The 71,487-nt window shown below is 50.1% G+C and overlaps 1 protein-coding gene and 1 pseudogene across 1 annotated transcript; both read right to left on the reverse strand.

Moving 5' to 3' along the window:
- Window positions 1-4,454: 4,454 nt before the first annotated feature.
- On the reverse strand, window positions 4,455-13,859 carry LOC142435778 (cytosolic phospholipase A2 beta-like). Its single transcript, XM_075539917.1, has 14 exons — window positions 13,854-13,859; window positions 12,629-12,701; window positions 12,260-12,396; window positions 12,007-12,167; window positions 11,292-11,334; window positions 10,435-10,489; window positions 10,020-10,150; window positions 9,833-9,916; window positions 7,547-7,619; window positions 6,968-7,147; window positions 6,489-6,655; window positions 4,772-4,949; window positions 4,629-4,657; window positions 4,455-4,580 (listed from the first exon to the last, which is right to left on the reverse strand). Exons 1-14 carry the CDS (start codon window positions 13,857-13,859, stop codon window positions 4,455-4,457), a joined length of 1,443 nt encoding a protein of 480 aa, XP_075396032.1.
- A 1,216-nt stretch (window positions 13,860-15,075) lies between these two features.
- LOC142435779 (bifunctional peptidase and (3S)-lysyl hydroxylase JMJD7-like) lies at window positions 15,076-19,965 on the reverse strand (annotated as a pseudogene).
- Between the last annotated feature and the right edge of the window lie 51,522 nt (window positions 19,966-71,487).

Consider the following 71,487-nt stretch of genomic DNA (forward strand, 5'->3'; position numbering starts at 1 on the left):
CTTATAGGGCCACATGCCTGGCACAAGGACTTGGAAAGGTAGCTGGCAGCCCAGGAGGAGAAGCTCACCCAGCTCCAGATGTAGGTGAGGGTGTGGAGGGCGGGACTGAGGAGGGGTCGAGGGGCCTCAACCTGTGGTGGAGTCCCCAGAGCATTGATCCGCCCTGAGGGGCACCCCTTCGAGGAAACAGCCGCAGGGTCCTGTCCTCTGTGGGCAGTCTGGCTCTGTGGGGTCCATCACAGCTTCTTCTGCCCAACTGCTCCCTCCCCTCCTCCTCCTGGTTTCCCCCTCTGAGAGCTGCCCCCAGAGCAAGCCCTGTGGGACACAGAGGGTCACTATGGGTGGAAACCAATCAATAATCTCATGGGTACAGAGCACACTCTGAGGAACACAGGGGAGGTGACACTAGCTACAGAGAATCTGAGTGGAGCGAGGGTTTGTAATCCTTGTGTAGGCTAGGGGCGGGGCTGATGGGGGGGGTTGATACCACAGGATCCTGTGGGACTGAAAGTGAGGACCTGAGGGTGGATGGGCAGAGGGAGTGCCCCATCCTCTGAGGCAGGAAGGTGGTCAGCTAGGGTGAGCACGGAGGAAGATGAGCAGGGGCTCTGCAGTCACACAAATGTCACCTAAGAATCTCACTTTAGTATAAAATGTTTGTCTCCATTGCAAAGCCACCTCTAGCAACTAGGATCCCCTCTCTCCCCATCTGGAGCAGACGAGTGAAGAAAATCAAAAACTGAAGCAAAGCAGTCCACAGGACTAATGGACCACCAACACCACAGCCCTCCATACTTGTCCTGGAGACCAGGAGAGTTAGATGGTGGACAGCCACCGCCTCAAACTGCTCTGGTTGAGCTCAAACTGGCAACTTGCGCACAGCTTGAAAGCCAATGGAAGTCGACTTCATGAAGAGAGGGCATTACAAGTTTGACAGGGACTGCTGGAGCCCGAACCAGGGCCCTTCAAATCCAAAACAGAGCCCAGCTCCGGGAATCACCCCTGCCCAAGCAACAGTCGAGCTGATAAAGTGAACGCATGGCACCTGTGAGGCACTTGCTTCCCAGAGCAAAGGGGAGCATTTGCCCTCAAAGTTCAGGAGGGAGGGAGGGGCCAGGGAGGAGGCAAGAAGAGTGCTGTGTTATATTATGAGGGCTGCAAACAAAATGTGTAGAAATTGTTAAACTGCTCTGCATGTTTTCACTTAAAACAAAAACCCTCTATATGAAAATTCATATATATATATGTGCATTATATGTGTGTATATATATATATATATATATATATTAGTCAAACCCAAGGTCAGAAAAAGGCATGCCCCGGGCTTCTGCTCGTGGCAAGGTCAGTGGTCTGAAACCCATCAGAAAGACGCGGCTCGGCTGTCTGCTCCCGTAGTGACAGCCTCAGAGAGCCGCAGGGGCCGTCTTGTGCTGTCCTACAGGGCCTCCATGATAGAAATCGACTCGATGGCAATGATTTGAGTGCTTTGAAGGTCAGAAACTGTAGACAGTGATCTATAAATGTCCTTCTCTCCTGTAAGGTGTCTGTAACACAATCAAAGGAAAACAATCGGTCTGCTCCCCAGATCTTCAATGGGACCATTTCCAGGGAGCCTGGCCACACATTTCCAGGCTGTGCCTTCTCAGATCCGCTGGCACTGCTAGGAAGGTTGTGGGCCCTGCGCGGGTGGGGGACTCTCCAGCCTGCTCCCCAGCAATAGAGGCACTAGGCCAAGACTGGAAGAGCCCCGGCGGGGGGAGAGTGGGGAGGTTGAGGCAGTCACTGTGCCCCGCTTCTGACACTCTTCATGTGGCTGCTATGGTCACCCTTGACCTCAGGGAAGGCCAAGGGTCACCAGGGCAGAAAACACTTCCTTTTTATGGTGAGGGCCATATCGGGTCTCAACTCCACTGCTAATTAGCTGTGGTCTCTAGCAAGTAACCCAGCCTCTCGGTGCACCCAGTTTCCCCAGTGCTATCTGGAGTCCCCAGAAGGGCCAGGTACAGCGAGGCTGCTTGCAGCTGGGCCAGAACCAGCAGCTGCCCTCACCGTGCCCTGAAGCCCGAAGCCCAGAACTCAAAGGCTGAGCTTTGCTGAAGGTCGTCCGACAGGGCCTCTCAGCTTAAGTAAGCGGTCCCAAGCTCCAGGCTGCACAAGTTGCTCCCTGGAACACGTGGCCCAGGCCCCCAATGTGGGCACACAGAAAGCCAGTTCACCTCTCAGGACAGTGGTGGTGTGACTGGATGTGGACACGCCCGCATTGCCCACTCGGGGCTCCTGGAGCAGGGTCCCCATCTGCTCTGCACCTCCCACACCAGACACTCACTGCCCTGGGACAAAGAAAAGCCTCACCCCCACCCGCCAGGGCAACCCATGGTCCCCGGGCAGCTTCTGGACCATGTCACTCCCTTCCCCAGACTTGACGGCTGCCCCACCCACGGGCTCAGCCCTCTGTACTCATGCCTTTCCATGTGTGCATGTGTGTGTGCGGGCGCACCTGTGATAGATGTTCACGTGTTTTTGGTAGATGCGTGTCCATCGGTGTGGTGTGTGTTCATCCAGGTGTGTTTATGGTATACATGCCTGTGGTATGTCCATCCATGTGTGTGTGTCTGTGTGGTGTGCGTCCATGGGCACACACACACATCTGCAGACCCGTGCGATCCTTCAGCTTCCTTCTGCTGGCTGGTCTGCGGAGAAGAGCAGGCCCTCTCGGAACGCCTTGCCTACTGGAGCAGCACGGGGTTAGGGCAGCCTCTCTTGGCATAGTCCCAGCAAGCTTGCCTGGACTTGGCCTCCTGCAACTGTGCCCTTTGGCCTGCCTTCTCCTCTTCCCTCTCCAAAACAACCTCGGCTCATGGGCAGCCTGCTGCCTCCCCGTCCCTTGCTGTCACAGTCCCCTGCAGCTCTCCCAAGGCACAGGCCCTGTCGCCCTCCAAGGGGAGAAGAGAATCTAGTCAGGGGTCAGAAGGTGGAGGCAGAGAAGGCAGGGCAGGGCAAGGCTCTCTCTCTCTCTCTCTTTCTCTCTCTCTCTCTTTCTCTCTCTCTCTCTCTCTCTCTCTCTCTCTCTCTCTCTCTCTCTCTCTCTCTCTCTCACATGTGCAAGCAGGAGCCCATGTTCCCCCCTACTCCCACCCCCCAGAATGTGCAGCACCCCTGAGCCCACCACCCTTCACCAGTGGAGACATCCTGGGGCACCATCTCTGCTGTAATTGACCACCTCCACGCACTCTCCCATGGGGTCCAGTTCATGAATGGGATGAATGGCTGGGGTGAAGCCTCATCCTGGACACAGGGGTACTGAGCAGTCACTCCTGCCCTGACTCTCACTCTGTGCCCAACCTGGGAGTCACTCAGCCATGCATTGGGGGGAAGGGGGAAGGGGAGTGTCATGAGAATCCACGTGGTAACCAATGATAGAGGAACGTGGGGTATTGTCAGGGAGGTGGTGGTGGGGCAGGTGTGACCCAGGGACCCAACATTCATTCACTGGGCCTCGCTGCTCCTCCACAGGGGTGGGTGGGGCCAGAAGTGACCCTGGGGCTGTAGGTGAGTGGGTGGGCCCAGAAGTGACCCTGGGGCTGTAGGTGAGGACGTGCTCCATCCAGGTCACCACATGGAACCAGCCACAGACTGCCCATGCAGGCTCGCCACAGTCTAGCCAGGCCACCACGCAGCACCCTGGGAACGGGCAGCTCCTGGTAAGAGGCAGCCCTTCCGAGGTCACACCTTCCTAGGCTCTTCCTCAAGGTGCTCTGACCCCCACCCGGCAAAGAGGGCAGCTACTGGCTGGGAGGGTGGGGCATGGGTGCCCGAAGCAGACACCTCCTACGGGGCATCCGGCTGGGAAAGGGTGGCACAGCACCAAGAGGCTGCCAACTCTTTGCGGGGCCAGGGAGATGTGTCCTTGTCTTGTTTCCTAAACTGGTCTTTGATGGTGGTACCAAAGGTCTCCCCATTCGTAGCAGCAATGACATCCTCAGACCGTTGGTGGGACGAGTCCTGTAATGTGTGCAGCCCCCGAGTCCCTGCATACAGCATTCAGAGCAGCAGGGCGGGGGAGCCTGGGACCCTCCCCCCAGTGCCAGCACTCTACACCGGGCCCAGCCACCTCGAACCCCAACCACACCCCATTTGCACCCCGGCTGCCACAGCACCTCTGCACCCCACCTCTCCCGGTGCTTGGAGAAGAGGCCCACTGTGCCCTGCTCCAGGGGCCCAGGGCCCAGGACCAGAGCAGCTGCTGAGCTGTGGCAAGCCCGTAGTCACAGCTTCAGTTCACAGTGCAGATGGCCCTCTGTGAGGTGCTGGCAGCTCCTGCCCCATCTGGGGTACCAGGGCATACACCCAAGGCTAGGAAGGGTGCTGCTGGGGCCAACCAGGCCCTCCGAGGCCCCAGAACACTGGGGGATGGCTCTCTGAGGCTGAGGCATGGCGTCACTAGGGGCGGGCTGTCAACGCTGCCTCCTCTTCCGCAGGGCCTCGCGCAGGGCAGCCGGCAGCGGCTCCTGGTTGTTGCAGATGTTGTAGTGGGCCAGGCCCAGAAGCTTGTCCAAGTCCTCTTGGCTATAGGTCACTTTCTAGTAGTGGTAGGGGGAATCAGATGGAGACAGGTTCACCCGGCCGGCCTCCTGCTCCTCGGGTGTCCTAGGGACCCCTGTGCAGAGAGCACATCGTGGGCATGGAGGGGCAGGGTGCTGGGGTGGAGGGCGGGTCTGCTGGGTCGGGGAGGCTGGGACACCAGGAAGGGGGTGGTGGCAAGCTGGCTCACCAGGGGCTGAGTGGTCCCGGAAGGAGTCGTTGACCAGGGGGAAGTGCAGAATGACTGGGGCCTCAGGCCGGCCGGGATCAGAGAACTTGTGGCACTCCCGAGGCTGGCGCTCCTCATCAAGGCTGGGAGAGATGGGCGGGAATGGGATGCCCTGCTCTTGGCACATGCGGCCCACCAGCTGCAGCTACTGCAGGGGCACAGAGGGCAGGAGAGGGCTAGCCTTGGGCTCCATTGGTCCTGGAAACTGACGTCACATAGGACCAAGCATCAGTCGGAGTGGACAGCCGTGCCGCAGCCCCTCAGAGCTCCACCAAACGGACTGTAGCCATCGCTGAGGCCAGCCATGAAGGGCACACACCTCTCACTAAATTAACACAGAAACTAAACGCTGGCGTGTCGACGGCCTGCAACAAGCCGGGGTGCAGGTGCAGCCAACCAGATTCACCATCACATCCTCTCCCCATTGCGGAGAAAGCCCCCTGATGGAGCGTGAATGAAACCCCAGTTCTTTTCACAGGGAGCGCTGGTGGTGAAGCAGTTATGTGCTGGGCGAGGTTCTGCAGGGTCAGCACTGGGAAACCACCCGCTGCTCCATGGAGAGAGGGCCGAGCACCACGTTCCTGAACTTTTGCCTCCACGTTGGTAGCCACAGACTCTCCCTTAACAGCCATGCTGCCTTCAAGTGAGCACATGGCTGGTCTGATCTCCCTACAGAGGCAGACATCCTCTGGCTCTCTCTTCCTGCTGTCGCCCAGCCCCCCTCTCATCTTCCCCCAATGCAGCTGTTAGGCTTCCTCACTTGTGAGCTCAGCGTTACTGTCGATCCCACCCACCTTGTGGCGTATGTAACTACTGAATATGCATGTCTTAAGGCTACCTGTAACTACCCCAAGATAATACAGATGCTCTCTCTTCCCCCAATTCCACGTGGTCCATCAAGAGGAGCTGAGGTGAGCATGCTATCATAAAACGTGCCTGACTCCTTTATTGTACTCTCGCTCCCCTATCTCTCCTAGCCTCTATGACTTTACTAGACCTTTACTATTTTATCGCCGTACAATTGTGCCTACTGACCCATTGGTTGTTAGAGGCTGATTTCCTGTGACAAACTGCTCCGTGGGCATTTTTACTCCCGTAAGCAGTTTGATCTCGGAAACACACCAAGGGGGACCCGGTGAGTCAGCATGGACTCCATGGTGGGGATCCTGGTTTGGTTGTTTTGACATGGTGTGGTGGTTAGATATTATGTCCACTTGGACCTGCGTGAAAGTGCAGGGGTGGAGTCCTACCTGTCACTCAGGTGGAAGCCTGGTGATCCCTCCTTGGAAGGAAGGGGAGATGCTATGAGCCTCTTCCTCCTCGCTGGGATTCTGTCTCCAGGGACGGCCCCATGGGGCCACCAGCCTGGAGAGCCGCCGACTTGGCCGTGTTCACGCCAGCCTGGGCATTATCTGCCTGCAGCTACACAGAGGCTGAGGAAGGTTCTGACTAGCATGGTCTTGAATCACACTGGGCTGGGATGCCTTGCTGATCTAAAATGACTTCTTGATCTAAAGCTCTTTCTTTCTACACAGAGGAGTGTTGCTGCTTTTGTTTCTCTGGACAGCTCAGCCCATAGCATGTGGGTCCCTGTCTCATAGGGTTGGGAGGAAGCCAGCAAAGGACACACTGTGAAGCCACCCTAGCATCCTCGGGTGCCACTCATCAGCTCCCCCACCTGAAAGGCGGCATTTAAGTTGTAGTCCAGCGACAGGATGAGGTCCACGTACCGGGTGGGCTGCAGGAGGGGCGGGCAGCTGGTGTTGACAAAGTAGCCCATGTCCAGCAGGCACAGGCGGGGCTCCCCAGGGGTCAGCTGGTTAGGGAGTTCATCCAGTTTGGTGTCTGGAGAGGTGAGCGGGGTGGGAGGGCAGCCTTGAGCACGGGTGCTGAGGACACCACGCTTGCTCCCCTGGTCAGTGGCAGTCACTGGCTGCTCCTGGAAAAAGACTCCGCCCTCAGGCCCCACCCACCTGGCCCCAGCCCTGAGGCAACCTCCAGCCCCAGCTGAAGGAGAAGGCAGGAAACTCTACTCCCCACATCGCGTGGGGCCACACATGGAAGGCCTGGAGCCAAGGGGTGAGGTGAGGGGCCTGGAGCCAAGGCCCACAGCTCTGGGAAGACATCAGGGGGCTGGACCCCGGTGGGAGAAGCTACCTTTCCAGGAGGAGAAGTGAGGGTGCTGGAAATAGTCTTTGTGGAACTGGAGACCACGCAGAAAGTTGTGGGTGGCCTGGGCAAGCAGGCGCCACGTCAGAAGGCCAGAGAACAACTCCCTGACCCTCCCAGCCAGGCTGGGTGGCACTTCCATCTTCAGCACTGGGACCTGCTCCTTGTCTGCACAGCCAGGGAGTGGGGCGTGGGTGCTAGCCCAGTCTGAGTGCAGTGACCCCGGAGAGGGAAAGAGCTGAGACCAGTGCCCCCACCACCACACACACACAGAGCTGGGAGTCACATGCCCACCCCCAGCACCAGCCCCGGAGCCTGTGCACCTACCCAAGCTGGTCAGGGTCTGAGCCTAGCGATCCCAGAACGGACTGGGCTCCAAGGACCAGTATAAGCTGTCTTGGAGGCTGGCTGCATATAGGTTGGTCCAGATGCCTGGGAGCACAGACACAAGGGGACGAGAGCCACCATTCCTGTCACAGCCTGACCCTTCCCTGCTGCCCGCCTCAGTGATGGGGCTCCCCCAGAAACATCCTCCCCTCCCCCATTCTCTCTCCAAGACGCCCTCACCTTCCAGGAAGCAGATGCGGGACTCAGGCATCCTCTTCATCAGCCGCCCCATGAAGAACTCGGAGCCGAAGAGCTCGGAGGGGATAAAGGCACCTTACTTGGAGAAACCGAGCTCGTAGGGGGAGAAATCACACCACTCTGCGGTGGGAAGGGACCGCTGTTGGCCACCACCCTCCTGCCCACCCGAACCCACGCAGGGCAGCCACAAAGGACGGGGCGACTCCCCTCCAGTCCAAGTGACTCTGGGGTCATGGGTGTCTGGATTCACTCGGGTCCCGGACCAGAGTGTAAGGAGAAGGGCATGAAAAACTGCCTCCCCACACCTTCCCAACCACCCCTTCCCCCACCCCTGGCTGCCCGGGGCCTCAACCAGCTGCCTCGACCTGCCTCCAAATTCAAAGGTGGACAGGCCGTGCCCCTTAGTGTTGAGGGAAGTCATTGCCCGGACCCCTCCATCAGTAGCCATGATTGCCACCACTGGGACCTGGAAGGGCAGAGTACAGCTGGGTTCAAGGGAGGCCCTACGGGGACTTCCAGTTGGTGGAGGGGAGGTCAGGGTGCGCCGGGCAGTAAAAACCACAGGAGGAGAACACAGCAAGTCAAGTGGCCACTCAGTCCCCTGCCCCTGGCCCCACCACCAAGTTAGCGTAGGTCAGAGTCTGGTGGGGACCCATGGAGCGGGTCTGAGTCAGAGCAGCTGAGGAGAGTCATGTCAGGATAACCTCCTTCAGCAGGGTGGTTCCTTTCGGGTTTTGAAAACTCCAGGGAGCGTACAGGCCACAGGCTTTATCTCCCCATCCCCAGCCTGGGGAGTACGGCGGTCACTTTTTAAAAGACGCAGGCTCACCTCAAAACCCCCAAATCAGCGTCCCTCTCCCCTTGCAAGGAGCTCATTTCTTTAGGAGCCAGCCCAACCAGCAGAAAGGCCTGGCCAGATGTCCACCGAGTTGTCTGAGAGGCCCAGTCTTAAAATCAGCTCCAGGCCAAGAGCCAACGCCCAGAGAAGGGTAGCTACCCCTGGTGGGGCCCGTGGTTCTGACACTGCTCAGCCGCATCGGGCCCAAGATAACATCAAGAAAGCTCCGGGAAGTACAAGGGGGGTAGGTGGGCAGACAAGAGGCAAACACAAGTCTGCCTTACAACCAACCCTGGTCGGGCAATGGAAGTGTGGAGGCCCACTCAGCTCAACACTCGGCCTGAGACCCCCACACTCCTGCGAAGCCTGACAGACCTCGTCCTCCTCCAGGTCTCCCTCCAGCTGCAGGGCCTGCTGCAGGGCCTTGGCCACCACCTGCTTCCTCCTGCTCAGGAAGGCCTGCTCCTTAGCACACAGCTCGAAGTCCAGGCGCACGGCCTGCTCCCATGGTCTGGGGGTGGGGTGGGGGGATGGACGGACAGTGAGGCAGTGCTCATCCTCGTCAGAAAAGAGGACACTGGCCCCATCTCCCTGCAAGATCCACGTCCATCTCTTCTCTCCCTTCAGCCTGCATGCTGAAGCTTGGAGAGTGAGGTGGGGATGGTGGGCCCAGAGCCACACCAACACGCCCGGCATGACAGCAAGGCCAGCTGGCAGATGAGGGTGTCCCTGTGGCCAAAGGTGGCCCTGAGTCTCAGCTTCTCCCTTCCCTGCAACGCTGGACCAGGGCTACACTGGGAAGGGGGCACAGGGGCTGAGAAGGAACAAAGGTCTTTAAGTTGGGGCTGCTTATGCTCCTAGACACTGAGGGCCAGCAAAAGTTCTTGAAGGCCCAGCCACGTTGCTTCTACCCAAAAGGTTGCTTCCTTCTGGTCTTTGTGCTCCTCAAACCAGGCGTGTTACTCTCCTCAGCCCCCACCTCTCTCCCACCCAGTGAGGCCACACGCAGACTACAAGGCTAAGGAAGGACCCTCTCTGCTCTGAGCACCTTCCCAAGACTGGGAGCTCCCTGCTGCAGCCACCCGCTTGCTCCCGGTCCTCCAGGCCACCCAGCTGCATGTAGCGCCCTCCCTCCCCCGGCTGCTCTCCCCCAGCCCAGCCTCTCACCTGTCTTCTTTTCTCAGCTCCACCTTCATCAGAGGCTCCTGCAAACCAGCAAAACACCACTCAGAAAGGCTGGCACCTCCACCCCAACTTCGGCCCTGGGATGCCCCAGTCATCTCCACAGGGATGCACCCCCACAGCCCAGCCCAGGGGCTTGGCCCAAAAGAAAAGGGAGAGAAGGAGTCACCCCCTGCCCCCACCCCCGCACTGGCCTGAGGCCCTGTCCCACACCCACATCAAGGTCTCTTCCTCTGAGTGAAGAATACCTGGGACGTAGGGAAGACCAGCCTCACGAGCTGGTCTGATGGCAGGGCTCTGAGTGGCACCTTCAGTTGCTCCTGGGGGGCATTCTGCAAGGGGACAAAAACTGTACACTTACCCGAGTCTCAGAGCAGGGGTACCACCCGGCCCTGTGGGCCTGAATTCCAGGGGGTCAGTGGGGGAGCACCCTACCTGCAGGTGGATACTCAGCTCCTGCTCCCAGCAGGTGGGGAAGTGGAAACGGAAGGAGTCGCTGCCTACGGTGGCCTCCTGAGATCCCTCGTAGGACCCGGGGACCACAAGCTGAACTTTTCCCTTTGACTCTGGAGAAAGGAACCGAGGTAGGGGTGGGAGGGGGTTCCCTGCCCGTGAGGTGTCTCCCGCCCCTGTGGCTGGCAGAGGCTGGGAGGAGTTACCCCCAGCCCAGCCCCCTCGGAGCAGGGTCATGGGAAAAGACCAGGTCTTGGTAAGCCCGGGCAGTTTCACCCCCAGCCCCTAGCCTTCGGAGGCTAAAGGTGGCTGGCAGCTTCTTCCAGGATGGGCAGCTGAGGAAGGGGGAAGACATAGGCTGAGGGCCAGGGCTGTCCTGGTGACCTGGGAGACTCACCCTTCTGGTCCCTGGCCTTCTCCAGCCGCACATGCAAGCGGGAAAGCTCACGGGCCTGTGTTGGGAAGAGAAGATTCATATGCCGCCCCTCCCACGCAAGGATACCTCACCACTATCCATTCCCCTGCAGCCCGCGGTTCCTGCTCCTCAGTCCCATGTCCTCTGGAAATCATAGCCCCTCCCACTTTGCTCTTTCCTGGTCCAGACAGACTTGCAGCCAGGAGGGCAGGTGAGCAGATGGCCTGAGGGAGGGTGTGTCACTCACCACTACAATCCCAAAGCACTACTATGATCCCAAATCACTACTGTGATCCCAAATCACTACTATGATCCCAAATCACTACTATGATCATAAAGCACTACTATGATCCCAAAGCACTAATATGATCACAAAGCACTACTATGATCCCAAATCACTACTGTGATCCCAAATCACTACTATGATCCCAAATCACTACTATGATCATAAAGCACTACTATGATCACAAAGCACTACTATGATCCCAAAGCACTACTATGATCATAAAGCACTACTATGATCACAAATCACTACTATGATCCCAAAGCACTACTATGATCACAAAGCACTACTATGATCACAAATCACTACTATGATCACAAAGCACTACTATGATCACAAAGCACTACTATGACCCCAAAGCACTACTATGATCCCAAATCACTACTATGATCCCAAATCACTACTATGATCACACAGCACTACTATGATCCCGAATCACTACTATGATCCCGAATTAGTACCATGATCCTAAGTCACCATTACCATCCCAAGTCACCACTATGATCCCGAATCACTACTATGATCCTGAATCAATCACTACAATGATCTGACTCACCACTAGGACACCGTTGCTGGTGAGCTGCTCCGCACAGTCTGTCCTGGGAAAAACCATGAGCGGGGGTCAGGTTCTTGCCCCCAAGGAAGCCTAGGCAGTCCTTCCAACCACAGAGGGTCCCCGGGGAAGGACACCAGCCCTGAGCGCACGAGGCTCTCTCCTTCCAGAAGGGACAGATTTGACCCAGAGCCCCTCTCCCTACCTTGCAACCCCCAACTCCCCTGACCCCCGCAACCCCCAACTCACACACTCCGCAGGCGGAATTCAACGTCAAACTGCTCCCCACCCTGAAAAAGCAAGTTATATAGGTAAGACGTGTGCATGTATGTGGGCATGCATGTGAGTGGTTGTGTGCACATGTGATTGCGTGTGCATGTGTATCCACATGGCTGTGCATGTGTGAGTGTGGCAGTGGTTGAGTGCGTGTGCTTGCGTGTGAGTGTACCTGTGTATGTGTGTGAGGCTGCGTGTGGGTTGGAATGTGAGTGTGAGTGTGTGTGTCAGTGTGGGTATGTGCAGATTGCAACCCAGATGCCAGCCAGGGGTGCCAATGCGGGGAGGGCTGCTGTCCATAATGTGGCCCCGAGGAGGGGGCCGCTCCTCGGGAAGCAGGTCCTGGTTGACAAGGGCCTCGGGCACCAGGGAAACCTGACCGCATTGTCTGTAAACAAGTTCTTTGAAGTGGGGCATTTAAGCAGCATCCCGTTGGTGGTACCGAGGGTGGCCGCCCATGTGGAGTCTTGCCTGCAGGCTCAGCAAGAAGCTCTGGTGCCAGAACTCCCCAGGCAGCAGAGTGCCCACGTCAAACAGCACTGACAGCATGGCTTCGTCGCTGGTCAGCAGGTCCTGGTCAAAGACTTTCAGCTCAACCATGTTCTGGAAGGGGAGCAGCGGGACAGGGCCATGGGGTGGGGGGTGTGGTGGGGGTGACACTGGGGGTACGCAAGGCCGGGCTGAGGCAGGCCCACCTTGATCTGGCTGTGCACCCGGAAGTGGAAGCTCTGGTTCCAGACAGGGTTTCTGTAGTTGTTGACAGTGCGCGTCTGGAGCCGGTGGTTGCAGGCCGTGGGCAGCCACAGGGTCACACAGAAGTCAGGGTGGGTCACTTGGAGGAGAAGAAATGAGGGCCAATTCTCCCCCAAGCCACGCAGAGTTCACCACCAGAGGGATCCCTGGGGACGCACCAAGCCCCACCCTCCATCACCAGCCCTTGCCCGTCACTCTTTGCAGGCCCTCCTCCCAGGACCTCGCAGGCCCAGCCCTCCTGCCACCTCCCACCGTCCCTGCCCTGCTCCAATTGCAACCTCAGTTCCCTTCTCCTCTCTCGGTCAACTCACCCACATCCCTGGCAGGCAGGCTGTGGGCCTGCAGCACATGAATGGTGTGCAGGCAGGTCCCGGGCAACTTGGCCTGCAGAGCAGTGGGGAGGGGACAAGCTTGCTGTGGGATGACATGACCAAAGGCCGCAGGCGAGGGAAGGGAGGTTGGGGCACCTCTGAGGGCTCACCCTGCACCAACAGGGCCAAGGCCACCCAGAACCCCGAGTCTAGAAGAGACAGGGCACGTCCATAGGAACTTACACAATGCCCATGACAGGTCTGTCCCAAGGGCTATCCATACATTAACTCAGCCGACTACTACGCTGCCTCACGGGGAGGCGGAGGCATGGAGAGGTGACCCAGCAACAGGCCGGAGACCCAGAGGCAGGATCGCTGTGCTCTCCGCTTCCCTCTCCTGGAACCAGCAGGCTCCCATCTTGCCACCTGTCTGCCCCAGCCCATGCCCTCGCTTACAAAGCTCTGGGTGGGCATACAGAAGGGCATGGAGGGAGCGGCCTGCTAGGACTAAGCTCCTGCTTGCTCACACGCTCCTCCCTGTGCATCCCAACCCTGGTCAGGGGGCAGTTCTGGAAGCCACCTCTGTGCTGGGGCAGGTGGGAGGTTACCAGGCCAGGCAGCCCATGGGCGCCAAGCCCTGTGCCCTCCAGGTTCTCCGAGGGCAGAGAAACAAAGGACCCCAGGACTCCATCCCAAACCACCCCGGGTTCTGTGCTGAAGCCCTGCCAGGTGCGCTGGGGCCAGGGAGCGTGTGTCAGCACACCCTTTCACTGGCCTCCCAGCTGCCGTTGGAAGTCCCAGCTGCCTGCGCCCAGGGGTTCCTGGCAGAGGAAGAACCCGGGAAAGTCACCCATCTCATCAGTCTCAGGCCCCGACAGCCCAGGCAACTGACTCAGAGGGAGCAGGGGAGCAGCCAGGAGCCTCTCCCTGCCTAGAAGCTCTGTGGATCCCCAGCCCTGTCATGCCCCTACCCAAAGCTGGCAAACACGCCCCCTACAACAGAAGACCACCGCGGCAACAGCCCTCCAGAGAAAGCATTAGCCAGGACTCAGGTGGGGAGCAAGGGTCAGAGTGGGCTCCAGTGCCATGCCAGTCTTACCAGAGCCATGAGGCTGGGGGTCCCAGGCGGGCCGAGCAAAGGCAGCAGTAACCACTGGGCCGAGGACTGTGGGGTTTTAAGCCAAAATCCAAGTATGTCCCAACTGGCCTCCCTAGCCCCTCCCACCTGCATCTTCCGCTCCGCCCAAGCCCCACACCCTGCCCAAGAAATGAGGCACCTCAGCCTATACTGGGGCTTCTGACACCCTCCCATGGGCTCAAGGTCCCCCACCCCTGCTGGGTTCCTGGAAAACCCACTGCCCCCAGCAGACACCACCTGGGCCTGCCCAGCCGGGTCCTGGTTCCAGGACAGCTCACCAACCACCCGTGTGAGCAGGACAGGAAGGCATGGCTTGGAGGGGCCACAGGTCTGGGCAGCCGCCAGAAGTAGGGCAAGGGCAGAGTCCCCACCAACAAGGCTTGTAGAAACATCCAGGTACCAGTAGGACAGGAATGCCCAGTCTCCACTGAAGCAGACACGGAGGAGGGGTGTATCCGGAGCCTATCATCACAGCAGGGGAGTGGCTGTTACTAAAAACAGCTCTTCAAAGCCAGGGCCTGGGCCACCTGGGTCCCCAGAGATGGCCAGTACTGGAGCTCCAGGTGGGCACCCAGGGGAAGGGGGCTCATCTCCCCTTTTGTGGGGGCAGCATGAGAAAGCCAGTTCCTTCTGCAGAGGAGCAGCCCAGGGGTGGGGGTGGGGCAGTTTCTGTCCCCTGGTCCCTGTGCTGGTTAGGAGACACAGGCTCGTCCCCAGGCAACCAACCCCATCGCAAAGTAAACCAGAGTCCCAGTCAATGAGCCCTGGCAGAGAGTTAAAACAGGGTTGGCCTGCCGGCCAGACCGGAGTACATGCTGTGGTCCCTGGACAGACAGGGAGCTAGCTCCTCTCTCTGACGTTTCCATCTGAACCCTCCCCGCCCTCCTGGAGACACAGAAAGCCACAAGGAGCAGGTACCACATGGAGCCTCCCCGGCTTTATTGAGCATGTCCTTCGAGCAAGCGAGCGGGCCCTTACAGAAACCCTCTCCAGGCCCCAGGGCAGCCAGAAAGGTAGGGACCATCATTATATCCACTTCACAGCTTTACAGAGGAGGGAGGACGCTGCAGCTGGCCTCCACCCACGGGGCTGCTTCACCTGCGTGGCAGCTTTCTGGGAACCCTGACCTAGACACCTGCCTGGCACTTCCTGGTCCTCCTCCTATCACCCACGATAGTCTCCAGGGTCGGTCCCAACCCAGTCGGGGTTCTGGGTCAGACAGATTGCAGGGTGTCTCTGTGGGGGCCCATCTGGGGAGGAGCCAGAGTGCCCCCTGAGCTGTGGGGGGGCACGTTCCCTGGGGGCTCCACTAGTCCAGGCCTGAGGCCTTGGTGAGGGTGTCGAGCAGTTGGAAGTAACTGTACTTGAGGTCATACTCCATGTCGTACCAGAAGTTCACTGTGGGGAGAGCAAGCACAGGAGTGGGTGGCCCAGCTCTGACCCAGAGCCTCCGCTGCCCACCCGCTGGCCGAGGCCAGCAGCTCCTCACCAGCAATGCAGCCCTGGGACTACTTCACATGGTGGAACCACAAGGCCGGCAGGTAGAGCATCTCGCCGGCCTGCATGGTGCACCGGAGGGCCTGGGCCCCACGGTACTGTGGGTACCGGGACAGATCTGGTGTCAGGGGATCCAGTGGAAGCCAGGGCACCTGGGGACGGAGCAGGACCGGGGAACTCGGCCTTTGGCCTTGCCAACGGTAAGGGCCAAAGGTCCCACTCCATCCGCCCTGGGAAGCCAGCCCCAGAAGGCGGGACCTTACGGAGGAAGGGGCCACCTTCCCAAGACCTTTGGGGCCCGCTTGCTCCTCGGAGATGGATGAGCTCGCCCCTCTCTGAGGCCCAGGGCCAAGATGGACACCTTCTCCATGGCCTCTTCATCCACCACCTCAAAGGTGCCCGCCTCAGTGAGTCGGTAGGTTGCTGGGGTGTACAGCTCTGATGCCAGAGAAAAAGGGGGAGCTCAGCAAAGAGTGCTCCCAGCCCATCACACCTCCTCCCAGCCTCTCCTGTTGGCTGCCTGGCCCCAGGGACACAGGCAGGGAATCCTCGCTACCCTTCCTCTGGTTTGGGGCCCATGCGTAAGGCAGGCCTCAGTCCTACCATAGGGGATGAAGGTTCGGTCGCTGGGCGGGTGTAACAGGAAATGTTTCTCTCCAGAGAGGACACAGTAGAGGTTTTCGTAGTGGTCCTTGTGCACTGCCAACACAAAGAAGGTCCTGGGTAGATTTGGCGGAGCAGGGCACATGAGAGGCAGAACCTGCCCACCCAGAGCCTTGCGCCTCAAGACAGCCAGGGGTGTAAAAACGAGAAAGTCCTGCGAATAAAGATTTCAACCTTCCATCCAATGTGTCCCCTGATGTCTCCTTTACGCCCAGTACTAGTTCAACTTAGCCAGTAAAGGATCTCCATCCCTCTGCCATGAGCATGGTGCTCTTTTAAACTCCATCCGGGCTCAGACTGAAAACAGCCTCTTCAAAGAACAGCCAGGATCCTGGAGGACAATGAATATATAAGGGGGGAGGGGGAATCCCATTATTTTCTACACAGTTTCTGAAGCCCCCTCATTTCCCTCAGGGAGAAGAACTCAGGAAGGGAGGGTGAGAACGTTTGAACAAACTAGAGGGACTGAATCAATGTCACTGAGCTGTCAGCGTAGAAGCTTGGTGTGTGCTTTTGCTCTGTGTATTCTCAACGACATAGTCAAACCAGACTCCAGGAGATGCCCAGGAGGGGCTGGGGTGGAGGGCATTCCAGATCCCAGTCACCAGGGACTTGGCACACACCACACGCCCCATGCGGGTCATCTCTCCAAAGAGGTAAATATCCACGCATAGGGTTCTCCCAAGTTCACCTCCGGGGCCAACGTGCCCTCTGAGAGATGTCTAGTGCGCCCCCACACCAAAGTCATCCCACCCACCACGCTGCCACACCGCTCCTCCTCTGTTCGTAGAATGGTAGAGCGACCCTCCAGGCCAGCCTCCCACCCTTGGCCCCATCCTGGCTCCTCCCTGTTCCTGCATCCCAGAGACACCTACAGGACGTCACTGCGGCCGCCTCCCCCAGACAGAAGTTCACCGCGTCTGGCATCTTCCCTGCAGGACAGAGGAGGAGAGTTAGGAGCGGTTGTCCCCTGCAGGTTGGGTCTGGGATAACACCCAACAGGATGTGGGCAGGGGTGCTGCGTGCGAGCGAGGGGCATCCCAGGGAAAAGTGGCAAAGAGGCCATGGTTTGGAGGGCTTGGGGAGTGGGCCCAGCCCCCCAAAGGCAAAAGTTAGAGCACTAATCCTTTGCAGTCGGTCAACAGTCAAGGCTTCCAGGACGGCAGGGCCTGACCCTGGCCATGGGGTGGTGGGTGTGGGCCAAGACAATCAATGTCACCGAGCTGTCAGTGTAGAAGCTTGGTGTGTGCTTCTGCTGTGTATTCTCAACGACTGCCCTCTGCCCCAGTCGCCCCCTCTCACCCAGAGCCTGGGAGGCCCAGGGCATGTGGGGCTCCAAGTCGGCCAGCAGCTGGGGCAGCTCAGTAAGCAGGTTAGAGCACTGCTTATGCACGTAGAGCACACCAGGGTGCCGGGCCCTGCCCTCCAAGACATCCAACACACCTCACAGGGGCAGCAGGCGCTCGGCTGGCATCACGAACTGGTCTCCGCGCACGGAATCAGCATAGCCATCTGGGGTCACCGCTACGCTCACCTCCGTGGCGCCCACCGTGGCCCTAGGGGAAGGGACTCTAAGAGCATGTCCACATGCCACAAGACAGCTCGCCCATCACCCTAGCCCAGCCCAGGGCTGCACCCACCTCAGATAGGGGAGTGACCACTTCTGCAGGGCATTGCGCACGATGCAGGGCCTGCTGGGGCAGACCCAGTCCCGGTAGAAGTGCAGTGGCATCGGGGCCTCATCCAGGTAGGGCACGGTTGGAGGCACGCCAAGCTCTTAAGTGGGGTGGGAGGTAGATGTTGACATAAACAGCACCCAGCCACTTACGGATGAGATGCCCTCTCTGGGCAGGCCACAGGGTATCACTGGGCAGTGCTCACTGGGGAGGGACCAAGAGACTCTGGACCACCAGAAATAGAAGGGGATTTTCAAGGATGCGGCTGCCGCACGCCTACTCCAGGAGGGGCCACACAGCCCAAGAGCACGTGAGCAACATACTCTGGTGTCAACTTGTGGAGGGGTGGAGTCTAAGCTGTCATTCAGGTTGCAGCTTGATGACCTCATTTGTAGGTGCCCTCGGTAATCAATAGCTCCCTTCCTGTGAGACATTCCTGCTGACAAGACACACAGAGTTACACTAGAGCCCTGGAGCCGCAGGGCTCACTTGGAGACCCCTGCTAGCGCTGGGATGCCTCCACCACCACTGGGTCCACAAGGCTTTCCACCCACTGGCCTGTGATCTTCCTGCATCAGCATCATTGCTTGTGTTTCATGAGTAGGAAGAGGGATTTATAGACTGGTGTCGGACATATGGGCTAATATCAGACTTAAGGACTTGATCTGGACTGGGCTGGGATGTTTTCTTAATGTACATTTTTTCTTTGATATAAAGTTCTCTTTTAAAACACATATAAGTGTCTATGAATTTGTTTTTCTGGTCAACTGGGGCTAACACAGCGGGACTCCTGCTTGGCCCAAACCCCAGTCCTCCCTGGGGCCAGACCCTTGGTTAGCTTCCCTAGCTGCGGTGGCAGACCTCTAGCGAAGTATAGAAAAGCAGCCTCAGGCACCACGCAGGGAGCTCCCCGTGGCTGGGGGCAGCAAGATGAAGGAAGAATGCCTTCCAACTGCGAATATTCACTGAATATTTTGGAATGTGCTCAGCACTTGGCTTGGCCAGTGTGAATGGGTCCTTTCAAGATGCTGACAGCCTCATCGGGGAGACATGCCTATAAGCTGAACGCCCTGGGTCTTCCATGATGGTACCGTGCTGTGTGCTGCCTGGGTGGCTTTCTCTTGCTGCCCTTCATAAACATCACTGACTCCCTGTTGTGCTCCTGGCTGGCTCCTCGTCTCACCGAGTCTACCTACAAACACTCCCAACCTCCCTCGCCCTCACCTTCTCCCTCTCCCATGCCACCTCCTTTGGGGCCCCTCCACTCACAAGTCACCCCAAGAGCCTTCCTTCCCCCAGCTGGCTATCCATCTTCTTTAGGAACTTGTGAACCACACCACCCACCGCACACCCCCTCCCGGCCCCAGCCCACAACCATTTCTAGTAAACAAACAACAGTTGCCCTCGAGTCGATTCTGGTTCCTGGTGACCCGGGATGTCAGAGTGGACCTTTGCTCCACAGTTTGTGGCCCTGACTTTTCTGAAAAGGATTGCATTTCATTGGGGTCCTTTAGGAGTAGGCAAAGTGCACCGACCTTCCCATTAGTAAGACAAATGCTTAACCATGGACACCACCCCGGGGCTCTGAAAAACTCCTCGTTCCGTTCCTGCGTGCATGTCCACTTGACCACCTGCACCGTCAAGCACACTATCTACGGGCCCTGGTGGTGGCACTGTCCATAAGCACGTGGCTGCTAACCAGGAGGGTATGATCTCAGTCCACCAGGTGCCCCTCAGGAGAGAGACGTGGTGGCCAATCTGTTTCCTCAGACACAATACGGGGCAGTTCTACGACTCCAGTGACAGGTTTGCAAACAGGTTAATATACTATCTACTCAATTGATTTCCACTGGATAGCTGTCTCTGTCCCCGGCTAGAATGTGATCTCCATGAGGGTGGGGGTGTGGGTTATGCCTTCCCAGGATGGAGCTCAGTGCCCAGCACGCCCATGATCCCCAGTACACACTGGCTTAATGACTGGATGAAAGGCTTACAATATCTCCTGCCACAGTGAACTAACTGGTTCCCCTGGCTTAACTCCCCTCCTTCCAAAAGCATTTATCACCCCAGCTCCAGACATCTTCTTGAAAGGCAGCCTCATGTTGTCACTCTGAGCAAACCTCCTTTGATGACTTACCACTTGGAGAATAAAGTCTGCCTGGCCTTGGTAAAGGGGCCCAACCCATTCTTCTCCTCTGATTAGCCTCTGCCTGGAGCCGGCCCCTTACCACACACCCTCCCTGCTCCCTGGCCCTGCAGCTCCCTCCATTCTTTCCCTTGGGTAGAGCGGAAGGTTCCCCCCTGTGCTTCAAGGCCACTGCCCTCCCCTGAACCACAAGGTCGCGCACCTCCGGTGAAGTCATCCGATTATTCTCACGGTCAGTGGGAAAGTGGGGATGTCTTTAGCTAGATCAGAAATTGGAGCTGAATAGGAAGGTCCCAGGGGACCTGGGAAGGTGGAAAGGGAAGAGCTGATTGGTACTTGAAAGTCACTGGCAAAGAGGCAAGAAGAATCCTGCCTAGTAGATACAGGAACGCGGAGGGGTGACACGTGGCCAAGCTGTGCCAGCCCACTGTAACAGGCACCGCGGAAGATGACACAGTAAAACCCGGAGATTCTCACAGAAATTCTTAACAGAAGTGGTAACTGCTATTTTTAGCCCCTTTATGTTTTCTACTCTTCTTCCATTTTGATTTTCTTGCATTTGAATAGATTTCTTTTGGGGCACGGTCACTCTTCTATCCCAGGGCTTTGAAACGAGAGAATTTCAAAGGAGATCTAGACAATTCCTTTGACCCCATAATTCCTCTGCTAGGAATTTAACCAACCAAAATACACATGGCAAAACGCTTCCCTCTCGCGAGCGCACCAACCTGTCTCCGACTCAGGGTGTTTGCCTTCCGGGAACTGCCCCCGCATGTGTCTGCACACTCCCTCCCTCCCCGCCCTTGAGTCTGTGCCCAAGAGCCACCTCCTCATTGAGGCCCGCTCTACTCAACCTATTGAACCTCCATCCCGGAGCCCCTCATTCCACTTAACTGATTTCCCCACATTTATCTTCTAACCTACTGTCTCTTCATTTAGTGTGCCTACGGCTAACTGTAAGGAACCCCAGTAGCTGCTAACAGCAAGGTCAGTGGTTCAAACCCATCGGCCACTCCTCAGGAGAAAATAGACGCTGTCTGCTCCCTTAAAGAATTTCAGCCTCATTAACCCACCCAAGGGGAGCGGGTATTGTTTTTATCTCCACAGGGAAAGAGGGACCAGACTTCAACCCAATGCTCCAAGATGTGAATGCAGCATGCCAGCATGCAGTAGGGAACCAGTGGAGAGGTTTGAGGGGCCGGTCCCAATCCCAACTACTAAATGGACATCTGCCCCTCCCCCCAGAAGAATTTATTTCTAAGGGCGCCATTGAATCTGAAGCTCCGGGAGAGGGCCATATCTGATCGGAGCACACGGGAGCAGAGGAAGGGGAACGAGGAGAGTGGAGCACATCCTGGACCACCAGGCCATGGGGACGATATTTCCAATTAGAACAGCCAGTTCACAGAGAGGACCACATGGCCAGCCAAACTAGGAGACATGGCGCCCCTCACTGACTCATAGCCCTACAGGGGACAACAATGGAGACACAGTGTGGGAATTGCACCCAATATGATCCTGCCACACTGAGGCAAAACACTAAAGGGGTGCAACAGCAAGGGATTGGAGTGGCGAGGTCCCCAGGGAATGCTGAAGGTGGACTTTGGAGCCAGCATGGTGCCCCAACAGACTGGACTGGAAAACACTCCTAAAGGCCAACAAACAATCCTTGAACTAACTACAAGCTTTTTTTTCTTATTGTGTTTTGTTTTGGTTTTTGTCATTGGTTTGTTGTTGTTTTGCTGTATATTCTTTCTTGGTTTTGCTCTGTCTTGTTTTTGTGCATGTTATTACCTCCTCAGGTCTGTCTAAATAAGATAGGTTGGATGAACAATCTGGAGGAGAAAACAATGGAACCAACAGTTCCGAGGGGACATGGGAGAGGGGGAAGTGGGGAGAAAGGTAGTGGTGTTAACAAACCCAGGGACAAAGGAACAAGTGACCCAAATCGGTGGTGAGGAGGGTGTGCGAGGCTTGGTAGGGCATGATCAAGGGTAATGTAACCAAGAGGAATTGCTGAAACCCTGGTGGGGACTGAGCATGATAGTGGGAAAGGAGGAAAGTCAAAAAAGGAAATAGAGGAAAGAGCTGGGAGGCAAAGGGCATTTATAGAGTTCTAGACAAAGACATGTACATAGGCAAATATGTTTATATATGAGGATGGGGAAATAGATATGTTAGGTAGCTTAGCCTAGGTAATTGGGAAGTCCATTTACGCATGCCCAGGAGAACCAGCAAAGGACAAAGCTGGATTTTCCCGCCAGTGGGTGGAGATGGGCGTTACACCTGGAGCAGCCCACCTGGGCCAGGTTACTACAATTCAGCCAATGGGATCGACCTGGGGTCGTTCACCACGCCTCCCCCAGGAACCCTTAAGAAGGCAGGAACCGAGAGGGAGAGGGTCTGGTCATCTCTGCGGGAGGGGAGAGATCCTTGCATGTCCCGGAGAAGTCTTTGCCAGGCCGCATGGTCAAAGGAATCCTATGGGTGCCGCGTAAAACCTGATGCTTCTTTGAACTTTCATTAAATTCACTTGGATCACGAGCCCGGCTTCAGCATAAAATCTTTCTCGCGCGGAGCCAAGGACCAAGGCTGAAATCTAGTCCCGGAGAGAGAGACCTTACAGATCTATGTGCATATATTTATAGGTTTAGTATTAAGGTAGCAGAAGGACTTTGGGCCTCCACTCAATTACTCCCTCAATGCAAGAATATTTTCTTCTTTTAAATTGACACTCTATGAGGCTCACCTTCCTGATACAACTGCTGAAGACAAAGCGGGTGAATAAGCAAATGTGGTGAAGAAAGCTGATGGTGCCCGGCTATCAAAAGATAATAGCATCTGAGGTCTTAAAGGCTTGAAGGTAAACGAGCGGCCATCTAACTCAGAAGCAACAAAACCCACATGGAAGAAGCACACCAGCCTGTGTGATCAAGAGGTGCCGAAGCCATCACTTATCGGGCATCAAAGAACAAAAATTCATATCATTGTGTGCTCACCTCCCTGATTTGATCGCTGAAGACAAATGGGTGCATAAGCAAATGTGGTGAAGAAAGCTGATGGTGCCCGGCTATAGAGTCGGGGTCTTAAAGGTTTGAAGGTAAACAAGCAGCCATCTAGCTCAGAAGCAAAAAAAGCCCACATGGACAAAGCACACCAGCCTGTGCGATCACGAGGTGTTGAAGGGATCAGGTATCAGGCATCATCAGAACAAAAAATTATATCATAGTGAATGAGGGGTGGAGTGCAGAGTGGAGACCCAAAGTCCATTTGTGGGCCACTGGACAACACCCCCTTACAGAAGGGTCTCGGGGAGGAGACAAGCCAGTCAGGGTGCGATGTAGCAATGATGAAAAATACAACTTTCCTTAAGTTCCTAAATGCTTCCTCCTCCCCCACTATCATGATCCCAATTCTACCTTGCAAGTCTGCCTAGACCACAGGATGTACACTGGTACAGATGGGAACTGGAAACACAGGGAATCAAGGGCAGATGATCCCTTCAGGACCAGTGGTGTGAGTGGTGATGCTGGGAGGGTAGAGGGAGGATGGGTTGGAAACGGGGAACCAATTACAAGGATCTACATGTGACCTCCTCTCTGGGGGACGGACAACAGAGGGGTGGGTGAAGGGAGATATCAGACAGGGAAAGATATGACAAAATAATAATTTATAAATTATCAAGGGTTCATGAGGGAGGGGGGAACAGGGAGGGAGGGAAAAAATGAGGACCTGATGCTAGGGGCTTAGGTGGAGAGCAAATGTTTTGAGAACGATGAGGGCAATGAATGCACGGATGGGCTTTACATAATTGATGTGTATATGGATTGTGATGGGAGTTGTATGAGTCCCTAATAAAAAGATTCTTTAAAAATATGTTGTGTTTCCATACACCAGCAGCAAACAATCGGAAAAGGAAAGAAAGAGAACAATTCCATTTCTAATACCATCTAAACAACTAAAGGAATGAGGAATAATTTTTTTAATAAATCATTTTATTGGGGCTCATACAACTCTTATCAGAATCCATACATACATCAATTGAGTAAAGCACCCTTATACATTCGTTGTCCTCATCATTCTCAAAATTCGTCTTCCACTTGGGTTCCTGGAATCAGAATTTTTCCTTTTTTCCCCCTCCCCTCCCTCTCCGCTCCCCCTCCCCCTCCCCCATGAACCCTTAATAGTTTATAAATTATTATTTTATCTTATCTTACACTACCCCGCGTCTCCCCTCACCCACCGTCGCATTGCCCATTTATCAGAAAGGAGGTTACATGTAGATGGGACTGAGGAATAATTTAATGAGGGAGACAACTACTAAAAATACTTCTGAGGGAATTTAAAGAAGACATAAATAAATTAGAAGGCTTAATATTGTTAAGATGACAATATGACCAAAGGGATCTGCAATCCCTATAAAAATTCCAACAGCTTTTATGTTCCTTTTAGGGGAACGGAAAGTCAATTCTCAAATTCACATGATTGCAAAGGGCCTCAAATAGTAAAAATGATCTTGAAAAAAAGAAGAACAAAATAGGAGGTTTCAAAATAAAATAAAAAATAAATTTTTAAAAATAGGAAGTTTCATCCTTTCCAATTTAAAAATGTACTGTAACGTTGTTAGGCAGACTAGCGCAGGGATGGGATGTCCCTTAAGCCATGCCCAGAGAGCCAGGCAAGGGAACAAAGAGCGGCACACTGCACATGCTCAGAGGCTCAGGTTTCCCACCAGTGGGATTGGGTGGGTGCTAAACTTGGATCGGCCCACCTGAGCCAGGTGAATTCAATTCAGCCAATGGGGTCCATCTGGGGTCGTCCACCACGCCTCCTCCTGGAATCCATGAAAAGGGAGGGGTGGGGGAGGGGGAGGGGGAGAAGGGAGAGAGAGAGTGAGTGAGAGAGAGAGAGAGAGAGAGAGAGAGAGAGAGAGAGAGAGAGAGAGAGAGATCGAGATCTAACAGAGAGCAGAGAGTCGCAGGGAAGGAGAGATCTTTGCGTGACGCTGAGCAGCTTCAGCCAGGCTGCATGGTCGGCGGAGTCCTATGGGTGCTGTGTAAAACCTGAAACTTCTTCTACCTCTCATCAAACTCACTTGGTTCACGAACCAGGCTCCGGCGTGAATTCTTTCTAACGAGGTACAACTCGATCTCCCGAGAGATCTAACAAAGCCACAATCATCAAAAGAGTGTGGTATTCCTAAGAGGGCAGTCCAAGGAGTAGAAATGAGAATCAAGAAATACACCCGTACACCTATGGTAACTTGTGATTTGACAATTGTGTGAATGGGGGAAGACCCACTTATTCAATACACAGTGCTATGACCACTGAGTCGCCACATGCAAAGGAATGAAGGCAAATGGACCGATACCTTACATCATGTATGTGGAATTATAAAAGAGACTTCTCCCCAGATTTGTCTCCCCAAAGACATGTCAAACACTAGAGCCTATTTGCCAGCATATGGTGGGAGGCCAGATGCTTGGAGACATCCTCCCTGAAGGCAGTCATTGGCCAGACAACTGTCTGCTCCCAGGGCAGGTAGAGGTACCCCCCTCCCTGCTGTTAAGGACAATGGGCTAGTTCTCCCTAAATGCTTGTGACCATTAGCTTGGTTCCCATAGGAAGAGTTTACACCCTACTGATAATGGTTTCTATGGAGACCCAGAAAACAGGTCAAACCAGCTCAGTGACATTCAAAGTTAGGCTGCCATCCTGAATCTAGGATCTGCCCTTGTCACATGTGTGCCCCCAATCCCTCCTCTTCCTATTGTGTATATCCTTATATTGTCCCCCTCTCATTGCTGTATACCCTATAGTGCAACCCCTTCCTGTGATGTATGTCTTTACCTGTAATTACTGGTCTTGCACATCCCCCAAAGATATATAGGCCTGGGTTATGTGTCTTTGTAGTCAGAACTCCAGAGCCTCGGAGCACTCTGCTGATTTTCTTTAGATGCCTTTCCTCCCACATACCCAACAACCCGTTCCCCTATTTTAGCATTGAAAGTCCCTCCACCCAGGCCAACTGGTTTGATCATGTATTCGATTTGCATGCAGCCCCTCCCCTCTCCTGAGGGGTAGCCTCAGTGAAGGCACTGAAGGCTCAGAATCTTGGTTTCCTGACCTGTGCGTGTGCTGGAAAGTTTACATGGGATGATAAACAATAACACTGATCGCAATGAACAATTATAAGCACTTACTATGGGCCAGACGTTGTTCCTCAGTGCTTCTAGCAGGCACACAAATGCCATGTCCTTGGGGCCTACAAGAACTCAGATTCCACTTCAGCAGATCTGAAGCAAGCTGTGAGAAATGGAGTTTCTACAACAGTGAGGACCAGGATTCTAAGAAGGATTGAGGCATTCAAATGACCGTGATGGCAAAGACCATGTATTGAGTATACTGTGGGTGGCCAAAAGAATGAGCAAATCAGTCCTGGAGGAAACCGAACCAGGACATTCTTCGAAGAATGTTCCTAGAAGATAGAATGGCAAAATTTTGTCATGCTGATTTTGGACATGTCGTTAGGAAAGACCAATTGCGAGACGAAAACATCATGTTTGGTAAAATAGTGGATCAGGGGAAACTCTTCATGACACGGACTGGCACAATAACCGCAACAATGACCTCAAACCTGCCAATGGGCAGGAAGATTGCATAGGATCTAGCAGTAATTTGTCCTATCCGGCATAAGGTCACAAGGAATCAAATTTGCTGTGCTGGCGACTAACAACAACAAGGTCTTTCTATCATTCAATCTCAACCTCGAACACACAACCTAAGAACTATTTTTCACTTCCCTTGTACACACAGCAGAACAAAGGGGGTTCAATGATTTTTCCGAGGTTATAGAGCTAGAAGGACATAGAGCCAAAACTGGACAATGGAGCGATTTGACACCAGAGACATTAATCTTAAGCAGGACCTTTGTCTCCCACAAAGATCATAGGCATATCCATAACGGACTTGGCACAAGCTCTTCCACATGGCAACCTTTCAGCAGATAGTTGATATCTTAGTACCATCCAGTTGACACCAAATCAGCGACTGTATAGGGCAGGGTAGAACTGTCTATGTGGGTTTCTGACACTAAATATTTACAGCCATAGAAATCCTCATCTTTCTCCCACAAAAGTCCATATGATTGTTATTAATTGGGTCAGAAGTCACTTTAATGGTGACCAAATCCTTCCTCTTCTTGGATTCAACATTATACCCCACTGCTTCTAATAGCTCCTCTACCCAAACCAAAACAGGCATGAGAGAGTTGATTCTGACTCATGGTGCCTTATGTGTGGATTCCATAGGACTTTCAAGACTATAGGGTTTAAGCAGGTTTCCAGGCCTTTCCTCCATGGTGCCCCTGTGTGGGTTCCAACTGCCAATGATTTGTTGAATAGTTGAGTGTGGAACTCTTTGCCCTCCTCCAGGAACTCCAATACCATTGAAGCTCTCTATTCACAAAGGACTGTCCTTCCAACCTAGGCTCAGAGTGCTTGTCTTCTCTCTCTTGTTTTCCTTTTCATCAAGTTGTTTGGGACTCCCCAGGAGTTGGGTCCCAGGGACATATTTATATGTAATTATGTCCCTGTCATCTACAACATGATCATGATAAATGGAGAAAATACTGAAGTGATCAGTGCTATCTTCTTGCTGCGATCCACAATAAATGATCACGCGAGCCCCAGTCAAGAATCCAAAGGACGTATTGCATTGGGTAAATCTGCTCTATGAGACCTCTTCCTTTTTTAAATTTTTTTGCAGCTGGGAAAGAGAAAGGGGAGATGGGCTCTTCTCCCAAGTTGGCATCCCTGCCAGGACTCCCCTACTCAAATCTGGCCAACTTCACTCCCGAATAGAGTTCCCTGCTACTCCTGTAGAACTGCCCCGTGGAAGGACCAATGGTCTAAAGATTCAGAATGGAGAAGACAAGTGCCAAAAGCCATAGCCTAGCCCTTCACAGCCAGAGTGTGACCCCACAAGGGCCCCCACAAACAGACACTTTCTAGGGATCTTAAGTTGTTGGGGCTTAAGGGGAGGGGAGTGAGGCTCTAGCAAGCTACGATCCCATTCCAGGCTGTGGGCACATATCCCGAGCCCTTGATGGGGAGGCCTCACATACCCACTGGGTCCAATGGAGTTCTGGGTATATGGGCCTGTGGGAGGGAAGCCACCTTGGGGGCTGGACCAACCCAGAACATCCCAAGTTGGATGGGGTGCAGGGGCCTGGGCAGGATCCCTCCTCCTTTCCATCCCTCATGACCAACCAGACTAACAAAGTCTTGGGCAGGGAGCGGGCCTGGAGCAGGACCAGGGTTGGGACAGGGGGCCTGGAGTGAGGTCTCAGGTGGGTGGGCCTGTCCGGGCAGGAGTTCTGGGGCCAGGGCAGGCACGAGGTGGGCTGCAGACCCACATCAGGGGTCATGGTGGCATGTCCAGGGTAGGCAGGAGTCTGGGAGAGGGCGGGGAGGCTGCAGGAACCACACCTGGTCTGTGAAGCCCTAGGCCTTGCCCATCAGGTCATTTTGGCCCACGGAGGTGGTGCGGCTCTGAGGCTGGCTCACTCAGCACTCAGAGCTTGGCCTGCTCAGGTCCTGAGCCCTTGGCCTCCACAGGAAGTGCTGGCTGGCCTCTTGCCTTGTCCTCAATAGTGGCTCCAGCTGCTGCCAAATAGGCCAAGGCTTAAAGGGGCCATGGGCTTCCACCTGTGTGCCCAGACTCTTCATCCTTAAAGGGGTCACGCGTTGCAGCCAGAGACCTCTTTCAAAAGTGTTCTCCAAAGTGTTTAAGAGCAAGGATGTTACCTTGAAGCTTAAGGTGTACCTGACTAAAGCCATCTGAGTCATATATTCAATTGCCTTGTATGCACGTGAAAGTTGGACATTGAAAAGAAAGATCAAAGAAGAATCAATGCATTTATATTGGGATGCTGGTGAATAATATTGGAAGTACTATGAACTGCCAAAAGAACAAACAAATGTGGGTTAGAAGTACAGCCAGAATACTCCTTAGAAGCAAGAATGGTGAGACTTCCCCTCACGTACCTTAGACATACTGTTAGTGAGAGATCAGTCCCTGGAGGAGTAAGGACATCCTGCTAGGTGAAGAGAGATAAGCGAAAATGAGGAAGACCTTCAGTAAATGGATTGACACAGTGGCTGCAACAAGGGGCTGAACCATAACAACTATTGAGAGGATGGTGCAGGACTGGGTGGTGTTTCGTTCTGTTGTCCATAGGGTGGCTAGGAGTTGGAATTGACTCAATGGCATCTAACAACAGAAACAAAATCTACACCCACTACTAACAGGACAGGAAGTTTTCCAACCCCTCGCATCTCTCAACCCCAGGAACAGAGATGCCACCTTCCTTCTAGCTGTATAACCAGTATCTAGAACAGAGCTCAATGACGAAGTGCCTAACAAACATGAAGTAGCTGTTACTTAGCTCCATGCCTCATAGGTCTCAGTTCCCCAGCCCCAAAACAATAACATCGGTGTTGTTGTTTGTTGCCATCAAGTTGATTTCTACTTACACCTGCCTCACAACTGCCTACCTAGTAACCCACCTTATGAAAATAAGGCAGAAGAATGATTCTTTCCCACGGTGTCTGCAGACTATGACTCACCACTCTGAAGGCACTGTCATGTAAATGTTGAATGGCTAGCTGAAAGGTTGACAGTTGAAACCCACCAGCTGCTTCAAGGTAAAATGATGGGGCTGTCTGTTCCAGTAATGTTGTACAACCTTGGAAAACTTACATAAGGAATTGACTGGACTGCAATGAGTTTGCTGTACCTGGAATGATGATGCGACCAGAGAAAGAATGAGAGGGAAGCCTGAACAGAAAGCACTGCCCTGCCCTCCATCTGGCAGTTTTGTGATTTTTTGAAACAGTTGGTTCGAATGGAACAAGGAATAAAGAGGCGGAGTGCATGGCAGTTGAGCGCTATTTGCCATTCTGACCAAGTGCCTCTGTGAGAAAAGGGGGAGGGTAGGGTTGATCTTGGTCTTGATCAAAGTCCAAGAAAATATTTGCATTTCCAGAAAGTGGGAGGTTTCCCAAACCAGGGTAGTAGCAGGAGCTGCTAGCTCTCACATCTGGCCCTGTGGACCCTGTTCGAAGAATCTCCTGCACTGGGTAAGAGGTTGGTGGTTAGAGAGTTGAACTTCCTCTGGTTGTGTCTGATCTGAAGGGGTTTGTCGACAGGCATCCTGGCTCTTTCCCAGCCTGAGCCCTTGAGCCTCCTCAAGTCCACGCTCCCGCTTCCCCGGCCCCCCACAGGGACACCTTCCAGAGGTCTTCCTGTACCCATATGTGGATTTTGACTTTTCCTTCTTTGGCTCTGCTTAGTGGCAGGGCATTTGAAGGGTGGTTGTGGGCTTTGTACAGTTGTCATTAGGATAAATGCGTGATAATTTCCTAAATTTCTCCTCCCGCAGCTTTAGGCTGTGTTTCCAAACTCCCGGTCCTCACAGAGGCTCTGCAGAGGGGGCAGTGGCTCTGATTCCACCTGGCAGTTCCTAGTTGAGCACATGGATGTCCCATCCCAGTCTAGCCATGGCACCAGGGATCACGGTGCTAGGAGAGGGGCAAATGGGTCCTCCAAAGGAGATGTGTAGTGACCACAAAAGTGACACACTTATGGTTATCTACTAATTGTACATGGTGGTGCTTGGCCCTCTCAAGGTGGAAACATACAAATTAGCCTATGCTCTAAAAGCAAGGGTACCTGCTTGTGACATGAGGTTTTGGAAAGTTCTTTCATGGACACAAAGAAGGGTGGCTGATCCAATCCTTCAGCAGCTCATCAATCATTGAGTATCTCAAGCTGATTTAGAGTAGTGTCCAGAGATCTAGTGGTGAAATGGGTTAGAAAGCTGCGGGGCGCTAGCTAGGGAGAGAATACGGAGTAATTTGAGCCAGAAAGAGTTATGAATGGGAGGCAGAATGAATATAGAAGGGATCTGGGAAATGAGTTTGGATCTATCTACCTCTTGAAGGATCTCACCCTTCTCTCTTCTCAACTGCTTCCTATGCAGCCTCGGTCTGCCTGCTCTGGGCTTCCAAACCACACAAGCGACAATGCAGACACACACACTCACAGGCATGCACACGCACATGTACACACACATGTACAAATACACTCCGAAGAAGCAAAACCTACTTCTGGTGAATCCAGCCAATTCAGATGCATAGCAATCCTAGAGGAAATAGTAGAACTTCCTGTGTGGGTTTCTGACACCATAAATTTGTCCATTGTCAGACCGCCTCATCTTTCTCCCTCTCAGAACAGCTAGTGGGTTTGAACTGCTGGCCTTGTGATTAGTAGTGAGATGCTTAACCCACAGCATCACCAAATCTCCTTAGCAAGAAGGATATTGCCACAATCACCACCACCTTTTTCCTACTTTTCTGGGGGTTAGGGAAGGAAAGAGTACTGTTCAGCATTCGACTCCCTTTAAAGAAAATGGGAGGTCCAGGGTGATGACAGCAGATGGCTGGAACATTCCAGCCTGGCATCCTGGGTCACCTGGAAAGATTCTCCCTTGTGGGCTCTATGAAGCAGTAACACTCAAAGACCACAGAACCTCGTTCTCAGCTGTCAGCCTCGGGTCTTGGGTTTATTTGGACCTGCTGGTGGGAGAGGGCTGCTCGATGGAGAGCCTCATCACTTAGCATCATGGCTGCTCCGACATGATACCTCTGAGTCATGTAATTTATATTTCATGCACAATTGAAGCAGCTAATGGTATCATTCTCCAAGGGGGAAACAAGTTGTTACAGTGTGAATTTCATTGCAGGCGTGTGACCTTTCCTTTGTCCCCAAGTGCCCCAGGGGAAGTTCCCAGGTAGCCGTCTTGTGGGTGTCCAAGAGAGTGGACAGGCCCCAAGGTGTCAGGGCTACGGAGTGGTGGCAAGGCCAAAAATGCTTTCTCTGATTTCTTTTTGTGTGCATTGAGGCGGTGGAAGTAGAGGTGGCAGCTAAAATTGCCCAGTGGTCTCACCATTTTTTTCTCACCTGTACGTGTGGGATTGGGCAGGGCTAGAGTGTGACTCTTCAGTTCTCATGCTAACATTGATGGATATTGGACAGTGGAGATGATGTGTAGGGGAAGGGATGCAAAATCCAACCACTTGTAGTCAAGACAACAGCAGAGGGGGGAGCTAAGACTGTTGTCTCTGAGGTTGGTCTGCTGGGATATGAATTCTAGCTCCCCCTTTGATAACCTGGTCACCTCTGGGCTAGATTGTTTCACTTTTCTGTGCATTCAAGTTCTCACCAATAGACGGGAGCTGATGCACTCACTACCAATGGGTCAGTCAATTCCAATTCATAGTGAGCCTGCAGGACATAGTGGAATCATTCTAGAGGTGTTCCTATAAGCTGTGACTTGTCCTGGAGAAAACTGATGCATCATTCTCAGGGGAAGCTGCTGAGGGTTTTTCTGAGCTTGTGGTAAATAGTCAAGGGCTTCTCTATTGCCCCACCAGCGCTCCTCTTAAAAGGGTTGCAAAAGCCACCAAAACCCCACTGCTCTTGAGTTCATTCAGACCCATAGCAACTCGGCAGGATAAAGTAATAACTGTCCCAGCAGATGTCCAACCCTGAACATCTTTATGAGAGCTGACAGCCCAATCTTGATCCCGAAGGACAGCTGGTGGATTTGAACCACCGACATTCTGGTTAGCATTTCTAATGCTTCACCCACACCACACCTGTGGGATGAAATTAGTGAATGTACATGCAATGCTTAGAACACTAGTACATAACATGCACTTAGCAATTGTGAGATATTGTGGAAGGAGGGGAGTCCAAAAACCAAACCAACTCACTGCCATCCAGTCCACTCTGACTCACCATGACCTGAGTTCTACCTTATAGGACAGGGTCCAACTGCTCCTGTGGTTATTTGAGACTGTAACTTGGTAGGAGTGGAAAGCCTCATCTTTTTCCCTGAGAGTGGCTGGTCGATTTGAACTGTTGGCTTAAGGATTAGCAGTGCAATATGTAATCACCCACGCCACTATTAAATGAGAGCAACGGATTTCTGACATTTTCTGTGAGGTGGTAGAATTATTTGTCATTTCTATATTTGAATATGGTAAATCGACTGAAACACAGCAATGGTCATGACTTTAAAAAGAGAGGAGAGATGTCAATTTAAAGGATATATAGAGCTGGAAGTCAATCCTGGATAGTACAAATGGTGAAAACACTTGGCCATTAACAGAAACGTAGGAGGCTCAAGCGCACCCAGAATACCTTGGAAGAAAGTCTGGCCATCTGTTTCTGAAAGGATATGCCCATTGGAAGTCCTATGAATTGCCATGAATCACAATCAACTCAGTGTCAAATGGTCATTTTAAATTTCAGAATGGTTCCTGGGATGAAAGAAAAAATCTAAGTTGTCTATTGAAGAGGTGGTTTGTGAGAGCACCTGGCCCATTTAAATACAAAAATGGACGAGGAACCTCGCTGGGGTCACTGTACACAGACCAGGCCATGCTTTCTCCACATCTAGTTGTGTTGGATGCTGTCAAGTTGGTTTCAACTCGCAGCGACTTTTTGTACAACCGAAAGAAACACTTCTTGTTCCTGTGCCATTCTCAAAAATTGTTATGTTTTAGACTATTGCTGCAGAAACTGTCCACCCATCTTGGTGAGGGCCTTCCTCATTTTGGTGCCCCTTTACCAAGCATGATGGCCTTCTCTATGATGTTGCTCCTCATAGCTCCTGATGTTCAAGTATGTGAGACGAATTCTAGCCATTCTTGCCTCTAAGGAGCATTCTGGATACACTACTTTCAAGACAGATCTTGCTCCTAAACTGAAATTCTTGCACAGAGAGTGAAAGCAAACCTGATTTACCTAGAGTCTCGTTTCCCACAGTGGGCAACACCACCATCTGCTTGGCATGGAAAAATCCAGGGATCTACAAAGCAGATATCTACATTTTATCCTGGATGGTGAGCTATAGTACAAAATTCTTTCATTACCAGGGGTCCCTGAGTAATGCCTTTTTCTGAAAAGAGGGCAGTAGGCAGAATAAGTTTCGGAACTTTTGGTCTAGAGCAGGAGCTGGAACCTTGTTTTTCTGCCAATGATCATGTGATTTATAATGTCATTCATGGGGCCATACAGGTCAAATATTTAATGAACTCACCCCTAAGGTGAGTTCAAATGCTTCTCTTTGCTTCTCTTTGGTGAGATGTGTGATGCTGGCAGGTATTGATGATTTGGGGGGCCATATACAGCCCTCGGGCCAAACGGCCTAGGGTAGTGGATCTCAACTGGTGGGTCACAACTTCTTTGGGGGTCGAATGAGACTTTCACGGGGGTGGCCTGATTCATCACAGTAACAAAATTACAGTGATGAATTAGAAATGAAATAATTTTGTGGACAGGTGTCACCACAAACTGAGGAAATATATGAAAAAGTCACGGCATTAGGAAGGCTGAGAAACACTGGTGTAGGGAATGGTTGGGATCTCAATGTAGGAAAACATGAACTTCATAGGCATTCAGGCAGTGTAGCACTTGGGTTTCATTGGAGAGGAAAGAACTATTGATCTTGCTTCAAGCACAAACTAATCTGGAAGTAAATGCTTTTGTGGATGAAAACAAAACATAAAACAAACTCTTGAAAGATTTCTGTATGCTAGAGATGAATTGCAATCAAGAAAATTAAATGATATCTGTTAGGGGTCCAGCAGAAAACAAACCATTCAGAAGTTTTAATTAAAGAGAGTTTAATGAAGACTGTTCACAGTGGTGCGGATGGGGTTAAGGGAACCAACAAAAGATTTGGAGGCCCCAAGGGGTTAACAAGAGCATAAAGCTGTTGCCACGTGTCCTATGGAATTTCCTCTACAGCTCTTTGACTTCATATCTTCTCATTGTCTTAGCTACTCTATGATGTAGAGCAATTCTACCTCATAGGAATTTTATACTACTGTCCTCTCCCAATTTCCATTACTTTCCAACTTCATTCGTGTTAAAATAGGTAGTATTTAATCAGATTTACTATGCTCTAAACCAGTGGTTCTCAAACTTCGTAATTCCTTGGCACTATAGTGAAGTCCCTGATGTTGTGGTGAACATCCATTCATAAAATTATTTTTGTTGCTACTTTATACCTGTAATTTTGCTACTAATAAGAAGAGGCCAACCCCTGTGAATGGGTAGCTCAAGCCCCAAAGAGGTCCTGATCCACAGGTTGTGAACCGCTGCTCTAAACTAAGAAGTGTTTCTTTAAGATGTAGTTCAGTATATTGTTAGACGCCCAAGTCCTGTTGTTGCTGTTGTTAAGTGCAATCGAGTGGGTTTTGGCTCACAGCAACTCTATGTATAATGTACTGAAACACTGACCCATCCTGTGCATTCCTCACAGTGGTTCTTTGCTTGGGCTCTATGTTGCAGCCACTTAGCTATTCCAAATTGTAGGGGCTGCCTCTCTTTTGCTGCCCTTCTACTGTACCAATATTTGTGTCATCCTCTAGGACAGTGATCTCAACCTTCCTAATTCCACAACACTTTCCAATGTAGTGGTAGACCTTCAATCATAAAATTATATTCTTTGCTACTTCATAACTCTAGTTTTGCTACTGTTATGAATAGTGCCACCCTGTAAAAGTTTCGTCTAAGCCCCAAATTGGTCACGACCCACATGTTGAGAACTGCTGCTCTAAATTCAGAGGAGTTTCTCTTAAGGTCTGCTTCACCATACTGTTAGAAGCTCAAGTCCATTTGTTGTTGTTGTTAGGTGCCGTAGAGTGGGTGTGTCTCATAGCAACTCTATGCACATTATAAAGGAACGCCTCCCTGTCCTGTGCCCTCCTCATAGTGGTTCTTTGATTATATTCAGCCACTGTGCTAATGTAACTTGTTGGGGACTGCCTCTCTTTTCCTGCCCTTCTGTACCAAGATTTGGGTCTTCTTTAGAGCAGTGGCTCTCAACTTTCCTAATGCCATTTTCTTTTCATACTGATTCTCATTTAGTGGTGACCCCCAACCATAAAATTATTTTCATTGCACATTCATAACTGTAATTTTGATACTGTTATGAATCATGACACCCTTGTGTAATTTTCATTCCACACTACAAAGGGGTTGTGACACGCAGGTGAAAATCCTCTGCTCTAAACTAAGAGGAGATTCTCTTAAGATAGAATTCAGCATATTTGTAGATGCAGACGTTCTGTTGTTAGGTACCATTGAGTGGGTTTTGGCTCATAACAACTCTATGCACAATGCAAAGAAACACTTTCCCGTCCTATGCCACAGTGGTTCTTACACTTGCGCTCATTGTTGCAGCCACTGTGCTAAACCAATTTTTGGGTAGCTGCCTCTTTTTTGTGGCCTTTGTACTGTACCAAGAATTGTGTCTTCCTCTAGGGCAGTGGTTGTCAAATTTCCTAATGCCATGACCCTTTCATACAGTTCCTCATGTAGTGGTGACTCACATCATAAAATTAATTTCATTGTTACTTTGTAACTGTAATTTTCCTACAGTTATGAATCGGGTCATACTTGTGAAAGGGTCATTTGACCGCCAAAAGCGGTCGCGACCCACAGATTGAAAACTGCTGGTCTAAACTAAGAGGAGTTTCTCTTAATATCTATATCACCCTATTGTTAGAAGCACAAATCCCGTAGTTATTGTTGTTAGATTCTGTCGCATAGCTTTCGACGTACAGCTACTCTAAGAACAATATGGTGGAAAGGTGTCCTGTCCTGTGCCATCCTCACAGTGGTTATTTTGCTTGCTCGGATTGTTACAGCCACTGTCATATTCCATCTTGCTGTGGGTTGCCTCTTTTTTGCTGCCCTTCTACTGTACCCAGATTTATGTCTTTCTCTAGGGCAGTGGTTCTCTACCTTCCTAATGCCACGACTCTTTCACACCATTTCTCTTGTACTGGTGACACCCCCCAATCATCAAATTATTTTCCTTGTTATTTCATAACTATAATTTTACTACTGTTATGAATCAGGCCACCATGTGAAATGGTCATTCCTCCCCATTAAAACGTTGTGATCCACAGTTTGAGAGCTGCTACTCTACACTAAGAGGAGTTTCTTTTAAGGTCTACTTCAGCATATTGTTAGAGGCACAAGTCCTGTTGTTTTTGGCTGCCTTCGAGTGGGTTGTGGCTCATACCAACTCTATGCACCGTGTAATGAAATGCTTTCCCGTCCTGTGCCTTCCTCACAGTGGTTCTTTTGCTCAAGCTCATTGTTGCAGCCACTGTGCCAATCCATCTTGTTGGTCACTGCCTCATTTCCTGCCCTTCTATACACAGATTTGTGTCTTCCTCTAGAGCAGTGGTTCTTAATTTTCTGAATGCCTCTACCATTTCACACCGTTCCTCATGTAGTGGTGACATCCCAGCCATAAAATATATTCATTGCTACATCATAACTGTAATTTTGCTTCTGTTATGAATCAGGCCACCCATGTGAAAGGTTCATTAGTCTCCTCAAAGGTGTCACGACACACAGTTTGAGAACCAATGTTCTAAATTAATAGGAGTTTCTCTTAACGTCCACTTCAGAACATTCTTCGAACCACAAGTCCTGTTTTTTATTGTTAGGTGCCTTTTAGTGTGTGTTGGCTCATAGCAACTGTATGCACAATATAATGAAACCCGGCCCCATCTTGTGCGATCCTCACAGTGGTGATTTTGCTTGTGCTCATTGTATCAGCCATTTTACTAATCCAACTTTTGGAGTGCTGCCTCTCTTTTGCTGCCCCTCTAATGTACCAAAATTTGTGTCTTCCTCTAGGCAGTGGTTCTCAAATATGCTAATGTCATGACCCTTGCATACATTTCCTCATGTAGTGATGAACCCCCAATCATAAAATTATTTTCATTGCTACTTCGCAACTTTAATTTTGCTGTAGGTATGAATTGGGCCTCCACTGTGAAAGGGTCATTTGACACCCCCCCCCCACAAAGGGGTCGCGACCCACAGGTTGAGAATCTCTGCTCTAAACTAACAGTAGTTTCTCTTAGGATCTACGTCACCATATTGTGAGAAGCACAAGTCCTGTAGTTATTGTTGTTAGGTGCGGTCCAGTAGTTTCGGCTCACAGCAACTCTACGCACAATATAATGAAATGCTGCCGCCACTTATGCAATCCTCACAGTGGCTCTTTGCTTGCGCTCATTGTTGTAGCCACTCTGCTAATCCATCATTTGGGGGTCTGCCTCTCATTTGCTGGCTTTCTACTCTACCAAGATTTCTGTCTTCATTTAGGCCAGTGGTTCTCAACCTCCCTAATTCCACAACCCTTTCATACCATTCCTGATGTAGTGCATACCCCCCAATCATAAATTTATTTTCATTACTACTTCATAACTGTAATTTTGCTACCGTTATGTACTGGGACACCCCTGTGAAAGGGTCATTCATCACCTAAATGGGGTCCTGGCCCACAGGTTGAGAACCGCTGATCTAAACTATGAACAATTTTTCTTTAGATATATTTAAACACATTGTTAGAAGCACAAGTCTTTTGTTATTGTAGTTAGGTGCCATAGAGTGGGATTCAGCTCACAGTAACTCTATGCAAATATAATGAAACACTGCCCTGTGCCATCCTCACCGTGCTTCCTTGCTTGTGCTTTGTGTTGCAGCCACTGTGCTATTCCAACTTGTGGGGGCTGCCTCTCCTTTGCTGCTCCTCTACTATACCAACATTTGTGTCTTCCTCTCAGACAGTGGTTCTCAACCTTCCTAATTTCATGACCCTTTCATACAGTTCCCAATGTAGTGGTGGACCCCCAGTCATAAAACTTTTGCTGCTGAAATCAGGGAGGTAGGTAGTAATAGCGGGAACCACTTACTACTCCCATAGTTCCCATAGCAACCTGGACCAATTGGTGGGAGGAATGGGGGGTTTCGGTGCTTGGTGGAGGTGAAGGCTGACATGATTAGAGTGGAGAGAGGAAAACAGCCTGTTGGGGAAATGTTATTGGAGATGGCTTTGAGACTAGCCTCTGCTGGTCTCTTGCTCCTCACTCTCCTCTTGGTAGCAGCACGTGTGTTCCCCTCCCCACCATGCCTCATCCCAACTTGGAGCCCTTCTGGCTATTATTTCCTTATGGAAAAGCTGTCAGCTCATTATCCTGCTTTCTTCCATTCATGCTTCTTTAGCTCCGTGGTGACTTCTAATAGGAGAGAATCAGAAAAGTTAAGTCCCCACCCCACAGGGCCTTTGCTGAGGGAGACGGCAAGCTGTGTACGGAATATCTCCTAGCTCACTCTCTCACTTCTCCCTTATAGATTATTCCTGCCACTGCTCCTGGCTGGAGGGGATGGAGAGTTCAAGTGATGCCACAGAAGTCACAGCAAAAGAACCAAGGCACTTGGCAAAGACCATTCATGAGCCGCAATATGATAGAAGCTCTTGAATGGGAAGGCACCATTCTGGCAGTAACCATGCTCCTATGGACCCTCCTAGTTCTAAGGCTTTAGTGCAGTCCCACCTGAATGAGTTCTCCCTTGGTGAGTTCCTCCTGAATGCGAAAGAGGGCTTATCCTTCTTTATCTTTGAAGCTATGCCTTCTATACCTACTGGATCCAGATATTGAGGATCTTCGCTTCCTGATTCCTGAACTCAACTGTGCTGATTGATAGCTGCATGGCCAAGGACCCAGACACAGCTCTGGATTCCCTGTTCGCTCTCTTTAGCCACCATTCGTTTCCTTTTGTCTAATTGTGCAACAGAAATCTCGGAGGATGCTTTATTCTAAAGTTCTTCCACTTCCCTAAAGGCGGGTATAGAGAAAGGCAAAGTTAACTGGAGTCTCTCCAGCACACACTGGAACCCCAAGGGGGCTGCATAGGTCTCATCCAAAAGTGGAGATCTGCTGCCTCACCCCTAGCCTGGGAACCCATCATGGGTAGGGGCCAAGTGCTGTTTCTATCTGGACCTTCAGGGTCTTCGCAGTGCCTGGCTCATAGAGGAAATGAAAAATGCTTGTTTCTTCTTAACAAGTCAGAGATTTACTATTGTTGTTAGGGTCGGTCCTGTTGGTTCCCACTCATAACAACCCTATGTCAAACAGAACACAACGCCACCCGGTACCCTCATCACAATTGTTCTTATGTTTGAGCCCATTACAGCAGCCCCCATGTCCATCCATCTCATGAGAGCCTCCCTCTTTTCCATTGCCCTTCCACTTTACCAAGCATGATGTCCTATTCCTGGGCCTGGTCTCTCCTGACAACATGTTGAAAGTACATGTCCAAAGGGTGACAAAATCTGGCCATCCTTACTTCTAAGGAGCATTTGGCCTGTGCTTCTTCCAAGACAAGTTTATTGGTGCTTCTGGTAGTCCATTATACATTCTATGGTTCTTTTTTCCTAGCACCATAATTCAAATGCATCGATTCTTCTTTGGCCTGCCTTATTTAATCTCCAAATTTTGCATGCATAGGAAGTGTTTGAACATACTATGGCTTGTGTCAGATGCACCTTAGTTCTCAAAATAACATCCCTGCTTTTCAATACTCTAAAGAGGTCTTGTGAATATTTAGCCAATACAATGCAATGCATTTTTTAAGCTCTTGACTGCTGCTTGCATGAGCGTTGAACATGGATCCAAGGAAGAGGAAATCCTTGACCACCTCACAATTCTACCTCTAAGCATATACCTCAAAGAATAACAAACAGAGACTCAAAGAGATAGTGGTATACAATTTCACTGCAGCACTACCCACAATAGCTGAAAGGTGACTATTACCAAAGTGCCCAGGGCCCGAAGAATGGATAAACCAAATAATATCTAAGTCATGCAATGGAATATTATTCAGCCTTTAAAAAGGAATGATGTTTTGGAACATGCTACACTATGCAGGGACCTTGAACACCTTCTGCTGAGTGAAACAAGTCACACCATAATGAGATTGATATAAAATATGCAGAATCCATAGGGAAATCCATACACAGCAAGCAGAGTCACGGTTAATAAGGGTTGGGTGACGAAGGCAATGGGGAGTGACTGGTTAATGAGCATTGACTGTGTCTCCATTCAGAGTGATCCAAATGTTGGCCTGATCCTATATTCGGTTTGCATGGAGCCCCTGCCCTCTCCTGAGGGGTAGCCTCAGCAAAGGCACTGACAGGCTGAGAATCTTGGTTTCCTGAACTGTGAGTGTGTTGGAAAGATTAGATGGAGTAATAAATAATGACACTGATCACAACCAATAATTATAAAGTACTTACTATGGGCCAGATGTTGTTCCCCAGCCGTGCTTCTAGCAGGCACACAAATAAAATGCCCTTGGGGTCTAACAGAAACTCAGATTCCACTTCAGCAGATCTGAAGCAAGCTGCGAGAAATGGAGTTTCTAATGGGGAAAACAGTGAGGACCAGGATTCTCAGAAGGATTGAGGCATTTGAATGGCATTGATGGCAAAGACCGTGTGTGGAGTATACTGTGTGTGGCCAGGAGAATGAGCAACTCTGTCCTGGAGGAAATTGAGCCAGGACACTCTTCACAGAATGTTCCTAGAAGAGAGAATGGCAAATTTTTGTCATGCTGATTTTGGTCATGTCGTTAGGAAAGACCAGTTGCGAGAAGAGGACATCATGTGGATCTGGGGAAACTCTTCATGACACGGACTGGCACCATAACCGCAACAATGACCTCAAACCTGCCGATGGCCAGGAAGATGGCATAGGATCTGGCAGTGATTTGTCTTATTAGACCTACGGTCAAAAGGAGTCAAATTTGACTTACTGGAGACTAACAACAACAACAAGGTCTTTCTATCTATTGATGCATTCAATCTCAACCTGAAACACACAACCTAAGCACTATTTTTCACTTCACTTCTACACACAGCAGCGCAAAGGGGGTTCAATGATTTGTCCCAGGTCATGGAGCTAGAAGGATATAGAGCCAGGACTGGACAATGGAGCGATCTGACAACAGAGACATTAAACATAAGCAGGGCTTTGTCTCCCACAAAGATCATAGGCATAACCATAATGGACTTGGCACAAGTCCTGCCGCATGGCAACCTTTCAGCAGATATGTGCTATCTTAGTGCCATCCAGTTGACAGCAAGTCAGCGACTGTATAGGACAGGGGAGAACTGTCTGTGGGTTTTTGACACGAAATATTACAGCAGTAGAAATCCTCATCTTTCTCCCACAAAAGTCCTTATGATTGTTAGTAATTTGGTCAGAAGTCACTTTAATGGTGACCAAATCCTTCCTTTTTTGGGATTCAACATTATACCCCACTGCTTCTAATAGCTCCTTGCCCCAAACCAAAACAGGCATGAGACAGTTGATTCTGACTCATGGTGCCCCCATGTGTACATTGCATAGGACTTTCAAGACTATAGGCTTTAAGGAGGTTGCCAGGCCTTGCCTCCATGGTGTCCCTGGGTGGGTTCCAACGGCAAATGATTTGTTAAATAGTAGTGTGTGGAACTGTTGGCCCCCCTTCAGGAACTCCAATATCCTTGCAGCTCTCTATTCACAAAGGACTTTCCTTCCAACAAAGAGCTCAGAGTGCTTGTTTTCTCTCTCATATTTTCTTTACATCAAGAAGTTTGGGACTCCCCAGGAGCTGGGTCCCAGGGACATATTTATATGTAATTATGATCCTGTCATCTACAACATGATCATGATAAACGGAGAAAAGACTGAAGTGACCAGGGCTATCTTCTTTCTGGAGTTCACAATAAATGATCATGTGAGCCCCGGTCAAGAACTCAAGGGATGTATTGTATTGGGTAAATCTGCTCTTTGAGATCTTTTTTTCTTTTTTTTGCAGTTGGGAAAGAGAAAGGGGAGATGGGCTGTTCTCCCAAGTTGGGGTCCCTGCCAGGGCACCCGCCACTCAAACCTGGCCAAGTCCACTCGGGAATAGAGTACCCTGACACTTCTGTAGAACTGCCCTGTGGAAGGACCAATGTCCTAAAGGTTCAGAATGGAGAAGACAAGTTTCAAGAGCTACAGCCTAGCCCCTTACAGCCAGAGTGTGACTCAACAAGGGCCCCCACAGGCACTTTCTAGGGATCTTAAGTAGTTGGGGCTTAAGGAGAGTGGCAAGCTAGGAGCCCATCCCAGGCTGGGGTTACATATCCCAAGCCCTTGATGGGGAGGCCTCAGGTAAGCAGTGGGCCCAATGGAGTTCTGGGTATGTGGGCCTGGGGGAGGGCAACCACCTTTGGGGCTGGACCAACCCAGGGCATCCCAAGTGGGATGGGGTGCAGGGGCCTGGGCAGGGTCCCTCTTCCTCTCCATCCTCCATGGCCAGTCAGGCTAACACAAGGTCTTGGGCAGGCAGGGGGCCTGGGGCAGTGCCCAGATGAGCCAGGGGCTAGCTGGGCAGGGGGTGTTTCCTGGGTAGGCAGAGGGCCTCGGGCAGGGTCTTTGTGGCAGGCCCAGACCCAGGTGGGCAGGGACCTGAAACAGGGATCCCAGGTGTGTGCCCAGCCTGGACTGGACCCAGGGTTGGCAAGGGCCCTGATGCAGGTTCCTGGGTGGCAGCGGGCCCAGGGCAGAGTCTTGGTGGTGAGCAGGCCCAGGGTGGGGGCAGGGGGTCTGGAGTGTGGTCCTGGGTGGGTCAGCTGGGAAGGGCATGGATCCTGGTGGCTGGCCAGGTGCCTGGTGGGCTGCAGACCCACATCAGGGATCATGGTGGCAAGGCCCTCCCTGGTGGGCAGGAGTCTGGGATGGGGAAGGAAGGCTGCACAGACCACACCTGATCTTTGAAGTCCTAGGCCTTGCGCATCAGGTCATTATGGCCCATGGAGGCAGTGCGGCTCCGAAGCTGGCTCACAGCCTTCAGAGCTTGGCTCGCTCAGCTCCTGAGCCCTTGACCTCTATAGGAAGTGCTGGCTGGCCTCCTGTCATGTTCTCAATAGGCTCCAGCTGCTGCCAAGTAGGCCAAGCCTTAAAGGGGCCATGGGCTTCCACCTGTGCGCCCATCCTCCTAACCCTTAAAGGGGCCGCGTGCTGCCGCCAGAGACCTCTTTCAAAAGTGTTCTTCAAAGTGTTTAAGAGCAAGAATGTTACATTAAGGTGCACCTGACTAAAGCCATCTTAGTCATATTTTTGATGGCCATCTATGCACGTGAAATTTGGACATTGAAAAGGAAGATCAGAGAAGAATCAATGCATTTGAATTGGGAGGCTGGTGAAGAATATTGAAAGTACTATGAACTGCCAAAGAACAAACAAATGTGGGTTAGAAGTACTGCCAGAATACTCCTTAGAAGCCAGGATGGTGAGGCTTCCCCTCACATACCTTGGACATACTGTTAGGGAGAGACCAGTCCCTGGAGGAGGAAGGACGTCCTGCTTGGTGAAGCAGAGAGGCAGTGAAAATGAGGAAGCACTTCGGCCAATGGATTGACACAGTGGCTGCAACAAGGGCCTCAAACATAACAACAATTGAGAGGATGGTGCAGGACAGGGTGGTGTTTTGTTCTATTATCCATAGGGTGGCTAGGGGTTGGAACTGACTCAATGACATCTAACAGCAGAAACAATGTCTACACCCACTACTAACAGGACAGGAAGTTTCCCAACCCCTCTCATCTCTCAACCCCAGGAACAGAGATGCCACCTTCCTTCTAGCTGTATTCCCAGTATCTAGAACAGAGCTCAGCAATGAAGTACCTAACAAACCTGAAGTAGCTGTTACTTAGCTCCATGCCTCATAGGTCTCAGTTCCCAAGTCCCGAAACAATGACATCAGTGTTGTTGTTTGTTGCCATCAAGTCGATTTCCAGTTACACCTGTGTCACACCTGCCTACCTAGAATCCCACCTTATGAAAATAAGCCAGAACAATGATTCTTGCCCACGGTGTCTGCAGACTATGACTCACCACTCTGAAGGGATGTCATGTAAATGTTGAACTGCTAGCTCAAAGTTGACAATTCAAACCATCAGCTGATTCAAGGAAAACGATGAGGCTGTCTGTTCCAGTAATGTTGGACAATGTTGGAAAACTTACATAAGGTCTCCATGAGTTGGAATTGACTGGACAGTAATGGGTTTGCTGTTCCTGGAATGATGATGCGACCAGAGAAAGAATGAGAGGGAAGTCTGAAAAAGAATCACCGACCTGCCCTCCATCAGGCTGTTTTGTGATTTTTTGTAGCAGATGGTTTGAAGGGAACAGGGAATGAAGAGGCGGAGTGCATGGCACAGTTGAGGGCTATTTGCCATTCTGACCAAGTGCCTCTGTGAGAAAAGGGGGAGGGGAGGCTTGACCTGGGTCTTGATCAAAGCCCAAGAAAATATATGGATTTCCAGAATGAGGGAGGTTTCCCAAGTCAGGGTAGTAACAGGAGCTGCCAGCTCTCACCTCTGACCCTGTGGGCCCTGTTCAAAGAATTTCCAGGACTGGGTGGGAGGTGGGTGGTTAGGCAGAGAGACAAAGAGAGAGTCGAACTAGGAACTCTGACTCTTTCCCAGCCTGAGCCTTAGCCCCCGAGCCTCCTCATCTCCACACTCCCCCTTCCCCGGCCCCCCACAGGGACACCTTCCAGAGGTCTTCCTGAACCCATATATAGGTTTTGGCTCTTCCTGCTTTGGCTCTGCTCAGTGGAGGGCATTTGAAGGTTGGTTGTGGGATTTGTACAGTTGACATTAGGGTAAATGCGTGATCATTTCTTAAATTTATCCTACTGCAGATTTAGGCTGTGTTTCCAAACTCCCTGTCCTCACAGAGGCTCTGCAGAGGGGACAGTGACTCTGATTCCACCTGGAATTTCCTGGTTGAGCACAGGGATTTCCCATCCCAGTCTAACCATGGCACCAGGGATCAGGGTGCTAGGAGAGGGGCAAATGGGTCCCCAAAATGAGATGTGTAGTGACCACAAAAGTGACACACTGGTGGTCACCTACTAATTGTACATGGTGGTGCTTGCCCCTCTCAAGGTGGACACATACAATTTCGCCTATGCCTCTTCTCTAAAAGCAAGTGGACCTGCTTGTGACATGAGGTTTTGGAAAGTTCTTCCATGGGCCCACAAAGAAGTGTGGCTGATCCAGTGTCTCAAGCTGATTTAGAGTAGTGTCCAGAGAGTTTGTGGTGAAAGTGGGTAGGGAAATGTGGGGAGCTGGCCAGGGAGTGAACACGGAATAATTTGAGCCAGACAGAGTAATGAATGGGAGGCAGAATGGATATGGAAGTCATCTGGGGGACGAGTTTGGATCTGCCTCTCTGGGTTTCTGACACTATAAATTTGTCCATTGTCAGACGGCCACATCTTTCTGCCTCTCAGAGCAGCTAGTGGGATTGAACTGCTGGCTTTGAGATTAGTAGCGGGATGCTTAACCCACAGCATCAACAAAACTCCTTAGCAAGAAGGATATTACCACAACCACAGCCACCACCCCTTTTTCCTAATTTTCTGAGAGATAGGGAGGAAAGAGTGCTGTCTAGCGTTCAACTCCTTTTAGAGAAAATGGGAGGTCCAGGGTGATGACAGCAGGTGCCTGGAACATCCCAGCCTGGCATCCAGGGCCATGTGGGCTCTGTGGAGCAGGCACACTCAAAGACCATAGGACCTCGGTCTCAGCTGTTGGCCTCGGGGCTTGGGAATCTTAGTTCCTGCTGCTTGGGGAGGGACTGCTCGATGGAGAGCCTCATCACTTAACATCATGGCTGCTCTGATGTGATACCCCTGAGTCGTGTAATTTACATTTCATGCACAATTGAAGCAGCTAATGGTGTCATTCTCCAAGGGGGGAACAAGTTGTCATGATGTTAATTACATTGCAGGCGTGCTCCCTCTCCTTTGTCCCCAAGTGCTCCAAGGGAAGTTCCCAGGTAGAAGTCGAGTGGGTGTCCAAGAGAGTGGCTTTGGCTCCCTCCAAGGTGTCAGAGCTGAGGAGTGGTTACAAGGCCAAGAATTCTTTCTCTGACTTCGTTGTGGGTGTGTTGGCGCAGTGGGAGTAGAGGTGGCAGCTAAAACAGCCCACTGATCTCCCCATCCTTTTCTCACCTGCGTGTGTGCAATCGGGCAGGGCTGGAGGGTGCCTGTTCAATGCTCAAGCTAATTTTGCTTGATAGGGGACAGTGGAGATGATGTGTAGGGAAAAGGAGGCAAAATCCAACCACTCTTAGTCCAGATATCTGCAGACGGTAGAGCTAAGCCTGTAGTCTCTGAGGCTGGACTGCTGGGATTTAAATTCCAGCTCCCCCTTGGATAAACTGATTACCCCTGGGCCAGATGGCTTCACCTCTCTGTGCATTCGTGTCCTCACCTATAGACGGAAGCTGATGTACTACCAATGGTTCAGTCGATTCCAACTCATAGTGAGCCTGGAGGACAGAGGCGTTCCCATAGGCTGTGACTGATACTGGAGCAAATTGACGCATCATTCTCATGGGAAGCTGCCGAGGGTTTCGCTGAGCTAGTGGTAAATAGTCAAGGGCTTCTCTATTGCCCCGCCAGCGCTCCTCTTAAAGGGGTTGCAAAAGTCACCAAAACCCCACTTCTCTTGAGTTCATTTAGACTCATAGCAACTCAGCAGGACAAAGTAATATCTGTCCCTGCAGACGTCCGACCCTGAAAATCTTTGAGCTCAGACAGCCCCAACTTGATCCCGAAGAACAGCTGGTGGGTTTGAACCACCGACCTTCTGGTTAGCAGTTCTAATGCTTCACCCACACCACCACCAGTGGGATGAAATGAGTGAATGTACATGCAATGCTTAGAACACTAGTACATAACATGCACTTAGTAATTGTGAGCTATTGTGGTAGGAGGGGAGTCCAAAAACCAAACCAAACTCACTGCCATCGAATCCACTCTGACTCCTCATGACCTGAGTTCTACCCTATAGGACAGGGTCCAACTGCTCCTGTGGGTATTTGAGATTGTAACTTTATAGGATTGGAAAGTTTCATGTTTTTCCCTGAGAGTGGCTGGTGGTTTTGAACTGTTGGCTTTGGGATTAGCAGCCCAATATGTAATCACCCACGCCATTATTAAATGAGAGCTATGAGTTTCTGACATTTTCTGTGAGGTGGTAGAAGTATATGTCATTCCTATATTTAAAGAAGGTAAATCTACTGAAACAGAACAATTGCCATGGCTTTCCAAAGAGAGGAGAGATGTCACTTTTAAGGATAAATAGAGCTGTGAGTCATCCCTGGAGAATACAAATGGTTAAAACACTTGGCCATTAACAGAAACTGAGGAGGTTCAAGCGCACCCAGAAATACCTTGGAAGAAAAGCCTGGCCATCTGTTTCTGAAAGGTTATGCCGATTGAAAGTCCTATGACTCACCATGAATCGCAATCAACTCAGTGTCAAATGGTCATTTTAAATTTCAGGATGGTTTCTGGGCACAAAGCAAACATTCTAAGTTGTCTATTGAAGAGGAGGTTTGTGAGAGCACCTGGCCCATTCAAACACAACTGATGAGGAACCTCGGTGGGTCCACTGTACACAGACCAGGCCATGCTTTCTCCACATCTGGTTTTGTTGGATGCTGTCAAGTTGGTTTCAACTCGTGGGGACCCTACATACAACCAAAAGAAACACTGCATGCTCCTGTGCCAGCCTCACAATTGTTATTTTTTAGTGTGTTGTTGTAGAAACTGTGTCCATCCATTTTGGTGAGGGTCCTCCCCATTTGGGCGCCCCTTTACCAAGCATGATGGCCTTTTCCATGATGTTCCTCCTCATAGCTCCTGATGCCCAAGGATGTGAGATGAAGTCTAGCCATCCTTGCCTCTAAGGAGCATACTGGATACACTTCTTTCAAGACAGATCTTGCTCCTCGACTGAAATTTTTGCAGAGAGAGTGAAAACACACCTGATTTTCCTAGAGTCTCGTTTCCCAAAGTGGGCAACACCACCCACCTACTGGGCACAGAAAAATCCAGAGATCTACAAAGCAGATATCTATGTTTTATCCTGGATGGTGGGCTATAGTCCAAAATTCTTTCATTGCTGAGGGGTCCTGAGTAATTTCTTTTTCTGAAAAGAGGGCAGTAGGCAGAATACGTTTGGGAATCTTTGGTCTGGAGCAGGAGCTGGAAACCTGTTTTTCTGCCAAGGACCATGTGGTGATTGATAACATCATTCATGGGGCCATACAGGTCAAATATTTAATGAACTCACCCCTAAGGTGATGGCTCCAAATGCTTCTCGTTGGTGAGATGTGTGATGCTGGCAGCTATTGATTATTTGGGGGGGCCCTATACAGCCCTCGGGCCATACGTTGGTCTAAGGTAGTGGATCTCAACCTGTGGGTCACGACACCTTTGGGGGTCCAATGACACTTTCACAGGGGTTGCCTGGTTCATCGCAGTAGCACAATTACAGTAATGAATTAGCAATGAAATAATTTTTATGATCGGGGTAAACACAACATGAGGAACTGTATGAAAGAATCATGGCATTCGGGAGGTTGAGAAACACTTGTCTAGGGAATGGTTGGGATCTCCATGTAGGCTACACATGAACTTCATAGGCAGTCAGGCAGCATATCACTTGGGTTTCATTGGAGAGGAAAGAACTATTGATCATGTTTCAAGGACAAACAAATCTGGAAGGAAATGCTGTTGTGGATGAAAGCAAAACATAAAACAAACTCTTGAAAGATTTCTGTATGCTAGAGATGAATTGCAATCAAGAAAATTAAATGATATCTGTTAGGGGTCCAGCAGAAAACAAACCATGCAGAAGGTTTAATTAAAGAGAGTTTAATGAAGACTATTCACAGTGGTGGGGATGGGCTTAAGAAAGCCAACAAAAGATAGGGAGGCCCCAAGGGTCTAACAAGAGCATAAAGCTGTTGCCACGTGTCCTATGGAATTTTCTCTTCAGCTCTTTGACTTTGTCATTTCTTCTCATTGTCTTAGCTACTCTATGATATAGAGCAATTCTGACTCATAGGAATTTGATACTACTGTCCTCTCCCAATTTCCATTACTTTCCAACGTCATGTGTGTTAAAATATGCAGTATTTCATTAGATTTCCTATGCTCTAAACCAGTGGTTCTCAACCTTCCTAATTCCTTGGCACTATAATGAAGTTCCTGATGTTGTGGTGAACATCCGTTCATAAAATTATTTTCGTTGCTACTTCATAACTGTAATTTTGCTACTATGAAGAAGATACCAACCCCTGTGAATGGGTAGCTCAACCTCCAAAGAGGTCCCGATCCACAGGTTGAGAACCGCTGCTCTTAACTAAGAGGTGTTTCTTTAAGATGTAGTTCAGTATATTGTTAGGCGCCCAAGTCCTGTTGTTAGGTGCCGTCGAGTGGATTTTGGTTCACAGCAACTCTATGTACAATGTACTGAAACGCTGCCCCGTCCTGTGCATTCCTCGCAGTGGTTCTTTGCTTGGGCTCTATGTTGCAGCCACTGAGCTATTCCAAATTGTAGGGGCTGCCTCTCCTTTGCTGCCCTTCTACTCTACCAATATCTGTGTCTTCCTCTAGGACAGTGCTTCTCAACCTTCCTAAATCCACGACACTTTCATACAGTTTCCTTTGTAGTGGTAGACCCCCAATCATAAAATTATATTCTTTGCTACTTCATAACTCTCGTTTTGTTACAAGTTATGAATAGTGCCACCCTGTAAAGGGTTCGTCTAAGCCCCAAAGTGGTCACGACCCACATGGTGAAAACCACTGCTTTAAATTTAGAGGAGTTTCTCTTAAGGTCTATTTCACCATACTGTTAGAAGCTCAAGTCCATTTGTTGTTGTTGTTAGGTGCCGTCGAGTGGGTATGTCTCATAGCAACTCTACGCACAATGTAATGAAACGCCGCCCTGTCCTGTGACATCCTCACAGTGGTTCTCTGCTTGCGCTCATTGTTGCAGCCACTGTGCTAATGCATCTTGTTGGGGACCGCCTCTCTTTTCCTGTCCTTTCATACCTAGATTTGGGACTTCCACTAGAGCAGTGGTTCTCAACATTCCTAATGCCATGATATTTTCATACCGATTCTCATTTATTGGTGACCCCCCCCACCAAAAAAATGATTTCATTGCAACTTCATAACTGTAATTTTGTTACTGTTATGAGTCACGACACCCCTGTGAAATTTTCATTCCATACCCACAAAGGGGTCGCGACACACAGGTGAAGATCCCCTGCTCTAAACTAAGAGGAGATTCTCTTAAGATAGAATTCAGCATACTGGTAGATGCACAAGTTCTGTTGTTATTGGTGTTTCGTACCATCAAGTGGGTTTTGGCTCATAGTAACTCTATGCACAATATAATGAAATGCTTTCCCATCCTATGCCATCCTCACAGTGGTTCTTTTGCCTGTGCTCATTGTTGCAGCCACTGTGCTAATCCAACTTTTGGGTAGCTGCCTCTTTTTTGTGGCCTTTCTGCTGTACCAAGACTTTTGTCTTCCTCTAGGGCAGAGTTTGTCAAATTTCCTAATGCCATGACCCTTTCATACAGTTCCTCATGTAGTGGTGACCCCCATCATAACATTTTTGTTACTTCATAACTGTAATTTTCCTAGAGTTATGAATCAATTCACACCTTGAAAGGGTCATTCGATCGCCAATAGTGGTCACGAACCACAAGTTAAAAACCGCTGGTCTAAACTAAGAGGAGTTTCTCTTAATATCTACTTCACCCTATTGTCAGAAGCACAAATCCTATAGTTATTGTTAGATTCTGTTGTGTAGCTTTCGACGCCTAGCAACTCTAAGCACAATATGATGGAAAGGTGTCCTGTCCTGCGCCATCCTCCCAGTGGTTCTTTTGCTTGCGCGGATTGTTGCAGCCACTGTTGTATTCTATCGTGCTGTGGGCTGCCTCTTTTTGCTGCCCTTCTACTGTACCCAGATCTATGTCTCCCTCTAGGGCAGTGGTTCTCAACCTTCCTAATGTCATGACTCTTTCACACCATTCCTCATGTACTAGTGACCCCCCCCAATCATAAAATTATTTTCCTTGTTACTCCATAACTATAAATTTGCTATTGTTATAAACCAGGTCACCCATGTGACCCACAGTTAGAGAACTGTTACTCTACACTAAGAGTTTCTTTTAAAGTCTTCTTCAGCATATTGTTAGAGGCACATATCCTGTTTTTTGGTGCCTTCGAATGGGTTTAGGCTCATGCCAACTCTATGCACCATGTAATGAAATGCTTTCCCGCCCTGTGCCTTCCATACAGTGGTTCTTTTGCTCACACTCATTTTTGCAGCCACTGTGCTAATCCATCTTGTTGGGCACTGCATCTCTTTTCCTGCCCTTCTGTACCAAGATAGGTGTCTTCCTCTAGAGCAGTGGTTCTCAACTTTCCAAATGCCACAAGCACTTCACACCATTCCTCGTGTAGTGGTGACATCCAACCATAAAATATTTGCATTGCTACATCATAATTGTAATTTTGCTTCTGTTATGGATCAGGCCACCCATGTGAAAGGTTCGTTAGTCTCCGCAAAGACGTCTCGACAAACAGTTGGAGAACCAATGGTCTATACGAATAGGAGTTTCTCTTAAGGTCTACTTCAGAATATTCTTAGAAGCCCAAGTTCTTTTTATTATTGTTTGGTGCCTTTGAGTGTGTGTTGGCTCATAGCAACTGTATGCACAATATAATGAAACTCGGCCCCATCTCGTGCCATCTCACTGTGGTCCTTTGCTTGCGCTCACTGCTGCATCTATTCCATCTTGTAGGGGCTGCCTGACTTTTGCAGCGCTTCTGCTGTACCAACATTTGTGTCTTCCTCTAGGACAATGTTTCTCATACGTCCTAATTCTGCAGCCCTTTCGTACAGTTCCCAATGTAGTGGTGGACCCCAAACATAAAATTATAAAATTATATTCATTTATATTTCATAACTGTACTTTTGCTACTGTTATGAATCAGGCCATCACTGTGAAGGGGTGTTTCGAAACACCCCCCACCTGAAAGTGTTCACGACCCAATGTTGAGAACCCTGCTGTAAACTAAGAAGAGTTGCTCCTAAGATTTACTTCAGCATATTGTTAAACACACAAGCCCTGTTGTTATTGTTGTTAAGTTCCGCGGAGGGGGTTTTGGCTCATCGCATCTCTATGCACAATATCATGAAATGCTTCAAAGACCTGTGCCATCCTGACAGTGATTGTTTGCTAGTGCTCATTGTTGGAGCCATATTGGGAGGGGGCTGGCTATTTTTTGTTGCCCTTCTACTCTACCAAGATTTGTGTCTTACTTTAGGGCAGTGGTTCTCAACCTTCCTAATGCCACATTTTCATACCGTTCCTCATATAGTGCTGACTGCCAAATCATAAAATTATTTTCATTGCAACTTTGTAACTCTAATTTTTCTACTGTTATGACTGGGCAACCACTGGGAAAGGTTCATTCATCCCCCAACAGGGCTCGTGACCCAAAAGTTGAGAACCGCTGCACTAAACTATTAGGAGTTTCTCTTATGGTCTACTTCAGCACATTATAAGAAACACAAGTCCTGTTGTTTTGTTGTCAGGTGCAGTCGAGTGGGTTTTGACTCATAGCAACTCTATGCTCCATTTAATGTAACGCTGCCCCATCTTGTGCCATCCTCACAGTGATCCCTTAGCTTGAGCTCATTGTTGCAGCCACTGTGCTATTCCATCTATTTGGGGGGCTGACTCTATATTGTGTCCCTTCAACTGTATCAAGACTTGTGTCTTCCTGTAGGACTGTGGTTTTCAGCAATCCTAATGCCACGACCCTTTCATACAGTGCCTCGTGTAGTTATGACCCCCCAACCAAAAAAATTATACTGTTGCTACTTCATAACTGTAATTTTGCTACTGTTACGTATCGGCCCACGCCTATGGGCGGGTCATTCGAACACCCCCAAAGGATTTGCCACTCACAAGTTGAGAACGGCTGCTCTAAACTAAGAGCAGTTTCTCTCAAGGTTTAGTTGAGCATATTGTTAGATGTATGATTCCTCCTGTTATTGATGTTCGTGCCTGGAGAGGGTTTGGGCTCATAGCAACCCTGTGCACAATATAATACAGGCCTGCTCAGACTTGCATCATCCTCACTGTGGTTCTTTGCTTGCGCTCATTGTTGCAGCCACCGTGCAAATCCGTCTTGTAGGGACTTCCTCTTTTCTGCTGCCCTTCTACTGTACTTGCGTCTTCCTCTAGGACAGTGTTTCTCACCCTTCCTATTTCTACGACCTTTCCATACACTTCCCAATGTGTAGTGGTGGTCCCCAAAGCATAAAGGTTTTTTTTCTACTGTTTTTCCATAACTGTAATTTTGCAAGTCTTATGAATCTAGTCACCCTGTGAAAGGGTTGTTCAACCAAACAAAGTGGTCACAAATCACAGGTTGAGAACCGCTGTTCTAAATTAAGAGGAGTTTCTCCTGTGGTCTAGCTCAGTATATTATTACATGCACGAGTCCTGTTCTTATTGTTGTTAGGGGCTGTCGAGTGGGTTTGGCTCATAGTTGGCTCATAACAACTCTATGCACAGTATCATGAAACACTGTTCCATCCTCTAACACCCTCACACTTTTCTTTTGTTTTCTTTCATTGTTGCAGTCTCTGTGATAATCCATCTTTTGGGGCACTGCCTCTCATTTGCTGACCTTCTACTGTACCCAGATTTGTGTCTTCCTCTAGGGCAGTGGTTCTCAAACTTCCTAATGCACGACTCTCTCACACCATTCCTCATGTATTGGTGCCCCCCCCACCCAATCATAAAATTACTTTCCTTGTTACTTTATAACTAAAATTATGCTACTGTTATGAATCAGGCCACCATGTGATATAATCATTCTCCACCCCACCCCCCAAAAGGCATCACGACCCACAGTTTGAGAACTGCTAATCTACATTAAGAGGAGTTTCTTTTTAAGGTATGTTTCAGCATATTGTTAGAAGCACAAATCCTGTTCTTGTTTTTGGCTGCCTTCGTGTGGGTTTTGGCTCATACCAACTCTATGCACAATGTAATGAAACGTTGTCCTGTCCTGTGGATCCTCACCGTGGTTCTTCTGTTTGCGCTCATTGTTGCGGCCACTGTGGTAATCCATCTTGTTAGGGACTACCTCTCTTTTCCTGCCCTTCCGTACCAAGATTTGTGTCTTCCTCAAGAATAGTGGTTCTCAACTTTCTGAATGCCACTACTATTTCATACCAGTCCTCATGTAGTGGTGACACCCCAACCATAAAATATTTTCATTGCTACATTATAACTGTAATTTCGCTTCTGTTATGGATCAGGCCACCCATGTGAAAGGTTCATTAGTCTTCTAAAGGCACTGTGACACAGTTTGAGAACCACTGGTCTAAACTAAGGGGAGTTTCTCTTAAGGTCTACTTCAGCATATTCATCGAAGCACAGTCCTATTGTTTTTGTTTGGTGCCTTTGAGTGTGTGCTGGCTCATAGCAACTCTATACACAATATAATGAAACGTGAGCCCGTCTCGTGACACCCTCACAGTGGTTATTTTGCTTGTTGTCATTGTTGCAGCCATGGGCTAATCCAACTTTTGAGGGGCTCCCTCTCTTTTGCTGCCCCTATACTGCCCTTTCATTCATTTCCTCAGGTAGTGATGAACCCCAATCATAAAATTATTTTCATTGCTACTTTGTAACGTTAATTTTGCTACAGTTATGAATCAGGCCTCCACTGTGAAAGGGTCATTTGACCCCCCCAAAGGGATAGCGACCCACAGGTTGAGAACCACTGCTCTATACTAAGAGGAGTTTCTCTAAGGATCTAAAGCACCGTATTGTGAAAAGCATGAGTCCTACAGTGATTGTTGTTAGGTGTTGCCCAGTGGATTTCGACTCTCAGCAACTCTACGCACAAGATAATGAAACGCTGCCCCGTCCTGTGCCATCCTCACAGTGGTTTCTTGTCTGCACTCATTGTTGCAACCACTGAGCTAATCTATCATTGGGGGTCTGCCTCTCATTTGCTGCCTTACTGCTCTGCCAAGATTTCTGTCTTGCTCGAGGAAAGTGGCTCTCAACCTTCCTATAATGCCACAGATCTTTTATACCACTCCTCATGTAGTGGGTACAATCCCAGTCATAAATTTATCTTCATTGCTACTTCATAACTATAATGAAGCTACTGCTATGAATTGGGCCACCCCTGTGCAAGGGTAGTTCATCACCCTAATGGAGTCATGACCCACAGGTTGAGAATCTCTGCTCCAAACTATGAAGAATGTCTCTTAAGATATATTTCAGCACATTGTTAGAAGCAAAAGTCCGGTTGTTATTGTATTTAGGTGCCTTCAAGTGGGTTTTGGCTCAGAGCAACTGTATGCAAAATGTAACGACATGCTCCCCCATCCTGTGCATTCCTCACAAAGGTTCTTTGCTTGTGCTGGTTGTTTCAGCCACTGAGGTATTCCAACTTGGAGGGGCTGCCTCTCCTTTGCTGCCCTTCTACTCTACCAATATTTGTGTCTTCCTCTCGGACAGTGGTTCTCAATCTTCCTAATTCCACGACCATTGCATGCAGTTCCCAATATAGTGGTGGACCCCCAGTCATACAAAATTTTCGCTGATATTTCATTACTGTAATTTTGCTAATCTTATGAATCAGGCAACCCTTGTGAAAGAGTCATTCAACCCACTCACTCCCCAAAAGGGTTCGTGATTCATAGGTTGAGAACCCTGCTCTAAACTAAGAGGAGTTTCTCTTAAGATCTACGTCAGCATATTTTTAGAAGTCAAGTCCTTTTTGTGTTGCTGTTAGTTGCCGTCGAGTGGGTTTTGACTCTCAGCAACTCTACGCACAATATAATGAAACGCTGCCCCGTCCTGTGCTGTCCTCACAGTGGTTTGTTGATGGCACTCATTGTTGCAGCCACTGAGCTATTCCATCTTGTAGGGTCTGCCTCTCACTTGCTGCCCTTCTGCAGTACCACGTTTTGTGTATTCCTCTTGGGCAGTGTTTCTGAACCTTGTTAATGGCATGGCTCCTTTATACAATTCTTAATGTTGTGCTGATCCTCCAACAGTAATTTTTTTTCATTGTTACTCCATTACTGTGATTTCTCTACTGTTATTAATTGGCAACACCTGTGAGAGGCTCGTCTGAAACCCCATAGGGGTCGCAACCCACAAGTTAAGAACCACTGCTCTAAATTTAGAGGAGTTTCTCTTAAGATCTAGTTCAGCATATTGTTAGAAGTACACGTCCTGTAGTTATTGTCGTTAAGTTCCGTCGAGTGGGTTTTGACTCTTAGCAACTCTATGCACAATATAATGAAAAGTTGCCCTGTCCTGTGCCACCCTCACCGTGCTTGTGTGCTTGGCCTCAGTGTTGCAGCCACTGTGCTAATCCAACTTGTTGGAGACTGCCACTCTCTTCCTTCCCATCTGTACCAAATTTGTGTCTTGCCCTAGAGAAGTGGTTCTTAACCTTCCTAATGCCACTACCCTTTCATATCGATTCTCATTTAGTGGGGACCCACAACCATAAAATTACTTTCATTGGTACTTTGTCACTGTAATTGTACTACAGTTATGAATTGGGCCACCCCTGTGAAAGGGTCATTCTACCCTCCCAAGGGGCGCGACCCACAGGTTGAGAACTGCTGCTCTAAAGTTAAAGGACTTTCTCTTAAGTCCTACTTCACCATATTGTTAGAAGCACAAGTCCTGTAGTTATTTTTGTTGAGTGATGTTGAGTGGGTTTCTGGTCACAAGAACTCTATGCACAATATAATGAAATGCTGCCCAGTCCTATGCCATGCTCAGAGTTGTTCATTTGCTTGTGCTCATTGTTGCAGCCACGGGGCTAATCAATCTTGTAGGGGCTGCCTCTCCTTTGCTGCCCTTCTACTCTACCAAGAATTCTGTCTTCCTCTAGGGAAGTGGTTCTCAACCTTCCTAATGCCACAACTCTTTCATACCATTTCTCATGTAGTGGTGACTGCCAAATCATGAAATTATTTTCATTGCTACATCATAACTCTAATTTTTCCACTTTAATGAACGGCCCACTGCCCTGAAAGGGTCATTCGTCCCCCAAAAGGGGTCACAACCCTCATTTTGAGGACCGCTGTGCTAAACTAATAGGAGGTTCTCTTCAGGTCTACTTAGGTACATTGTTAGAAAAAACAAGTCCTGTTTTTTTTCTTGTGGGTTTTGACTCATAGCAACTCTATGTCAATATAATGAAACACTGTCCCGTCTTGTGCCATCCTTGCAGTGTTTCTTTGGCTTGTGTTTATTGTTGCAGCCACTGTGCTATCCCATCTATATTGGGGCTGACTCTATTTTGTTGCCCTTCAACTGTATCAAGAATTGAGTCTTCCTCTTGGACAGTGGTTTTCAACTTTCTTTCTCGACCCTTTCATCCAATTCCTCATGTAGTCGTGACCAACCAACCATAAAATTATTTTTGTTGCTACATCATAGCTGTAATTTTGCTACTGCTATAATTCAGGCCATCTCATGAAAGGGCTGTTTGACCCCCTAAGTAGACACGACCCACAGTTCGAGAGCCGCTGCTCTAAAAGAAAGGGGAGATTCTCTTAAGGTCTTCTTCAGCATATTGTTAGAAGCACAAGTCCTGTTGTTATTGTTGTTGGGTGCAGTCGAGTGGGTTTGGCTCATAGCCACTCTCTGCACAATATAATGAAACTCTGGGGGTCTTAAAGGCTTGAATGCAAACAGGCTGAAATCTAGCTCGGAAGCAACAAAGCCCACAGAGAAGAAGCACACAAGCCTAAGTGAACACGAGGTGTTGAAGGGATCAGGTAGCAGACACCAAAGAACAAAATCCATTATTGTTTGATCACCTTCCCCACATAAATGCTGAAGATGAATGTGTGCATAAGTAAGTGTGGTGAAGAAGGCTGATGGTGCCCGGCTATCAAGCGATATAGCGTCCCGGGTCTTAAAGGCTTGAAAGTAAACAAGCAGGCCCTGAAGCAACAAAGCCCACATGGAAGCATCACACCAACATGTGTGATCATGAAGTGCTGAGGGGACCAGTTTTCAAGCAACAAAGGCGGGAGGGGGGATTATATCATCGTGAATGAGGGGAGTGCATGACGGGGGACCTATGCCCACCTGTAGACAACTGCACATCCCTTGCGGAGGGGTAGTGTGAAGGAGATGAGTCACTCAGGGTTCAGTGTAGCAATAATGAAACCCACAACCTTCCTCTAGTTATTAAACACTTCCTCCCCCCACCTCTCATGATCCCAATTCTACCTTGCAAACCTGGTTAGACCAGAAGGTACACAGCGCTACAGATGGAAACTGGAAACAAAGGAAATCCAGGACAGATAAACCCCCCAGGACCAGCGGTGAGTGTGGCGATACTGGGAGGGAAGTGGGTGTAGAAATGGGAAACCGATCACAAGGATCTACATATAACTTCCCCCCTGGGAGATGGGCAACAGAAAATTGGGTGAAGGGAGACGCCGCGCAGTGTAAGATAAGAGAAAATAATAATTTATAAATTATTAAGGGTTCATGAAGGAAGAGGAGCAGGATGAGAGGGGGAGAGGGGAAAGGGGAAATGAGCTGATTCCAGCAACCCAAGCGGAAAGCAAATTTTGAGAATGATGAAGGCAACGAATGTATAAGTGTGCTTTGCACAACTGGTGTATGTATGGATTGTGATGAGTTGTATGAGCCCCAATAAAATGATTTTAAAAAAGAAAAAGAAAGAAATGTCTATAAATGAATGAAGGCAACATATGTACAAAATGCCTGATGAAATCAATATGGATTGCAACAAAAGTTGTAAGAGTCTCCAATAAAAGATTTTTAATAAAAATGTATATATAATAAATATTTTCCTAACTTATATAAATGATTAATAAGAATAAAATTAAGCAGCCTGGGTTTTTTATAGGAAAAAATAATGATAAAAGAACAAATGAGAGAATCAGCAGGAAGAAATGGAGAGGAAAATATTATAAGGAAAGTTTTCTCTTATATGGAATGTACATTCTCTTATATGACAACAATCAGAATATGCCGTAAGAACCTCAGACCAAATACTAGAATAAAAGAGAGAAAAACATTCCCAACCCTTCAATAAAATGCTATATGCTTTCGATGATTTTCACAAAAGGTCAAATTCTTTAACAAAATATTTTGTTCATTCAAATTTTTAATTATGCATAAATTTATGTCTCCTTGCATTACATCTCATAAAAAGGCATAAGAATTGTTTTTGCTCTATCTAAAACTAAATAGAAGATAGTGAATGTGAAAAAATAGCTTTCGTGAATGTTTCTTTGAAATACAAATGGCATTGTCCTAAGAAATTATAATGATTTAATTTTTAAAAATCATTTTACTAGGGGCACATACAACTCTTATCACAATCCATACATACATCAGTTGTGTAAAGCACATCCGTACATTCATTGCCCTCATCATTCTCAAAACATTTGCTCTCCATTTAAAGCCCTGGCATCATATCCTCATTTTTCTCCGCCCTCCCTGTTCCCCCCTCACTCATGAACTCTTGATAATTTTTCAGATCTTACATATTTTGTCTCCCTTCACCCACTTTTCCGTTGTCCATCCCCCAGGGAGGAAGTTATACGTAGATCCTTGTAACTGAGGTCTCAGAGCAGCTGGGTGTGATGCAGGGGAAGCTCTGGAAGCAGCTGCAGACACTGCGGGAGTTGGCAGCCCAACAGTGAGGGTCACTGCATCCGTGGATACCAGAAAACTGGCTGGGGTTGCTTATTCCCTAGATGCTACCCCTGCCTTGAAGAGAACCGTGACAGAGGCCTGTAGACATGTGTCAGGAAAAGATGAGTCCTTCACTGTTTCCTCTTCCCACAAAATTTTGAGGAGAGCCTGCAGGGCAGGGGCTCAGCACCCTAGCTCCAGTCAAATGCCCTTCCCCACAGCCACACCCTCGCCAGCCCCAACTCCCCATGCCCTGGGTTTGCTTCTTGAATCCAGAGGAGCAGCCTGGGCAAAGACCATGAAGAACCTTGTCCTTCAGGCAGCCCCTTTGATTGGGTCCCTTGACCTCCAGAAAGTGGACACATGCACACTAACTGTTGGGGGACTCAGGCTGTCACCACAGGGGCCAGGATCTGAAGAGGATGCTGGCACTGCAGGGCTTCCTGAGGGAAGCCGAGGACTTGCAGAGCTGGCTGAGCAGCCAGCAGCAGGTGGCCAGAGGAGAGAGGACTATGAGCACACCCTAGTGAGGAAGGGGCTAGGGGCAAGGAAGGTGCCCTGGAGCCGAATGAAGACGGGTAGTGGAGGGGGGCTGCATGCACAAGGGGCTGATGGGGAACATCAGTCTGGACTGAGGACAGCTGTGGCTTCCTATTCCCCTCTCTGCGTAGAGGGGCAATTTCTGTGGCTGTTCAGTCCTGCCCTGCCCAGTCACTCACTGAGGTGTCTTACAGCACACCAGCCAGGGCCCCCTGTGACCCCTCTCCTCTCTTAGCTCCTCTTAACCAAGTTTGCAATGTTTCGGCACCAAGTGAAGATGGGTGGCCACCAGGGGGTAGCCTGTCCCACTAGCGAAGAGCCTGCTGGAGTGGCGGCCCAGCACTGCCCCCAGGGCCCAGCAGTGGTGACAGGACCTACAGTGAGTAACAGCAGCCTGGAGCAGGGGTGAGTTTGGGAGGAGGTGCTGGGCATGGGATGAAGAGGCTTCCAGGGAGACCCTTGCTGTGCTGCGGCTCTGCCAAACCACTGTCTCTGGAGAGGGCCCGAGTTCAGGGAACCCAGGGCAGCCCCTGCTGTCTGTGGCCTGTGGAGGAGGCAAAGCTGGGTCGGTGGATCAGGGAGCCTGGTCACAAAGCCCACTTTGCAGGGTCACTTTCCGAAGCCACGGGCTCCCTGCACCTGCAGGGGCGTTCTGGGAAGAGTTGAGCTGGGCTGACGATGCCCTGCACAGCCCCAGGCTGACCCAGGTCACAGTACAAGCTACTGCGTTTCCAGCCCAGATGGAGCTTAGGCGAGATCCCGATTTGCCCATGATCCTAGCGCAGAGTCTGGCCCGGAGTCTCAGGGGCCCGGCATTTGCTGCATGCAAGAACCATGGAGGGGTGCAGCTTTTACCTTTGAAGGGTGTGCAGTCTCCTCCAAACACACAGCATGCCTGGGTGGCACACAACGTGGCTACCTGCCGTGTGCCGGGCTTTAGAATGACCCCACCTGCTGACTCATGGGGATCCTCCAGAGGGTTTGCAAGTCAGTAAATCTTTCCAGGAGCAGGGAACCTCTTCTTTCTCCTGAGGAGCAGTTAGTGGGACTGAACCAGGCAACAGCTCAACACTTCCCAAGCAGTCCTCCTGGAGCATCGTTAGAGCAAGGGGTAAACTGCTAGTGATAATGGGCTCCTGGGAGGAGAGTTTGCAGAAAGGCCTAAAGTGCCGAGCAAGATCTCAGGACGGTGGCCCTCTGGGAGCTTAGGACAAGTTCTAAACCCAGCCAGGAAGCTGAAGGGTTGACCAGACAGAAGCTGAGGGGGAGGAATGAGCATGTTTGGATAACTGCTGACCCCCGCGTGGGGGCAGGGCTGCCTGGTTGGAGCTGTGGGAGCTGACTCAGGCCAGACCCCACCTGCTCTGAGACGCTGAGGCCACCCTCAAACTTCACAGCCAACTGTCTCACGTGCTCGTCCGTATCCAGGTGGGTGCCTGGGGGAGGGGGTGGCTTCTGCAAGTGCTGCCACCCCAGGCCCAGAGTCCCACACTCAATGCCCGGGCCCTTGGCAACCATGCTGTCTCAGGAGAAAGCCACAAGCCTCCCAGATGCTGTGTCCAACTGGGTGGAGGCCCTCCTGAGGAGACATGGATCGCACCACTGAATCACACAATCTGCCTCTGACACCTTGAGGCCTCCTCACCCCCCACTATCATCACCCCAGTGCCGCTTCCCACTCTGGACTAGAGTGCATAAGTATTAGCAAGAGATAAAACTCATGACACGTGGAACCCAGGAACAGGAATGGGAATAGAGATACCAAAAAGGTAGGGGGAATGGAGGTAGAGGATGGGAGGAACGGGAACCGATAGCAATGAATGACATATAACCACACACCCCTCTCAGGGAGAAGAGCAACAGAAACCTGAGGATAAAAGAGACAATGGTCGATGTGAGATATGAAAATAATAATAATCTATAATCTATCAAGGAACCATGATTGGGGGATGAGGAAAAAAAGAGGAGCTGATCCCAAGGGCTCAACAGAAAATAAATGTCTAGAAAAGAATGATGGCAATATACGTATGACTATGTCAGATACAATTGGTGTATGGATTGTAACAAGAGTTATAAGAGTCCCCAATAAAATAAATAAATTTAAATTAAAAAAAAACCACCACTGTCTCCTCCTGCCCCTTCATCTGCTCCCGTGTGCTCTGATCAAATATGTCCATCTCCCAGAGCTGCAGAGTCAATGTCATCCTTTGGAACAAATTCTTCTCGGGGGAGGGGCAGGAATCCACTTAATCTATGGTGCTGGGGCCAGCCTCCCAGACCTCTCCAGAGTGGAGCACAGCCTGGCCCACCAGGCCGTGATGATGATGTTCCTGAGTAGAGCAGCCAGTCCACAGAGAGAACAACATGGCTGGCCCCACTATGAGACATGATGCCCCTCAGTGACTAAGGGCGATACAGGGGACAGCACCGGAGACACAGTGTGGGAATTGCACCTGACCTGATCCCACCACACCGAGGCAAATCACTGGGGGGGGGGTGCAGTGGAACAGCAAGGGAATGGAGTGGCAAGGTCCCCAGGGAATGCTGAAAGTGGACTTTGGGGCCAGGGCGTGGTGCCCCAACAGACTGGACTGGAAAACGCTCCTAAGGGCCAGCAAACGATCCCTGAACTAACTACAAGCTTTTCTCTTGTAAACTGTTTTGTTCTGTTCTTTGTCAGTGGTTTGTTTTTGTTGTTTTGTTGTCTGGTTGTATACTGTTGCTTTGTTTTCCTCTGTCTAGTTTTCGTGCATGTTAGTGACTCCACAGGTCTGTCTGAATAGGACAGGCTGGATGAACTATCTGGAGGAAAAACAACGGGACCGACAGTTCTGGGGGGACTTGGGGTCGGGGGTTAGGGGGGGTAAGGAAGTGGTGTTAACAAACCCAGGGACAAGGGAAAAACATGGGACCCCAAATGGTAGAGAAGAGGGAGTGGCAGGCCTGGTGGGAAATGATCAAGGGTAAGGTTGCTTAGAGAAGAGGTATACTCTAGCCCAGGTGGCGATGAAGCATGGTAGTAGGGCAGGAGGAAAGTCAAGGGAGATGGAGGAAAGAGCTCGGAGTCAAAGGGCATTCATGGAGGTCTAGACAAAGGCATGTACATGCAAATATATATAGGAGGATGGGGAAATAGATCTATGTGTCTATATTTATAGGTCAAGTATTAAGGTGGCGGAAGGACCTTGGGCCTCTACTCAAACACTCCCTCAATGCATGAATACCTTCTTTTATTAAATTGGAACTCTATGATGCTCACTCTCCCGACACGGCGGCTGGAGCCAAAGTGGGTGAACAAGTAAATGTGGTGAAGAAAGCTGATGGTGCCCGGCTATCAAAAGAGATAGTGACTGGGGTCTTAATGGCTTGAAGATAAACAAGCGGCCATCTAGCTCATAAGCAACAAAGTCCACATGGAAGAACACACCAGCCTGTGTGATCGAGTGCTCCCAAAGGGATCAGTTACCAGGCATCAAAGAACAAAAAATCATATCATTGACTGCACACCTCCATGATAGGATCGCTGAAGACAAATGGGTGCATAAGCAAATGTGGTGAAGAAAGCTGATGGTGCCCGGCTATCAAAAGAGATAGTGTCTGGGGTCTTAAAGGCTTGAAGGTGAACAAGCGGCCATCTAGCTCAGAAGCAAATAAGCCCACATGGAAGAAGATCACCGGCCAGTGCGATCACGAGGTGCTCAAGGGACCAGGTATAAGGCATCATGCAAAAAAAAAGATATAAGTGTGTGTATGTATGTGTATATATGTGTATATGTATATATGTATGTGTATATATGTATATATATATCATATTAAATGAAGGGGGAAGTGCAGAGTGAGACCCAAGGCCCAAGTGTCAACCAATGGAGATCCCCTCATAGAGGGGTTTAGGAGAGGAGATGGGTTAATTAGGGTGTGAGGTAGTATCGATGAAGAACACAGCTTTCCCCCAGATCCTGGACGTTTCCTCCCCCCAACTACCATGATCCGAATTCTACCTTGCAGGGCTGGATAGGACAGAGGCTGTACACTGGTGCATATGAGGGTTGGAGGTACAGGGAATCCAGGGTGGATGATACCTTCAGGACCAAGAGTGTGAGGGACGATGCTGGGAGAGTGGGGGGTGAGTGGGTTGGAAAGGGGGAACTGATTACAAGGATCCACATGTGACTTCTTCCCTGGGAGAGGGACAGCAGAGAAGGGGAGAAGGGAGACTCCGGATAGGGCAAGATATGACAAAATAACGATGTATAAATTACCAAGGGCATATGAGGGAGGGGGGAATGGGGAGGGAAGGGGAAAAAAAGAGAGGACCTGATGCAAGGGGCTTAAGTGGAGAGCAAATGCCTTGAGAATGATTGGGGCAGGGAATGTATGGATGTGCTTTATACAATTGATGTATGTATATGTATGGATTGTGGTAAGAGTTGTATGAGTCCCTAATAAAATGTAAAAGAAGAAAAGAGAAAAAAAACCCACCAAAAACCTCCATCTGCACAGTGAGGCAGTGAAGGGACAAGAGTGCCGAGTCCTTCGGCTCTCACACAAGGCCACCAAAGGCTACCTCTAAGTGGGGGTCTGGCAAAGTTGTGGATGGGTGGGCAAAGCTATCAAGCGGCCCATGAGGGACTTCATTGGCCCTGGAGAACTGGGTGGGAAGGAGGGGTGGCGGGCAGAGCTGAGGCCGAGTAGACACTTGGTAAGGCTGTGGGATTGAGCGGCAGAGACATGGAGGTTTGGACATGAGTGGTGGTGGACTCAGGCCGGCTGTGACGCTGCCTCGGTACCAGGTCCCCTCACCCCGTGCTCTCCCGTGCTCTCCCAGGCTCCAGGTGCAAGACTATGCCTCCTGGGCAGCCAGTGTGCAGTGAGATATGCAGGTGGTGGAGGAGCCCCAAGACCCCGGCAGTGGAGCCCAAAACTTCAGTGTCCACCAAGAGCTGCGGGCCAAGCTGGAGGCCCAGAAGGAGCTGCACCAATGCGCCACCCAGCGGGGACAGCAGGTGCTCCAGGCTACAGGGCCGTCCGCCGTGGAGGTCGGCTCCCCTTTCTGGCCCTCCCCCAGCCCACTGGACCCCAGCACCCTGGCCCCACAGGGCCAAGCACCTTTCTTTTCTATTTTTTTAATCATTTTATTGGGGGCTCGTGCAATTCTTATCACAATTCATACATACATGCATTGTGTCAAGAACATATGTACAGGCTCTTCCTCTAACTGTAGCGGCCTGAGGTGACCTGCTAAAATGGTTCGCTACTCATTTGACCCAGAAAACCCTACAAAATCCTGCAAATACAGAGGGTCGAATCTCCGGGTCCACTTCAAAAACACCCGTGAAACTGCCCAGGCCATCAAAGGCATGCACATCTGGAAAGCCACCAAATACTTGAAAGACGTCACTCTGCAGAAGCAGTGTGTGCCTTTCCGATGGGACAATGATGGTGTTGGTAGATGTGCCCAGGCCAAACAGTGGGGTGGGACCCAGAGTTGGTAGCCCAAAAAGAGTGCTGAATTTTTGGTTCACATGCTTAAAAATGCAGAAAGTCATGCTGAACTTAAGGGTTTAGGTGTGGATTCTCAGGTCATCGAGCACATCCAGGTGAACAAAGCCCCCAAGATGCACCACCGGACTTACAGAGCTCTTGGCTAGATAAATCCACACAGGAGCTCCCCCTGCCACATTGAAATGATCCTGACTGAGAAGGAACAAATCGTTCCCAAGCCAGAAGAGGAGGTTGCACTGAAGAAAAAGATTTCCCAGAAGAAACTGAAGAAGCAAAAACTCATGGCTTGGGAATAAATTAAACTTAAATAATAAAAGGGTTGTTTTTTTTTTTAAAAGAACATATGTACATTTGTTGCCATCATCATTCTCAAAACATTTGCCTTCTACTTGAGCCCTTAATATCTGCTGTTCATTTTCCCCCTCCCTCCGCACTCCCCCCTACCTCACGAAACCTTCATCATTCATAAATTAATATTATTTTATCATATGTAGCACTGTCCAAAGTCTCCCCCTTCCTTCTTCTCTGCTGTCCCTCCCCCAGGGAGGAGGCTATTTGTAGATTCTTGTAATCAATTTCCCCTTTCCACCCCACATTCTCTCCACCCTCCAGGCATCGCCACTCTCACCACTGGTCCTGAAGGAGTCATCTGTCCTGCGTTCCCTGTGTTTCCAGTTCCTATCTGTACCTATGTAAACCCTCTTATCTAGCCAGATTTGTAAGGTAGAATTGGGATCATGAGAGTGGGGGGAGGAAGCTTTTTAGAACTAGAGGAAAGTGATATGTTTCATCGTTGCTACCCTGCACCCTGACTGGCTCATCTCCTCCCCACAACCCTTCAGTAAAGGGTGTCCGGTTGGCTACCAATGGGCTTTGAGTCTCCACTCTGCACTCACCCACATTTTCTATGATATGATTTTTTGTTCTTTGATTCTTGATACCTCATGATCCCTTCGACAGCTCGTGGTCACACAGGCTGGTGTGTTTCTTCCATGTGGGCTTTGTTGCTTCTGAACTAGGTGGCCACTTGTTTATCTTTGAGCCTTAAAGATCCCAGATGCTATATCTTTTGACAGCCAGGCACCATCAGCTTTCTTCACCACATTTGCTTCTGCACACGTTTGTCTTCACTGATCGTATCAAGAAGGTGGGCACCCACTGATACGATTTTTAGTTCTTTGATGTCTGATAACTCGTCCCTTCTACACCTCGTGGTCAGCCAGGCTGGTGTTCTTCTTCCATGTGGGCTTTGATACTTCTCAGCTAGATGGCCGCTTATTTATCTTCAAGCCTTTAACACCCCAGACGCTATATCTTTTGATAGCCGGGCACCGTCAACTTCCTTCACCACATTTGCTTATGCACACATTTTTCTAAAGCAATTGTGTCGGGAAGGTGTGAATCCTGGAATGCCAATTTAATAGAACAACGTGCTCTTGCATTGAGTAAGTGCTTGAGTGGAGGCCCAATGTCCATCTGCTGCCTTAATACTAAACCTATAAATGTATGCACATAGATCTGTTTCCCTACACTCATATAAATATATTTACATATGTACATTCCAGTCTTTGGACCTCTATAAATACCCTTTGTCACCTAGTTCTCTCCTCTATTTCCTTTTATTTTCCTCTTGCCCCACTATCATGCTCAGCCTTCATTTGGGTTTCAGTAATTTCTCTCGGTTACCTTGCCCTTGCTGAATCCCTACCAGACCACTCACACCCTCCTTGCTACTGATTTTGGATAACTTATTGCTCCCCTGTCCCTGGGTTGGTCAGCACTACCCCTTTCCCCCCTTCCCTCCCACTCCTCTAGTCCCCCGGAACTATTGGTCCCCTTGTTTTCTCCTCCAAACTATTCATGCAGTCTATCGTATCTAGATAGGTCTGTAGAGATAATAATATGCACCAAAAATCAAGTTATTGCAAGATAGGCAATGAGTGAGAACACAGCAATGACAACAAAAAGGAAACCAATTACCCATAGAAGAATAAATTAATTTTGGAAGGCAAATGCTTTGAAAATGATGAGGGCAAAGAATGTACAGATGTGCTTTATACAACTGATGTAAGTATGGATTGTGATAAGAGTTGTATGAGTCCCTAATAAAATGCTTTTTTAAGAATAAAATAAAAGAAAAAAAATTTAAAGGAAGAAAAACCTATACATAGATGAAGGTCTGATTTTTAATCTCTAGGCGTGTCCTTCAGTCAGGTCCAATGGGGTACCATGCTTTGGCCCCAGAGTCTGTCCTTTGTACTACCTCAGGGGCTCCCTGCTCTGCTCCCACGGTTGCTCTGCCACACACTTTTAGTGGTTTGCCTCAGTGCCATAGGACCAGTCTTGGCCAGTTCTAACCCTGAGTCTCCAGTGTTGTCCCCCTTAGGGCCCTGGGCCATCAATGGACGGTGTGTCTCGTAGAGGGATCAGCCACATTGTCCACTGTGTCCATTGGCTGTTCAGAGCCGGGATATCGTCCCCCAGGCCTGATGGGCCAGGATGTGCTCCACTCTCTCTTCCTCCCCCTTCTTTGCTCCCATTTGCTCTGATCAAACATGCCCCTCTCTCACAGATGTAGCTTCAGTTCTGTCCTCTGAAGTAAATTCTTCTGGGGGCAGGGGCAGTTGTTCCAATAGCTGGTATGGGAGCTCAGCCCTCAGGCCCCTCCACTGGCTCCCCACTCCGTGCGGGCACACTGCATTCATCTGGCACTGGCTTTATATCTGGTCCCTCTTTCCCTGTGGAAACACAAACAATACCCTCCCCTTGGGTGGGACAGTCAGGCACCTTTTCTCTGGAGCTTCCCTCAGCACCACCTTCGGTTGTGTCCATGCCCACGCCCAGGTCCAGGAAAGGCTATGCGCCATGCAGGATGCTTGGGAGCAGGTCTTTCAGGCCTGGGAACGGAAGCAAGGGAGACGGCAGGCCATGCACCGCAAGCAGCTCTTCCTCAGACAGTGTGGAAACTGGACGAGATCCTGCAGGCCCAGGAGACAGCTCCCCTCACCACACACAGACACACTGACCCCAGGACCTCCAGTCCTCATGTAGTACCACCCCAATCCCCCTTGCTTCCTGGATCACTGGCTGCTATTCTGAAACGGAGCTAGATAGTGTGTCTTCCCAAGTGGCCAAGGGGACACCTGAGCCTCAGGTCACTCAGGGCCATCTCCTCCCCACACCTGGCCCCGGCCAGCCAAGCCCTACGCGGTTTGGTTGGAAATTGATGGGGCTCCTCCCCACCTCGTCAGAAGATGGGATGTTCCTAATGGCCCCCAGGTTGGAGTGCTCTTCTTCCTCAGGTTCCTTCCCCTCCTGCTCAGCACCCACCTCCCCACCCCCAGCCGTAGGCCCCTTGATGCACCCCCAGAGAGCCCAGGCTGTAAACCAAGGTTCTGGCAGATGTTGCTGTCTAGGGTTCCCTTTGAACCACCATCTGTGCCCCCGATCACCCCCCCACCTCTGTGTCACCTCCATGGCTGCCCCAGGTCTTCCAGGAGGCCAGTGCCCTGGAGGGCTCTGTGGAAGAGGTGGAGCGGCTGATCCAGAAGCATGGCAACTTCCAGAGGTTCTGAGCACACAGGACAGGGAGTTGATGGCCGGGACGGTCATGGGCATGACCCTGATAAGGCCGGGGTATCCAGACTGTTGGGGGAACACGGGTGAGGTGTGTATGCACACCGAACCTGTGCTGGTGGGTGAGGGATTACCAAGGAGCCAGGGGCTCCAATCTAGGGCTGGTGACCAAGCCGAGGTGCCCAAGCACCCAGAAGCGCATGGGGATGGGTTAGGCCACACTCTGGGGACCACAGAGGGCATTTGGATCTGTCCATATCACATGGCCCCTGCTTCCTTTTGCCCAGGAGCCTGGCCAACCCTCAACTGCAGAGCTGAGGGGAGCCCCCCGGGACTTATAGTGAGGGCTATGGACTGTGAGCCAGCCCCAGCAGGGGTACACTTGGTACTCAGGGCTGGGTCCACCTCCCACCTCCCACTACGCAGGAGGCTGCACTGAGAGAGCAGGCCAGGGTGCTGCCAGGCCCCTGGGTTCAGGGCCTGCTGGGCACGATACGTGAGGGTCCGGCTTGAGTGGAAGCCCTGGGTGAAGGTCAGTGACACAAGCTTCACACCTCTCTGATTACTGCCGGCTTTCTCAGGGCTGCTAGCCAGGTCAGAGGGCACCCCACCTGAACCCCATTTCACCTTTACAAGTGACCTTCAGCCCCACTAGGGGCCAAGGGGCGGCCTGCGGTGGAATGGGATGTGGAGAGTTTAATGGCTTTTCCAGGGGCAAAGCTAGGACTGGAGCCCAGGGCCCTTGATTCTCAGACCCGTTTGGACACCTGTCATCCTGATGGGCAGAGTAGACAGGGCCCCAGTGGTGGTTGAGGGGCACCCTCCACATGAGAACCCACCCATGGCTCCTGCCCAGCCACTTCTTAGATCTGAAGACTGATGGGCCTGGGCCCTGTCATCTTGGGTGAAAGAAAAATTATTGTGCTGTCCCTGGCCTGGTCAGCATTTCACTACTTGGCACAGCCCGAGGGGGAGACGGGGTCACCGCTTGGGACCAAGGCAGTATGAACATCAGGGCACTCATGTCCCCACCATCACACAGGACGGCGACTGGATCCAGGGGTGGGGCCAGCAGCTGGAATAGCCTGTCCCTCTTGGGGAACACAAAGAGAAGCTGATGCGGTTTCAGAAACGCCTGGCCTATGAGACAGAGACCCCATGGAAGGGAGGCAAGAAGGGAATTGACAGGAAGAGCTGAGACCCCTGCTAGGTACTGGTTTTCCATCCAGCAGCTTTGTCCCCAACACCCGCAGTGTCACTGTGCAGACACTAATCAGACTCTGTCACCTGCCTGAGGCCAAGGCCAAGACCAGCCAGGAAGAAAGGATTGAAGAGAACCCTGGACAGAAGGGCAGAGGCCAAGCCTGTAATGTGCCCGTCCTCCACAGGGTGCCCTTGCTAGAATCCTGGACCTTGGGAAGGATCTGGAGAGCATGGAGAGGCTGCTGCACAGACACGAGGCCTTGGAGCAGGAGATGGGCCTCCTCCATGTTCAGGGGCAGGTATGCC

This window comes from Tenrec ecaudatus, assembly GCF_050624435.1.
Source record: "Tenrec ecaudatus isolate mTenEca1 chromosome 1 unlocalized genomic scaffold, mTenEca1.hap1 SUPER_1_unloc_14, whole genome shotgun sequence".
Lineage (NCBI taxonomy): Eukaryota > Metazoa > Chordata > Mammalia > Afrosoricida > Tenrecidae > Tenrec > Tenrec ecaudatus.

Excerpts from the sequence above, each read along its gene's own strand:
- LOC142435778 (XM_075539917.1), bottom strand. Across the intron at positions 12,397-12,628 it reads CCTGCCTGCCAGGGATGTGG|TGACCCACCCTGACTTCTGT; the intron begins GTGAGTTGACCG and ends TTCTCCTCCAAG. Across the intron at positions 11,335-12,006 it reads CACATGGGCGGCCACCCTCG|GACAGACTGTGCGGAGCAGC; the intron begins GTACCACCAACG and ends GGTTTTTCCCAG.